The 72,089-nt window shown below is 37.8% G+C and overlaps 2 protein-coding genes across 3 annotated transcripts in view; one reads left to right on the forward strand and one right to left on the reverse strand.

The window, feature by feature from the left end:
* The window catches only part of LOC136237830 (protein NLRC3-like), a 16,237-nt gene extending 12,850 nt beyond the window's left edge, over window positions 1-3,387 (forward strand). The window contains exon 4 of the mRNA XM_066028046.1: window positions 1-3,387. This exon is cut by the window's left edge and continues 20 nt beyond it. Coding sequence (XP_065884118.1) covers window positions 1-3,207 — 3,207 coding nt within the window. The 3' untranslated portion in view covers window positions 3,208-3,387.
* A 22,778-nt stretch (window positions 3,388-26,165) lies between these two features.
* On the reverse strand, window positions 26,166-56,604 carry LOC136237828 (protein NLRC3-like). Of its 2 annotated transcripts, XM_066028044.1 has the most exons (4): window positions 56,491-56,604; window positions 56,109-56,399; window positions 54,536-54,571; window positions 26,166-29,585 (listed from the first exon to the last, which is right to left on the reverse strand). In XM_066028044.1, the coding sequence occupies exons 1-4, from the start codon at window positions 56,519-56,521 to the stop codon at window positions 26,356-26,358; spliced, it is 3,588 nt and encodes a 1,195-aa protein (XP_065884116.1). In that variant the 5' UTR covers window positions 56,522-56,604; the 3' UTR covers window positions 26,166-26,355. The 2 variants fall into 2 exon arrangements, with proteins under 2 accessions (XP_065884116.1, XP_065884117.1); XM_066028045.1 differs by lacking the exon at window positions 56,109-56,399 and having other exon boundaries at window positions 56,491-56,603.
* Window positions 56,605-72,089: the final 15,485 nt, after the last annotated feature.

Consider the following 72,089-nt stretch of genomic DNA (forward strand, 5'->3'; position numbering starts at 1 on the left):
GATCGATATCGTACCCAATATCAGAATGCAAGATTCAAAAACATCAGTGATCAACCATATGCAACAAATTTTTATGTACCTCTAACTTTTGCCCAGCGTGAGTCAAGGCAGAAACAGAAGCAGCTATTAACAATTGCAAAACAACATCACAAAACTCTAAGTAAATTGCCAAATGTAGTGGAAATAACTGAGATGGACTATGTTTCAGATAGACACCTCCCCTTATCTCTAAAACTTAATAAGATCTATGCTGCTGCTCCTGACAATAGAACGACTAATAAAATTGAAGAGCTGTTCATTTTGCCCAATAACAAAGCAAACATTAGATCCAAGAGTATATTGATTGAAGGCACACCTGGAATAGGAAAAACTGAATTGGTAAAAGAAATAGCATATTGTTGGGCAAAAGGTGAAGCTTTGATGAATATAAAGCTACTTATTGTGCTGTATTTACATGATCCAAAAGTGCAGAGGATCAACTCTATCAAAATGTTAATTCAACTTATCGTTGATGATGATTTGATTGATGAGGATGTAGCTGAATGTGCTGTTGAACAGCTACGTGATTCGCAAGGCTCTGATGTGTTATTTTTAATGGACAGTTTTGATGAATGTCACAAGAAGCTACACAAGAACAGTTTTGTTATGCGTCTTATTGAACGTAGAGTTTTATCATGTTCCATACTGTTTATTACATCACGTCCAAGTGGATCATACTGCTTGCGTACTCAAGTTGATCAAGTCTTTGAAATTCATGGTTTTGACAAAGAAAGTCAGAGTTCATTTATTTCACATTCTCTAGAAACTTTACCTGCACAACAACTAAAGTTAGAGAATTTCCTCAGTTCTAATCCCATTATAAGCAGCTACTGTTTTACCCCATTGTATTTACGTATGCTAGTATTCTTGTTCAGTCAACCTGGAAGCTATTTACCTGAAACTGCAGTGGAAGTAATTGAAAAGTTTATTTTGCACACAATATACTTTAATTTAAATAAATCTTATAAATCAAAGTTTAACATTCCTTCAAAGCTGAAAAAAATGAATGAATTACCCAAAGAAGCATTTGAACTTGTATGTCAATTTTCTAAAATTGCCTTTGAAGGTGTTAATACAAATCAATTGGTTTTTACACTTGAAGAAATGAAAAAGACATGTCCCAAAATTGAAAACTTTATAGATGGTTTTGGCTTATTGCAAGCTGTAGAGCATTATCCTGAAACTGGAGCAGCAGGCAGTGAAATATCGTTAAATTTTGTTCATTACACCATGCAGGAATTTCTTGCAGCTTATCATATATCAAGATTATCAGAAGAGGAACAATATGAATTGTTGGTATCTACGCATCAAGAACCCTCTATTTTCAGTAATCATGACATTGTAAGTGATGTTCCAGATCATTTAATGACATATAAAGCATGGATACAAAGTCAGTACAACAATATTTGGCTGATATTTGCTAGTATAACTGGTGGTGAATCTGTAGCTCTTAAGAAATTTGTTCTTAAAGATTTTCTTCAGGGTGAAGATAAGAAAATGGTTTTGTTATTCTTTCAGTATTACACAGAAATTAAGAATGAAAAAATGTGTCAAGTTCTGCAAGGTATATTTGATGATGATAACTTAATTACACTTGCAGGTGGTAACTTTAGCCATTGTCACACTTCACTGTTTCCCCATCACATGATGTTTTTAGTGCTACTGTTGTCACAGAGCCAAGGTGTTCACAAAAGCTTAAAACTCACAGACATTTTTATATCAGAGGATGCTCTAATTATTTTAGGAAATTATTTTCAGACAAACCATGTCAATGTTGATTGTTTATGTCTTGAAAATAATAACTTGAAACCATCAAATGCTAAAATAATTGGTGCCATTATTAAGATGAATCACCTAAAGACAATAGCAATATGTGAGAACTACTTTTTAGAAGCTGAAGCCAAAGCAGTTTATGATGCTTTATCTGTGCAGAATTCAATTCATTCCTTGACACTGAGCAATGTAGGACTATCAAATAATGATATTTGCTTGTTGATGGATGCTTTGGAAGGTAAAGTAATTCAGAACTTGGACATTTCTGATAATCGTTATGGTAGTGAAGGATTGAAAGCTATTGCCACTTTTGTTTCTGCATGTAAAACACTTTCATCTCTTAACTTGGCCAGTAATATGATTGCACTCACTGAAGAAGGAATCCAATATGTTTTAAATCTTTCTCAAGAAGATGATGTGAATGTGTTGTCTAACCATTTGTATGATTTCAATGGAATCAGCGCACTGGTTGATGCATTTGACAATACCTTGTCTCTCACTTCACTGGATTTCGCAGCTGACTTATGTCCTGATAAGTGGTGTTACAAAATAGCACAAGCCGTGCAAAAACTAAAAAATCTTCAGTCACTGAACTTTTGCTATCTTAATTTGATGATGCTCACTGTTAAAACAATAGCAAACATAACCCGTTCTAACAAATCATTAGCATCATTGAATATTGCAAATAACAACATTGATAATCCTGGTATAAATGAAATTCTTGATACACTTTTGTACAATAAAACATTGAGATTACTTGACATTTCTCTTAATGAATTAAGCTTTAAATGTGCCATAAAATTAGTACAAGTCTTGCAAAATAATAGTGTACTGACTTGTTTAGCATTAGGATCTAATAAAATTAGTGATGAGGGATGTTGTTATTTAGCCAAAGCATTGTCAGTGAACAAGACACTCACCTCACTTTACATACGAGACAACATGATAAGTGATGATGGAGCCAAAGAATTAGCCAGTGCCCTCCAAAGGAATACATCTTTATTACATCTCGACCTATCATTTAATGACATTACAGATAATGGTGCAATGGCTTTAATGCATGCTTTACATATTAATAATTGTCTAAAGGTTTTGTTTATTATATTTAATGATATTAATGATGAAGATTGTTTAGTATCTAACCAACATTTCAAAATTGATGATACAATCTTTGCATTAACCAATAATCTACAGTGTACTGTTTCCTTATTTTCTGCTCAGTTTGTGAGATGTAGATTTCAAAGACATATACTTTTTACCAAACTAAGATACTACAATGAATGGAAACAGGAAACACTAATTGGAATCAATACAATGAGTATGTATCATTTTATTCCAGAGGATCAGCTGAACTTTTTAAAGTATTATATTAATCAGTGGTTTGGAAAACAGTGATGATGGACCAGATAACAGTAACATAGTAAAGAGTTAATGTACGTAGTAATGAGTTGATACCCACTGTACAGTGTTGTAGCAATTATATGATATGTATATATGTAGTTAACTGATTTTGTGAGCAGTTGATGTGTAGAAACAATAATATGTAAACATGGATGAAACATAATTATATGAAAATAGTACAATTTAGCTAGAGGATTTGCCTTTGGGTCACTTTAATGAATATCTTAATCAAGCAGCCTGCCCTTAACAGTAACAGATAAGGAATTCTATATAGTTACTAAATTCTGCAGGTGATCTACAAGATAGGAACGTTATTTAGTGCACAAGTGTCTAATTTAAGAGTCTGTCATGCAAAGGTTTGTATATATACATTATTTGTTGTAAGCTTTATAAACAAAACAGTGTGCATATTATATGCAAGGGGGAAAAAATGGAAGGGAGATGAAAAATGTGTACCAAAGTCAAGCTCAGTTTTTTTTATCCTTACTTTATGTATACATTGTACAATAATACAACAGTAAACAGTAGTAGTAGTCAAATAATGCTGTAAAGTTACTTCACAGTACACCCATGCATTATTCCAAGGCTACCTGTGTGTGGGTGGGTGGGTGAGGTGAAGGTGTTGAAATTCTTCTTAATAATATGGCTACTGAGGCATAGAGACAAGCTGGTGAAGTATGAAAGGCGGTTAATTCAAGAATTATATTAGCAAAGCTACGCTGGACTAGTCATTGAGGTAAACATCATAGTAGTAAGAGCAAACCTGTTAACATTGCTATAGTGTGTGTGTGTGTGTGTGTGTGTGTGTGTGTGTGTGTGTGTGTGTGTGTGTGTGTGTGTGTGTGTGTGTGTGTGTGTGTGTGTGTGTGTGTGTGTGTGTGTGTGTGTGTGTGTGTGCACTGACTGATGCTGCTCCTCCAGGAGTACAATTAAAGTTTAGGTGTGAGTTCCAAGATGTTATTGATGCCATCCCCCATGATGAATTGCTGGTGTTACTTGGAGACTTTAATGCTAGGGTTAGAGTGCTGGGTCCTGATGAGGAATCTTGGAGGGGTGTGTTGGGGAGACATTGGTTGAACGACAGGAATAAGGCAGGGGGGTTGTTGCAGTTTTGTGCGATAACTCAACTTACAGTTATAAACACTTGGCTTAAAAGAAAGAGTATACGTTATGGTACCTGGAGACACCCTGCTGTGAAGGTGTCCCATATAATTGGAACTTGATTTAGTGATGATGCAGATGGGTCAACAGAAGTACTGTGGAGATGTTTGTGTTATGACAGGGGCTATGTGTTGGACAGATCATCACTTAGTCTGAGCTAGATTAAGGCTTAGGTTTTCGCATGTGGGTGCTGGTGGTGTTCAAAGAAGATCTTTCTCCATTTACAAGATAGCATTGGGATGTTTATGTGAAGTATTTAGAAGAGGCCTTACATGTCCACCCATACAGGTCTGACTTATGTAATGAATATAACTGGCAGGAATTGTGTTGTTGTATTGTCCAGGTAGCAAAAGATGTTATTGGTCATGGGAAACAGAGGCAACCCGAATGGTTTGAAGACAACATACAGACATTAACACCATTAATTAATGCAAAGAATGCAGCACACAATAGAATGCTCAATTCCAACTCAGCTGGAGCACGAAGAGCTTTTAGGCAGTCACAGTGGTTGGTTAAGAAGGCAGTTGATGAGGTAAAGGAGAATTGCATTTTGAGTGTGGCCAAGGAAGCAGAGGAGGCTGTAAAAGATGGAAAGACCCATTAGATGGTGGCAGTGGGCCCATGTAGGTCGAGGATCACGTATACCTAGAGCGGTAAAGAAGAAAGATGGGGAATTGACAAATGGACCATCAGAGATGTTACAACGGTGGCACCAGCACTTTAGTAAATTACTGAACTGGCAAAGTAATTTTGACGAGAAAGTGATTCAGCAGTTGTCTGTTGTTCCTTGAGTTTGATGATCCTCCATCCATGGAAGAGTTAGAATTGGCATTGTCATGGTTGAAGAGGCGTAAGGCTGGCGAGAGGACTGGTATTCTTTCAGAGTTGTTGTGTGGCAGTTCCGTGTTATGGAGTATACATAGGCTACTACAATAGATGCAAGACATTGGAGAGATGGTGAAGTAGTAGCAGACTGGAAGAATGCTGAAGTAGTGTCAGTGCAAAGAAAAGTGATTTACAGAATTGTGGCAATTGGTGTGGCATTAGTTTTTTTGGATGTAGCCGGTAAAGTGTTTGCTCAAATTATCCAGGAAAGGCTTCAGCATATTGCAGAAAACATGTTGCTTGAATCACAATGTGGTTTTCAAAAGGGAAGGGGTTGCTGTGATATGATTTTTGTGGCTTGACAACTATTGGAAAAGGCATGCGAACACCAAGAATTGCTGTTTACCCTTTTTGTTGACTTACGAAAAGCGTATGATTCGGTGCCTAGAGATGCTTTGTGGAAGGTCTTGGAGAGGTCTGGTGTTCCTCCTTGTATGTTGAAAATTGTTAGGTCCTTTCATAAAGATATGCATGCTGTAGTTAGGGTAGGTGGCACTCTGTATGAATGTTTTGAAGTTAGAAATGGTCTACGGAAAGGATGTACCCTGGCACCCACACTATTCAATCTGTACTTTAGTGCTGTAGTGACTACCTGGAGGTGTGATTGTGATGAAGTTGGTGTTGATGTACTGTCTTGTCCTAGGAGGAAGTTGGTCAGTGATCGAATGGCTAAACCTTGACTTAACACTATAAAAAGTAACATAATCTCAGTTTGCTGATTACCTAGCACTGTATGCTTCCAGCCATGATAAGTTAGTGAGTGGAGATGGGGTCTGACTGTTAGTGTTCCTAAGACCAAAGGGATGGTTTCTGGTGATGGTTTGAGTGATGCTGATACTGCTCCATTACAAACCAATGATGGGGAGATTGAAATGGTGAACAATTTTATCTACCTTGGTTTAGTGGTGTCTGATGATTGTGACATTTCTGAGGTATTAAGTGTAGACTGGCTAAGGCTTTCTGTGTTTTTGGTTGCTTAAGACTTTCAATTTTTGCCAACTCAAGCTTATCATTGGAAACTAAGAGAGCAGTGTATCAGGCAACAGTGTTAGCTGTGCTATTGTTTGGGGCTGGAACATGGACTCTTAAGGCTCCCCATGTGAGGCATTTGACTGTTTTTCATAATCATTGTATCAGAGCCATTTTAGGGGTCTCCAGATATAAACAACCTTACTTCAGTTGCTTTGTGAGACAAGTTTGGAATATCTAAGATAATCATGGAGAGATGTTTACTCTGGCTGGGCCATGTTGGGTGTATGGATCAGAATAGACTACCTCAGATTGTTTTGTATGGAGAGATGAGGAAAAAGAGACCTGCTCATGGACCCAAAAAACGTTGGAAGGATCTTGTTTCTACTGACTTACAAAATCTTAATTTAAGTGACAGTTGGCAGGAACTCTGTTTGGACAGCAACACATGGTATAAGCATTGTCAGGAAGGGATATCTCAGCTGTGCCCTATTGGAGAGAACTTGTGTGCTGCCAACAACCAGCCTTTGGGTGGAATATTTACCTGTCTTCGTGGAAGAACCTTTAGAAGAGCTGGAGATTGCAAAAGACATCAAAAGTTCTACAAAATTGCAAATTCCAAAAGCCTACTATAGGCTTCATTATCGCAACATCAATTGTGGACGACTTGAAGCTTGGGGTGGGTTGGTGTGTGCATGCGTGCATGCATGTGTGTGTGCGTGTAAGTGGCAAAATCTAGTTATACCTCCTCATGGTGCCTGATGGGAAATAGTTTTGCTGGCTAACATGACTGGTACGTACACAGTGCTTCTTTGTGTGGTGTTTCATTCTGATGTGTTAGTACCCACACACTGATTCAACCCATAGACATCTACTGATCAAGTGCCCCAGTTGGGATTGTACCATACTATAATTTAAGTACTTGGGATTGAAACACTACTAAATAGAATGAAACCAGCATAGAAGTCTTTGAATTTCTATATATGGCATCTTGTCATGGCATACTACATTCTTCAACACTAGATTGATTGTTGCTGTTGTTTTTTCTTATTTTAGAGAGGTGTGGGGATTTGGTCAGTTTTGCCCAGCAATTGAAACAGTGTGCTAATAACTGATCTGTCACTGGTCTATTTAGAACAGTGATTGACCTTACAAGGTAGATCTAGAAGATTAGAAGCACTTTAAACTTTGCCTCAATTAGGGAAAGCATGCATATTCCAGCAACCTACATTATACCAGGAATGGCATTGGTTGTTAAAACAACCAGCAGCACCTAAAAGGCCACCTATCATTGATTAAAGAAACACACTATGCATGGGCTTGCAAAACCACAATAGTGTAAAACACAGTACCTTTACTATTAAAGTCCTTGGTATTGTCATTATCTGGCTATATGTATACTCTTTAAGGAGATTTTCAACACTTACTAATCAAATAAGGTGTACAGTTCCTAGTACAGCTACACTTAAATCTGGGGAAAAATCTTCATTCCTAGTACGGCATACAAGACATGGTTGCAACTCTACTTAATGAGGAGAAAGAGAAGGAGAAGCGTCGCTTGAATATTATTGTACGTAATGTACCGGAGTCCTCATCTGAGGAAAATTTGACTAGGAAGAATGAAGATACAGAATTTGTGAGTAAACTATGTGAGTCTCAATTTAATGCAAAGGTGTCAATAGTTAAAGCATACCGTCTTGGTAAAAAGGGAGCTAAACCTAGATTACTTAAGATTTCATTATCATCAGTTTCTGAGAAAGCCACAGTTCTCAAGAACTGCACCCAACTTAGAAATCGGAGCACACCACCTCCGTATCAGAACATCTTTATTTCCCCAGATTTAACCCCTAAGGAACAAAAGAGAAGTAAAGAACTAAGATCTGAACTAAAAGAACGAAACAAAAATGGCCGTCTTTATCAGATAAAAAACGGGTCAATAGTGCGGAGGAGGCAGTAAGCCACCTTTGCACTGATAATCAAACCTCCATCCAAGCTCAGGACTATTTTGACATTGCCATAATTAATTTTCAAAGTATTATATCTAAGCAAGCTAATTTTTCCCTGTTTCTAAATGATAATCACCCAGATATAATTTTTGGTACAGAAACATGGCTATCCTCAGAAATCAAATCCAGTGAAATTATCCCAAACATTTATAACATTGTACGTCATGATAGAAGTGATGACTATGGAGGAATACTCATAGGAATACGTAGTGACCTCAGTGTTATTGAATGTTCTACAGAAACTGATTCTGACTTAGTTATTTGCAAGATAATTCTCCCAAACAAAGAACCAATTCTTTTGTGCGCAGTTTACAGACCACCTAATTCTAACTTAGTTTATCTTGAAAACATGGTAACTACACTCACCAATATAGTACGTAATAACCCTCAGTCTCCGATTTGGATAGCAGGTGACTTTAATCTTCCCATCATTAATTGGAGTGATGGCTCAATATCTGGAAACAACTACCCTCACACCTTTGCAGAGCTCCTTCTAGACTTTTCTAACACTTATGGTTTCACACAAATGGTTGATGCTCCTACCAGAAAACACAATATTTTAGACTTATTCCTTACAAATCGACCATCTTTAGTCAAATCATGCAAGGTCATCCCAGGATTTAGTGACCATGAAATTGTGCATATTTCCACTTATGTGTCAGCACCTTGTAAATTAAACTCAAGAAAAGTTTTTCTTTGGCATAAGGCTAACTTTGATTTAATTGAAGAAGTCATCCTAAACTTCAATAATAGTTTTTAAATGATTATACCCTTGATACTCCTATTAATACTCTCTGGAATAAATTTAAATATCTTTGTGAATCCTGTTTAGCCCTTGTACCACAGAAGCAGACATCAACCAAGTTTCGAACTCCATGGATAACTGCCCAAATCAAAAGATTATCAAGGAAAAAGCAGCGTAGATACAACACTGCTCGCTCATCCAACCTTGCAAAAGACTGGGAAAGCTATCATAATTTGAAGAAAGAATTGCAACGTTTATGTTGAAGATCTCATAACAACTATCTTTCATCACTGCTGGACTCACATAACAAACTCACTAAAAGATTTTGGTCTTTTGTTAAGGGCAAACGTAAAGATCAGGTTAGCATCAATACACTATGCTCTCACGGACAAGTGTATACTGATAGTAAAGACAAAGCAGATATTTTAAACAAACATTTTTCATCAGTATTTACTGAAGAGGATTTGGATTCACTCCCCACTATCCATGGATCCCACACACCAGATATTTCAACTCCTGACATTAATCCTATTGGCGTCCAAAAACTTTTAGAAGACTTGGACATACATAAAACATCAGGACCAGACAATATACCATCAAGATTACTAAAAGAAACTGCTAGTCTCATGGCTCCTCTTTTGACTCTTATTTTCCAAGCCTCTATTCAACAAGGTACTGTCCCGGATGAATGGAAGAAAGCTGATGTAGTGCCAATTCACAAGAAAGGATCTAGAAGTGATCCGGGTAACTATCGACCTATCTCATTAACCAGCATTTGCTGTAAAACCCTTGAACATATTATTTACTCCTGTATCTTTACGCATCTCAATAAATACAACATTCTATGTGACAATCAGCATGGTTTCCGTTCCAAGCGATCATGTGAAACTCAACTACTGGATGCAGTGAATGATTTTGCTAAAGCATTGAATTCTGGAGAATAAATTGATGCTTTGTTTCTTGACTTCTCCAAAGCATTTGATAAGGTACCTCACGAAAGACTTTGTCACAAATTATCACACTATGGAATAAATGGCCACTTGCTAGATTGGATCAAAAGTTTTCTGACAGAAAGAACACAATCAGTTGTTATTGGTGGAGAAAATAGCTGTCCTTCTACAGTACTTTCCGGTGTGCCACAAGGCACAGTTTTGGCACCCTTATTGTTTTTAATATTTATAAATGATATTACACAAGATCTCCAGTGTACTGTTAGACTTTATGCAGATGATATCTTAATTTACAACATCATTCATTTTCCCAATGACTCTGAGCATCTTCAACAAGATTTATATACTTTACAAGCATGGGCCAGGAGATGGCAAATGGAATTTAACCCAGCTAAATGTGTACATCTTACAATTTCAAATAAACATCATATTATTGAACATAACTATTACTTATTTGATTACCTAATTCAAAAGGTCTCCAAGGCAAAAATCTAGGAATAACATTTGATGAACATCTTACTTGGAAAAATCATATTCATAACATCTGTCATAAGGCCAATTCAGCCTTAGCTTTTCTGAGGAGGAACGTCAATCATTGTCCAATTTCTGTAAGATCTCATTGCTATAAGTCCCTTGTCAGACCCATACTAGAATATGCTTCACCTATATGGGCTCCTCACCTTCAATCTGATATTTTTGCCATAGAAAAGATTCAACGTAGTGCTGCAAGGTATACAATGAACAATTACTCCTGGAGAAGTAGTGTTACTAACATGCTCACATCACTTAATTGGCCCTCTCTAGAATCACGACGTACATACTACATTTTGCAAACTAGTCATGTTTTATAAGATAATCAATTGTCAAATGGAAGTTCCATCTATCTCACTAACATCAATGTCATCAGTTACCAGAGGTCATTCACAACGTTTCAGAATCCCACAAGCAAGAATCAACTCGTACTTATTTTCCTTTTTACCATCCACTATTAAATTATGGAACACTTTGCCAGAAGATGTGGTCAATCAGCCATCTATAAACTGTTTTAAGGACATTTTGTTAAATCATCTGAATTTACTTTGATTTTGTTTTTGTATCTGTGTGTTATACTCCTTGATGGAGTCCTACACAGTAATAAATAAATAAATAAATAAAAAAAACTTAAAGGACCAAACCTCAGGTACTATTAAGAATACTATTAGTGTTTAACTTACATTTCTAGATACAAACTATGGTAGTTGATGCAACGCTCTATTGCATACTTAATGCAATCAAGAATGTGTAATTATAAGATTGTGGCTCAACATCAGAAAACAGTTTAATGTACCCAGACTTTATTATACATAAAGGCCAGGCTAGAGCTACAAACAGGACATTGAGGCAGTACACTTGCAGGTTAGGCACTTGCATACATATGAATGTAGATACTTGGGGGTGAAAAACTACCCCTTTTTCATGGCCTCCTTTCTGTGGCCTAAAGGAAGGAATATAATTTATTAATAAAGCATAGAACACCTCTGCACTCCAAATCCTTTCCTTGCCTAAGTATCTGTTTATCTTGAAAAATAAGGGCCTTGTAGACATTTGATGTCAAATTCTGACTAGATAAGTTTAATTCAAAGTGACAGCTGGGACCAGTCCAGGTATACCACCATCACTATAAATAACATCAGTTTATGGGAGGTGAGAACTACTGCAGCATACAAGGAGGCAAAGGTATACATGTTGAAGGTTATAGTCAAGTGGTCAACATTAAGGCCAACCAAGATCTCTATTAATGATAATGTTGACTTGCTACATGTTACAGTCTCTAATGGACTGAGACAAGGATTTGTTCTAGCCCTACATTGTTCATCTTGTTTTTTTTAACATAATTATAATTTTATATATTGACCAGTGCACTGTCAACATATTGGTATTAAACTACTGTATTGGTGCAGAGGGAACTTGATGGTGAGAGAACTATAGAGTATCCTTTTGGATGACAGAATTATGTTTTGCAGATGATGCTGCTATTGTGGCAGCTACGAATGACAGCATTAATGAGGCCACTATTAAATATAGGGTGGTGCAAGCTTGTGGATTAACCTATTCAGGATCCCTAAGACCAAATTACTGGTTGCCGATTCTGGACCTTATTTATATTGGTGACAGTGCTATTGAACCTTTATCATCCTTTCAATATGTAGCTAGGGTCTGTGATCGATTGCCATGGTGATCTGAATTCAGATGTATACCTGCTAGAGTGTCCTGTGCTGCAACAATTTTTGGAGATTTACAAACATCTGTCTTCTCTGGTGGGTTGTTGTCCTGAGAATAGTGCATCAGGCTGTAGTATTGGGTGTCCTCCTGTATATGCTGTAGAAACTTAAACAGAGAAATATACATTCTTATACTAGAGGGGTTCAAGATATGGTTAGACACAGATGTGATAGTATTAGATCCAGAAGCACAGCAGGGAGCAGCAATAGTGTTTTCATGTGTTCCAATTGCCATCCAAAAATATTTAAACATCACCAGGATGTGTCGAGGCACAAGTGTGCACAAGCTCAGTGTGGTATTGGATGATTGATTCCACCCATTTCACAGCAGAAAGATGTCACCATGAGGTGGCAGTTTTTCACTTAAGTCAAGTCTCAAATCAGGTGTGTGTGTGTTTGTGTGTGCATGTGTGTGCGTGCGTGCGTGTGTGACTGTGTGTGTGTGTGCATGTGCGTGCATGCGTGTGTGTGTGTGTGTGCATGCATGTGTGTGTGTGTGCGTGTGCGTGCGTGCGTGCGTGTGTGTGTGTGTGGCTAGTGCTGTTAGATCTGTATAGAAAGATTAAGTAGTTCCAGGAAAAGGCACAGCCAAGTGTGATGTTGTGTTATTCATGAAATATAGGGCTGGTGGTCTTCACAAGGCTGCCAAGAGAAATCAGGGGACCTGCGGCAGAAAATACAAGCTAGGTTCTCCTACAATCATTTTGTATAGCCTCAAGTTTAGGGAATAGTTCTCCCAGGAAAATTTTACTAAATTAATGTGGATGTGCAGTTCAGAGGCATTTTGGGTTGATTTTATAAATAGTTGTCCATTGTAATACTCAGAGTAGACACCAAGTCAAACAGATACAATGCTTATTATATATACATTTTATACAAACAGATTACAGCTATACCATCTACATAAATGATCAGCAGTAAAGTTGAAAATAAGTACATAGTAAGCAACAGTTCAGGCTGTTCAGCTAGACATAGTCAGTTAGTTCGAATTCACCAGCAACAGTTCCAATAATATAGAATTTTAGGGGTGTCTGGGGGTGCAAACCCCAGAAGCTGTAGGATTAATGTCTTCAAATGGCTTCAAATTGTTCTATAAGTGAGCTGAAGGTAAATGAAGTTTCCAGCTTAGTTGGGAGCCTGGGGCTAAGTGTCCCAGTTGTCTTCCATCCTCTTGGCAGCCCTGCATGGGTCTTCAACTGCTCCAGTGTTGTGCTATTAAGAAGGATGGAGAACTGTGTTGGAGCTGAAAAATCTCTATGTAATAGGAGAGAGCACATGCACTTTGCAGGGGATTTAGTTACTTTGAGCAGACAACTCTAGATGATGTGAAGCAATTGCTATTGAGGAGTGAGCTAGTTTAGCCTTCTAATATGGATGAGACACTGGGGCTCTTGGACGACTAGATGTGGTGGTATCACAAGGCCGGAGGAGACGGTCCGGTTGGTCAGGCCTGAGTCGGACCAATAATCTGGAGTTGAACCAATTAGCTGACCACCTCAAACTAAATTACTTCATGCAATCTCTGGACGATCATATCGCGTACATTTCACAGGTGTTATTGAAAATGCATGGCACGAGCAGTTACCTTTAGTTTCTCAGCCTAAATAAAGCACAAAACTACACGTACAGTATAGCTACCGTAAGTCCTCTAAAAATTCGGCATATTTTTAAATAATCAATAATTTTCGTCTCGCCGAATTTCGGCCTATAATTAGATAGTAATCACCACTAATTTTAGTTGATCGACCACTCGTCACAGTATAATTGGTATCGTCGATATTAAGGCTAGACAACTCTGACGTTCTTGTCACTATCAGCATCCATCGCAAAAATAGCAAACGTGCCAAATTTTTTTATTAGGGAAGTTATTTCACTGTTAGAATGCGGGTGCCGAATAAATAGAGGGGGCGAATTTTTAGAGAATTTACAGTACTTCCAATTACCTTACAGTACAGCATAGCATTTGCATCGTTTTGTACAAAAATGATTGTAGGTTCTACGTATCACGTGTGCCGACATCACGTGTACGCCAGGTGCCTTTGATTCTAAACCAGTACAGCGGTTCTAAGAGACCTTGCACAACAATATGACGTCACGTTAGGTAATTATTGTTTGAACTTCAAAAATGAATTGATTTGATTGGACGAAATCTTGTGCACGTGATTTTCACTTGTTTTGTTGTCGCGCAAGGTCTCTTAGAACCGCAGTGCCTTATATCACAATTAATTGAGTTAATTGTACACTTATATCACAATTCAATCTTCATAAAATAATCATTAGCATTTCTTGGCTTGGCTTCTTTTACTGGACGAAGGGCTGGCAGCAACAAACTAGGCACCTCATCCCGTGGCAGGAAGCTGTACACCCATACATTACATGGCAGCCATCTGGATGAGATTTTGACTCCTCTTCAACTACCCACTCGTCCTGTCGAGATACTGAGCAAACTCTCAGTCTCACCCCACACCGCGCCTAGTGTTGGGCGATATATCGTATCGTTTGATTTTTTGCTGATATCGAATAGTATCAATTTATTTTTCAAAACTCGATATTTCGATACGATATACCACGTGAACTGAATTAATTTTGTGGCTCGGAATCCCTCTATTTCCACTTTCCCCATTATGTGTGTGTCTTACTTCCATTGACCAATTTGGTGACCATCTTCTAGAATGTGAGAATTCGTTGCCATGATGGTCTAGTTGACATTGTTTGTCATGCTTTGTCCCAGAGTCACTCAGGAGTTTTGAAGGAACAACGTGTTTCTTATGAAGATAATTCTCGCCCAGGTGATGTGTACCACCCTGATTTTCAGTATGGTCGTCCAGCTTATTTTGATGCGTCTGTTCGTAGCACTACCCAGCCTTCTCACATTTCTTTTTCTTCTTCTTGTGCTGGGGTAGCTGCTACAGCTGGTGAGTTAGCCAAGGACCAGAGACATCAAGATGCTGTAGAGGAGGCGGGGTGCGACTTTGTCCCACTTGTTGTAGAAACTTTTGGTTTTTGGTCACCATTTGCGCTTCAAACCCTTCGTACCATCGCTGAACGCACCACAGCCAGAAGTGGTGCATCAACCAAACAGGCTCATAAACATTTGTTACAACAACTTTCAGTTTCTTTATGGACGAACAATGCCCGTATGATTTTACGGTACTGGGCTTTGCAGTGTGAGGACTCTGATTTTCCTTTCCCCAAACCCCTGTTGTATTTAATTGTGTTTGTAGTTTAGTTGTAGAGTAATTTGTATTGTAACTATTTTTTTTCCAATTAATTTTAAAATGTCTATTTTAGCCTATGTAATAGTTAATTGTAGCTTTCCATTACCTTCAGCAATTTTCTAATTACTGTTACTCTTGTGTATGTGGACGGGAGATCCCCATTGTGTATAGCCATAGCTACCTACTATCAAATTATGTGAGAAAACTAGCAATTTACACGTGCAAATTAATGTTACAATATCGTATCGAAAAGTATCAATATCGGTCAATTTTAGTCAATATCGTATCGATATCGTATCGTTCTGAAAATCCTGGTATCGCCCATCACTAATTTTCGAATAGTAATTGATCTCGTGATTGTCCACCAGTATATTTACGTGATGATCCGTTCACTTCATTGCTATAGTAGACGGTCTAGTAGCTATGCCGCATGTTTGTAGCTGTCCTTTTTATTGTAGCTGTGAATTCACTGTATACAGTTAGGCCATACCTATTTGAAAAGTTGTTGCTCGTACCCGACCGACCCTCTTTTCATAAAAGACCAAAAAAAAAACTCACATGATTGTTATGTTGGCGGACTTGTAGCCGAAATGGCGGCTAATGCGTGGTTATCTGTTATAGCGAAGAAAGGAGCTGTTGTTGTGTACCCTCGTACAATTCGTTGTCAACAATGGAATGACACGTTTGGAATGGTTTTTTTTCTTTTTTTTCCCAACCTACCGACCCTAACTTTTCCTTAAAAAATCCGAGCAACAATTTTTCAAATAGGTATGGCCTTAGCTGCCTATAGTCGTAAATACAAATATAAATTAATTATAGGCTGTTCTATAAGGTGGCCATATATGCTGCGTGTATGGGTTCGATATGAACTTTGGGGGAAATTTGCAAGTTGTTTCTTTAAAATTTAATATATAGCATCAATTTCAATGCATTTTCAAGCCTGTAAATTGCAAAAATTCTGCAGCTCCTGGGAGTTGCACCCCCAGACCTCCTTGAATTTCTAATTGCTACTGACTGTACACTAGCTGAGCCATATAGACGGGTTGCCTTTTTAAGGCGTGGTCGTTTTACCGTAAATTTTCCACATACTTTCCGAGTTTGCTAAGCCAAAAATGTATTACGGCTATTGGAGAAAATGAACGTTTCGGTTAACTTTAGCAAGCAAGAGTTAGCCAGCCTTCAGAACAGAAAGTATGTTATAGAGAAAGGTTCGAGCTATAACATATCCAGCGTATAAGGTGAAGGCTGAACGAGAAGATGATTTTCTCTCAATCTCGGGTTTTTGGAAAGCGATAAAACTCGCTGAAACATTCTTTGTAAGACTTTGCTACTACTTAGAATGATAGACTGGATGATTTTAACTCATCTTGTACCTTTGAAGAACCAATAACGTTTGTCAAATTATTTTAAAAAATGGGTTTTTTGTTGACTTCTTGACCAACATTGTAATCATGCGTAAAACGGAAAGTCGCGTTTTCTCGCGTTACACAAGGGACACGCCCTAAATAGGCAACCCGTCTATAGCAAGTTTAATGCTGTGTCCCCTGTATGTCAGGTCTATAATTACCTATACTGTAAATTCTCTAAAAATTCGGCCCCTCTATTAATTCGGCACCCGTATTCTAACAGTGAAATAACTTCTCTGATAAAAAAATTCGGCACGTTTGCTATTTTTGCGATGGGTGCTGATAGTGACGAGAACGTCAGAGTTGTCTAGCCTTAATATCGACGATACCAATTATACTGTGATGAGTGGTCAATCAACTAAAATTAGTGGTGATTATTATTATTATTATTGTTACTGAGCAGACAGCACAGTTGATATGCTCAGGAAAAAAAAGCAATCATAAAATGAATTTAGCTACGTAGTTACAAAGATTACAGTTATTGAGTTCCATACAATGTTTGTAGTTCCGCTGAAAAAGAGTCAATATTGATGCTCTCAATGATGGAAGATGGTAAGTTGTTCCAATCCTTAATTGATCTGGAGAAAAAGCTCTGTTGCATGAATAGGTGGATGAGTTTGGTAGAATAAAACGATGTGGGTGATATAGTCTGGTGGGTCTTGTCATTGAAATAAAATGAGGAGGAATTGACAGTGAATAATCTTGATGTATAATTTTAAAAAGTGCTTGTAATCTGGATATTTTACGCTTCAGCTGAAGGCTTGACCAAGAAAGATGCTGTAACATAGCTGTGACTGAGCTGAATCGATTGAAATCATTTAGGACCCATCTAGTTGCCCTACGCTGTACTTTCTCTAGCTGTTGAATATTGTTATGGTGGTATGGGTCCCAGATGACTGCAGCATATTCCATTGACGGTCGTACTATCGTAAGGTAGGCTGTTGCTTTGATGTTAGATGAGCAGCAACTCAGATTGCGTTTCAAGAAGTTTAATGTTCTATTGGCCTTAGCAGCTATATTACTAATATGTGGAGACCATGATAGTTTGTTGTCCAATATAACACCAAGGTAGGAGTGTTGGTTTGATGTACCCAAGTTGTGATTGTTTAGCTTGTAGTTGAAAATGATTGGTGATAATGATCTGGTAAACCGCATAATAGTACATCAGTTTGGTTACATTGAATCTTAATTGCCACTTAGTTGCCCATTCGTGTAGTTGATCAAGATCATGCTGAAGTTGAATGGCATCCTCATTGGTGGTGATAATTCTGTAAAGTAAATAGTCATCAGCAAATAATCGTAGTGGCGAATTTACATGTTCTGTTATCTACGTATAGTTTTCGATTGTGGGTTTCAAATCTTCCGTATCGTCTTGACCCTTGACCCACTGTAAGAGCTATTTTGTGGCCTTGATCGTTGACTTTGAGTTTGACCGCGGTCGCAGATCGACCTACAGCAAGAGCCTGAGTGACACCCCCTTGCTCTGGCCTACATGCACAAGCATAGTATATAATCCCAGGAAGCTACTATGGCATGGGAGATTTCTGTCTAAAAATACGACGGTAGTTATATAGCCGTTTACAATGACTTAACTATACACGAACTTACCCGGGAAATTTGCTGGGAGAATAGTGTGATGCATTCAGTGTCGTCAGGTTTCATGTCCATTCCGAGGCATACATTCAGCAACAACTCGCAGCTGATTCGGCTCCACTTGCCACGCACAGATTTCGACTACACTATTTATATCACCAACCCACTGCTTCAGCAAGAACAGTTAAGACCGTAGCCTCGACTTTGCCGGTTCTTATCTTACGTGAAACATCACGCGAGATATCACGTAAGTCCTTGTGGGAATTTGAATATTATTTTCAGTTTGAATGAATTTTCTCTGAGCAAGTCACTTTTAGTAGTGCTTCTAAACACTGAACTTGGAAGCTTTTGCTACTAATTTAGCTAGCTAATCTGTTGCTGAAGCTGTTATTATGCATGCATGCATGCAGTGTCTCCTATAGCACTAAGCGACCGCAAGGAGTCATACCAACAGTGTGACTTTCACACTTCGGGATTTACAGTGTATGTAATATAATCCAACAACTGAATGTGTTACTGTATAATACTCTCAATAGCAGCTTGACATATTATTTTGAAATACGTCAAGCAATTAGCCAATAGAATTAGTATTACACTTGTTTGTCAAGGTCCCTTAACAAAAACCTGTAATACTAATTTGATTGGCTAAAATAGTGTGGTGTGTTTCTATTAGAAGTAGATGTCCGACTTGACAACTAGTGTTACCATAGTGATAGATACCCATGGCATAGCAACAATATGGTTGCTTAGTAATGGTTGCTAAATAACCATTGCTGGATAAACGTCACTTTGAGACCATAGCAATGGTTGCTAAGTGTGACTGGTCTTTTGCAGTGGTTATTTTTAGATTTTCTGTTGCCTAGTAACAGTTGCTATGTTTGTCGGATTAATTTGCAATAGGACGGATGGCTGTGGTATTCGGGATTAATAGTTCTCGCATTGTAAACAGGAAGGAAATAGTGCTCGGCTTTGCCTCGCACTATTTTACTCCTTCCTGTTTACAATGCTCGCACTATTAATCCCGAATACCACAGCCATCCATCCTATTACATATACTAATACCTAGCTGTATGTTCTCTAGTCAACAAAAAGTAGTGATATCCTGTGCCAAAAACAGCCCAGCTGTAAAAAAAGGCGAGGCCAAGAATGCACAAGTACATGTTCATGGAGTAACCAAAAGACATGATATCAAAATCTGACCAAGAAAGCATTTACAGCATAGGCACTTTTGTGCATTCATTTTCTATATGCTTCACATTATCACATCCAGCTAGCTGTACATGTGTGCTTGCAATATAAACAATACTACTGAGACGATAAAAGATATTACACTGCATTGTTACCAAAATTAATTTAACTAAAAATTTACAATTGGTTTCTACTTGGCCATCTTTTTGCACTGTATATTAAAATAAAAAGATGGCCAAGTAGAAACCAATTGTAAACTTTTAGTTAAATTAATTTTGGCAACAACGCAGTGTAATATCTTTTATCATCTCAGTAGTATTGTTTATATTGTAAGCACACATGTACAGCTAGTGGATGTGATAATGTGAAGCATATAGAAAATGAATGCACAAAAGTGCCTATACTGTAAATGCTTTCTTGGCCAGATTTTGATATCATGTCTTTTGGTTACTCCATGAACATGTACTTGTGCATTCTTGGCCTCACCTTTTTTTACAGCTGGGCTGTTTTTGGCACAGGATTTATATTACTCAAGAAGGGGCTCGCTTGGACATTGATTGCCATGAATGGTTTTTGGGGTAGCTGTTCTGAGATTTTTTTTTCCCGGAGTATCCAGCACCCCTAGCACTAGATTTTGAAGTGCTAGCCAAAAGAAAGACTAAAAAATTTATTGGATTAAGAGATATTTTATTGATGTTCGTGTTTCTAATCCGCTTGCCCCATCTAACAGTTCTTCATCGCTTTCTTCTACCTTTAAGAAACATGAGAATATCAAGCGTCAAGCTTATGGTCAGAGAATTCGTGAGGTTGAGCATGCTTCTTTTACACCTATCGTCATGTCAGCAACAGGGGGGTTGGCTCATGAAGCCACAGTTTTCTACAAGCGTCTGGCTTCCCTCCTATCGGCTAAGTAGGGTGATGAACGCTCTATAGTCCTGGGTTAGCTTCGGTGTTGTCTTGGTTTTTCTCTGCTCCGTTCAGCTATTCAGTACATTCAAGGTGCGCGTTCATCCATTGGTGCTTACACTAGGGCTCCACCATCAATCGATTTAATGTAACTGGAGTCCCGCTTGTCAGAGTAACATGCTGGCTGCGTTACTCTGTTTTTCTATTGTCTTTTACAGTTGTCCAGCACGTGCCTTTCTTTGTGCTGGGGGTGGTAGAGTGACCAGACCACTATTTTCTTTGGGGTGGCGCTTATCGATTAGAGATTATAAGCACTTTTTCGAGGGAGCGCTTATAATCTCTAATCGATAAGCGCCACCCCGAAGAAAATAGTGGTCTGGCCACGCGAGACTTACTAAGTTAGCACCCTAAATAAATATAAGAAATTTTGTTTAAATATCATTAAGATGCACTAGTTACAAACTTTCAAGGGTTACCACTAAGGAATGGGACAGACCAGATCAAATGAGCTACATAGAACACTTTGAAAGTTCTACATTTCTTTATTAGCTACATGTTGCTAGTGCAGCAACATCGGTGAGGCCAAGGGATAAAATTGGAAAAGTAAATGTGTTCAGTTATCGGTATTGCCATACTTCCCGACATCTGAATCAAAGCGGACCAATTTAATTACACATGGTGTCCTGAGTAGTGTCGAGTGTTTGGTGAATCAATACAAATTGTTCCATTCTGTGTTTGATGGCTCCAATTAGCAAAAAGTAGCCATAGGATATGACAAGATACACATTCAAATCTATTTGATGTATCAGTACAGTGGTCACTGCAGCATTTATATAAAATTAACCTATAGTTTACGAACTTACTTAGTCACCTGACATGTTAACTTAATCAGCTATGCATGTTCACTTAGTCACCTGTGTGCCCTCAAGAAATTTTGCTCGATAATCTTTAAATTAGGAACTGGCTGATATTCACTGTCATGAATTGTTGAGTAGCATTTTGGGAGCAGAGTTGGACTTTATAATATATTATCATCTTTAATGCTTATTGCCAATACTGTAGTACTCTTCTTCTCTGCTTAATTTTGGATAAATGCTATAGACTAAGCACATCTTAGCTGTATCCATTTACTCTGGTTACAGGTACCTGCCCCTCAAATAATTATTTTTGTGGGTGCTATAGGTACTCCAGGACGAGTGTTCAATTGTTTTATTTTTTTTGCTTTTTTGCCCATGCACACTTAGATATGTATTAGCAAATGGGACCAGTACGTCTGCGTTTAATGTTTTCAGTCTTGAATTTTACATACCATTTTGTTTATGTTTAAGGTGTGTAAGTTAGAAACTGTTTAGTATGTGTACAAATCAACTTAGATATTTATATGCTGTTAGCTGCTCTGTGATCCCAGAACTTTCAAATAAAGGTTTAGCTACATGCATAATAGCAATACATGATGGTAGATTTGTGGTCCACTATCGTAGTACAGGACATGGGTATAATATAATGTCTTTCAACTGTTGTAATTCACAATAAGTTGTAATTACAATTTGTAGGTGTTTTGGAGTTGCTGCTTTGTGATTAACATAGCATTTTCTGTTCGGCATAGACATTATTTCATGATGTCAGATTCAGAACACTTTTATGGTATCTCATAGGATGTTCATGTAAATTTCATTGATAAGTTCATGTAAATTTCATTAATAAATTCATGAAACATTCTTGTAAATTTCATAGTGCACTTCATAGAGTGTTCATGACATATTCATCCGTTGTATGGTAGTAGTTTAATGGTCAATTCATATGGGTTTCATGGGATAATAATTCATATTAAAGTCATAGTGCTTTCATGGGATGATTCATGCATAATTCATAGGGTGCATAAAATTCATAGCCTATGAAACAAAGTATTCATAGGGTCATAAATATGAATAACCCATGAATTTGAGTTCATAGGAAAACCATGGGTTTATGACTTAGTAGTGTAATATTAGCATTGCGGAAAACTTCCGTGAAAAATTAGTTTTATTATATTGGCATGAAAAATGGATGAAAATAGTTTTACTATATATAGCTAGCTACTTTCATGATGTTTTCAATGGTTAATTTATACCAACTAAAAAGTAATTTCAGAATTATTTCATTACATTTTATAAACTGCTTACGTGAAATTTTTATTAGCTATCATTCAGGTATTGAAAATTTAAACTTCAGTATACTCTGGCCTGTTCATGCATTACATTCTCAAAACAATGTATTTTAGCAGTATATTGCATGTTCCATAAGAATGATGCTAGTACACAGTGATAAATTCATTGATGCTATATATAAATAATGACTTAGAAAGTTTTGAGGAATGCGATTCAAAATGGCTTCCTTGGAAGCCATATGTATTTGCATTTGTGAGGATTTTATTACATACGAAAGCTGTATATAATCACTGCCTATGTGCCAAGTCTGCATGTATGTAAGGTTTTACACCATGTTGGAGAAACAGATGAAAGTATTACAAATATCTCTATTAGAACAGTCATGCCGTTTCGGGTAATCACTATGTTAAAACAAATATATACATATATATTCTTGACTATGTTCTTTCATTTATCTAGCATGGCTTATACAATGTACTTTCATCACCTTTCCAATTGCCGCATGTTCTCTTCATGAATATGATAATGGAGTAGAACATGAGAAATTAGGGGAAGACAAAGGGACAAGATCATTTGTGGAGATGACTACACATTGATAAAGAGCACCAATAGTTTGTCTTCTCCAATAAAGGTAGGAATTATTACTGCTGCATGAATGGGCCTGTTGCTACTGCACAATAGGAAATTATAATGGAAGGATGAGTCCTCACTTCATCAGCTTTGATGAATTAAATTTTGACAAAAATCATAAATCTATAGCCATCTACTTTTAGAGGCCCTTATCACAAACGCATCTTTGAAAGGCTTAGCCACAGAAGTAAAAAGGGAGTAGTTGTGGCCAAAAAGCTAGTTGTTATTACAGTTTTACAGTGACTGAAGGTCTACAGTAATTTTTTGTGCTACAGCTTTTGAATTACCTATTAACCTAATAAACAGATATTGGAGATTTAAGACAACTCCAAACCAGCTAATATATGATGAAACAGAAAATGGGCCAAAGAAATTAAGGAAAAACAATCCTTCCAAACCCTAGGATTCGAATTGCAGGCCACCCCTCTAGTGCCACACTCAATCTCCTTCAGGAGGGACTTTGATATATTGGACTCAGTAGTTGAAAAATGATGACTGGGCCACAGCAAGCTACACTGCAGAATATAGAAGCATCCAATCTTGACAATATGGTATAGAAATTTCTTAATTACAGTTCGCTATTTGATTAAAATTATCTTGCAGTCCAACCTAGTCACCATTTCAAATTCAAATCATTAAACTAAGATTGCTCCAAGATTCAATAATGCCATAGATGCTACCGTAATTTGCTTTATTTTCATGATAAAAATTTTCGTAGTAAAAATATTTTCGTATGATTTACATGAATGACTGTTCCATTAGAATAATTCGATCTTTTATAAAAAAATTTGTGCAAGAAATTTTCATACAAGTTTTTGCATATGAAAATTATTTTACAACAAAAAAAAAGCAAATTACGGTATTCAAAACTTCAACTAAAATTGCAACCTTGTAACTATATCACTAGATATTTCCTTTCTATCAGCTTAAAAGTTGCTTCCAGATCTCAATATTTAGGTAGCTATTTTCACAACTGTATACTCAGTTATTTGATACAGAATTTGTGGTGATACTGCAGGATGCAATGATCAGGTTGTAGAGATAGAAATAGCAGTTAGCTCAATATATAAATTTAGGCTACATGTATGTAGCTGGCAAGATGAGATTATAATGCAGCTTGTCCTAGTTTATTATGTGCCCACTTTAGTAGTTTGCAGGTTGAGAATAGCCACATCTTTTGAGGCCATGGCCATCTTTAGTGGCCATTAACTTTTAACAGGTGATAGCATTATTCTTCCAGCACTTAAAAGGCTTCTCTATCTGAATGGTTTATCAGTATATCATTATGTTGTTGTACTCACATGTCAGCAATTCTGATTGGCTACACATTTGTTGTACTTAAAAGGCTTCTATTGCTGACTATTCATTCACTTCTTGTTGGACTTTAAAGGCTTCTGCAGTTCTGTTATTTGATTGGCTACTTTACAGTGCGATTACAGAAACAAACCATGCGATTTGAGATTAATTGCACTCTTACTATTGAGACTAATGTATGGAAAAATTAAATACACCACTATGTCATTAAATAGGTAATTATGCCATCAGTATGATTAATTTTATTGTTTGCAATTGATTATAATTAGTAGAGCCCAACTGGGACATAAAAGCTAATTATTTTACAAGAGAAATTATATGATGCATTAAACTTTTGATGTATCAGTGTGATGGAATTGATTCTACTTGCATGGGGATGCACGGTTATTGGGGAAAAAAGTACTTGGCAATCTATGGACATGGCCAGCAATTTGTAACTGTTTTCAAAGACAGGGGAGAACAATGTTCCTTTTAGATCAGAATCACTGTAATTATAGTAGAAAATTTTTATACTGTGGTTATATTCTAGAGTATTTCCATTGGAATTTAAAGGATAATTATAAGATGTATATACTAAAGTTGTATATGTCTTTGTAGTCCTATTATGTAGTTGTTCTCAAATGTAATTAATATGCATAATATATCATACATTAAACTTTATTATTAGTTAAACAAGAGGAAGTTTTACCAACAAGTTATGAGTGCACGACCGACTTATTAAAGTTAACCTTTTTAGAGATGTGGCCTTCTATACAGGTGGTCACTAAGACAGGTTCCAGTGTAGCAGCATTTTCAGATATTCAACTGTTCATTCAGTGTCATTCGCTTTGCACTAAAATTGATTTTTATGACCCAGTACATAAAACTTTCAAGTAGCTAAATGGTATGACAGGATGATTGACAGAATGGTGAGAAGCAGACATGATGAGACATAGCAGTGCATTAACTGGTCAAGAAGTTCAATTTCAAATCAGTTGAAATAGTGTTTCGATAATTGCATTTAGGGATCAAACGTGAAGTCATGAACAACTTATACCAAACACATAAATTATGTGACCAAATTTTGGAAAATCTCTCTTATGGGTGCATTTGACACATTAAATAGTTAGTTCTGAAACACAGCATTATAAATTAAATTCCTACCAATTCAAGAATAGAATAAACCATAGATACCTTGAATTACAAGATAAATTTTGGAAGTATTTGAAAATTGTTTTCTGCTATTAACAGCACCATGCTAGTTTAAAAATTCCAATTGTTTCAGGCACAACCATAAGGGAGATTTTCCAAAATTTGGTCACATATGCACATGGTATTTATTTTAAAACAGATCATGTAACTTTTTATTTTTAAATCCCATTTAACACCAGTCATAGTCCCATTCCAGTACTACAGGTAATTTTGACTGAAGAGAAAAGTTATAAATTGGGTACAAGCCCCATAAATCTAACCCCAATTTTGTGAATAACATTAAGGACTTATGGGAACTTTAAAGTGCATTAGGATAGTTATCAAGATTTTCCCACATTGAGACAGCCACTGGCATAGCTACTTTAAAAAATTATTTTATAACATATACATGTAGCTATAGATATTACATTAACAACAATGCAAGCATACATACATGTAGTAATGCCATAGTTACTATGTGTATGTGTAGTTTCAATATTGCATGTGGAAACATTACATTTCATTAAAATGTTATTTGAAAAGGAAATCATTATAAAATGTTATTTCAAAAGGAAAGTATGTGCTATCATGCACTAGATGTCCTCTTCATCTGAAGGATCTTCATCTGAAGGATCTTCATCTGAAGGATCTTCATCTGAAGGATCTTCATCTGAAGGATCTTTCCCAAATTGCTTTTGAATGTAGTACTTTAGACAGTCTTGTTGATCCTCCGGAATAAACGAATTATAAACATCTTGAAGAGAAATTTGACCAAGATGATTTTGTTTCCATTCATTGTAACATTCCTTCTGTATAAAAAGAAAATGTCGTTCATGTGATATGAACTGAGCAGATGCTACAGGGATTGAAAGAAAACCATTACAAAACACACAGTACTTATCATCAATAGTAACATCGGGGTATGACACTAAGCATTCCTCAGTTTTTATATCACACATTGGATTGAATGCAACAAACAACCACTTCAGAGTACTACTGGCATGGAAAGCATTAATCAAAGCCATTGCACCATCATCTTGAATGTCATTAAATGATAAATCCAACTGTAGCAAAGTTGTGTTATTTGTAAGTGCAGCCGCTAAGGCTTTAGCACCATCATCACATATCATGTTGTTTCGTATGTAAAGTGAGGTGAGTGTCTTGTTCACAAATAGTGCATCAGCTACATACTGACATCCCTCATCACTGATTTTGTTAGATCCTAATGCTAAACATATGAGAGTAGTGCTATGTCGTAATATGTTTGCAATCATTCTAGCAGAGTCAATGCTGAGGAAATTCTCAGAAATGTCAAGTAATTTAACGTTTGTAACATTGTGCAGTGCTCCACAGATTATTTTCATCCCAACATCATACATGGAATTTTTTGAAATATCCAATGACACAAGTGAGCTGTTGAAACTGATAAAATTTGCTATCATGTTAGCAATTTCAAAGCATAAGCAGCTACTACCGAAATGCAACGATTGAAGCTTCCTGTTTCCCAGAATAGCTATTATGAGGTCGATATAGCTTACACCAAAACAAGCCAACATAATTTCTGAAACGTCCAGTGAAGTAAGAGTTGGACTGTGTTGTAAAGCATAAAGAAGTGAAACATGAGAGGTGTGTTCTTGAGCAGTTTCATCCACATTCTCTCCAGGAAACCCAAACACAGGCTTACTATGAGATATATTAAGTGACAATAAAGTTCTGTTTGTATTTAAAAACTCTGCAATAGCTATAGCTCCTTTGCGTCCTAAGGTATTAGCTGAAATATCTAAAAGTTCAATAGTACTACTCATTGTTAGGCCCTTCAACAGAATGCAAACATCATCACTGGTCATATCTACATTGCTAAGCACTAAAGAACGGATTGAACTGCATGACAATGCATCAGAAATTTCCTTACTGATTTTGATTGGATTATCAACTATTGCAAGTGTTTTCAAACAGTTTGTCTTAATAATAGCTGCAATAATTATAGCACTTGGAGGTAATAACCAATTTTTTTTAAGATACAAGCAGTCAACATTTCTGTTTACTCTCTCAAAATAATTACCTAAAATATTAAAAGAATCCTGTGGAATAAGAGTATTTAAAAGTTTTAAGCTTTTGCAATGGTTTGTCGATGTCTGCGACAACAGCAGCGCCAAAGATAACATGTGGTGAGGATACAAAGCAATTTGGTGGTTAACCCAGTCTCTGCTCCCAAGAGTGATTGTGTTATTAATATCAAATACATCTAGTAGAGCTCGACACATCTTATCGTTATTTACCTCAGTGTAGTATCGAAACAACAACAGTAGTTTCATTTGATCCCCTTGTATTTGATTTCCATCATGCAGAGATTCAGTTTCCTGAACAAACTTGTTAAATGCTACAGATTCACCACCAGTTAAACCAACATACATCAACCACATATTGGTATTCTGGTTATGCCATAAGGATAATGCTCCACGCAAAGATGTCACACCAGAGTTAACACAAATGCAAATATCGTTATATGGTTCTTTCATCAGTGAATGTTGCTCCTCATCAGGTAATCTAGTGATGTGGTAGGCAGCAAGGAATTCCTGCATGCTGTAGTGAATGAAATTTACCGAAATATCATGTCCTACTGCCCCAGATTCAGGAAAATGTTCAACTGCTTGTAATAAACCCAATCCATTATTAAAAATTTTAATGGTCGGGCAAGTTTTTTCTATTTCATCAAGTGTGAAAACTAGTTGATTTGTATTAACACCATCTAAAGCTATTTTAGAAAGCTGACAAACAACTTCGTAGTATTCTGCAGGTAAATCTGCAATTTTTCCTAATTTCGAAGGAATAACTTTCATTTTACTCAAATTTTGATGAATAGTATACAAAACAATTTTCTCAATAGCTTCTGTTAAAGTTTTCGGTAAACAATTTTGTTTGAATAAAAATATCATAATTGTTAAATACAATGGAATAGAGCAATATCTATCTATAATCATATTCACACTTAAGAAATCTTGGAACTTTCCTTTTTTCTCAGGCAATCCTTCAAATGAGCGTGAAATAAACAAACTCTGATCCTCCTTATCAAAGCCATGGATTTCAAATATGCTATCAACTACTTTATGTAAACGGTATGATCCACTTGGTCGTGAGGTGATGAGTATTTTTGAATGTGGTAATATATCACAGTCAATAAGTCGCAAAATAAAACTATCTTCTTGTAGCTTGTTCTGGCATTCATCAAAACCATCCAACAAGAATAATACATCATCTTGTGAATCACATAGCTGCTCAACAGCTTGTGTACCTTGTGAAGCACTAATCAGTTCTTTATTGACAAAATAGAAAATCAAATTTTTAACTGAGTTGATCTTCTGCACTTTAGGATCACGTAAACGCAACACAAAAACAATTTTAAAATCAGTCAACAATTTATCTTCTGCCCAGCAATATGCTATTTCCTTAACCAATTCAGTTTTTCCAATACCTGGGGCACCTTCAACCAATACACATTTTGGTCTAGCACTGCTATTTGGCAAAACAAACAAATCTTCAATGTTTTTAGTTGCTCTATCACCAGCAGATGAGTACACATTAAGTTTATTGGCTAAAGGAAGGTGTTTTTCAAAGTCAGAAAACATTTTTATATTTATTGTACAGTGCTCTTTTTTTGTTGACAAAAGTTGCTCCTGTGTTTTCCTTGAGCTACACTGCACAAATGTTAAATGTATGTATTTTTTCGTCAGATTCGATGCATATGGCTGATCAGTCACACTAACAGCAAATCTTGTGCTTTTATAACGTTTAGAAAATTTTTCAGACAGAGCAGTTAACTCATCTATTAAAAAATAAATAAAAAAAAAACCAGGTACAATAACACAAATATGTACCTGGTACCAGGGTACCAGGTAAGTGTATAAAATAGTAGGAACATAAAATATCACAACATACATTATATTTGATCAGAGTTACCATTCAGAAAATTTATACTCCTATATCTTTAATGCAGCAAGAATCAAGGGTAGGCATTTTCACATTGAAAGACTCATATTACCTTCATAGTGCCTTGGCAGTGTATTAGCTGAGTACAATGCAGGTCGGCATGCCTTCAAAATGACCTGAAATACTTCCAAAGAGTTTCTGCCAATTTTTCTGATTTTTCTGAAGAATAGCCAGAAATTCAGTGATGTCAGGGCCTAGTTACACAACACTACAGTCATGTTTATTTAGAGGAAGCATGCGGCACACTAGCATGAAAAGCATGCTGAAGTCTGGGAGTAGACTTTGCTAGCAAAAGTCTAGCTCCCTCTTATACCTTTCTCTCAGCACACGTAGACTACTAATTTAATGATGGATGTGACCCAGGATACGAAAGACAACAGACAAAAGACATAATCGATATCATGCACACACAATTTGCATTCTGCTAGAAAGGACGAATGCCTTTTGAGTCACTTTGGAGGCATGTTTGGGCTTGATAGCAACCAACCAACTATGATTTATACACACACACACACACACACACACACAGATACATTGTTAGAGTTGAAACTGGGTTTGGTCATCCAAGTAATGTCTTGTACTGTTTCCCACTGCATGTGAAGTAACTTTAGAGCTTTGGTTTCTTCAGCTCTTCTATATTTTGGTCTTTTACACTTATGGTTAACTTTGTGTGATGATTTTAAAGCACCACATAACCCAACCAAGTGACTTCATCTATATAGAATGTCCCCATCATCCAAGTGACCAAATCTTCATGTTAACCATCAGCTTCACCTCGGTTTTTAAAATCTACAAAGTTTCTTAAACCCTGAGATACTTTCAACCTTACTTTGTGGTGTAAATATAGGTTAGGAACCCAATCCAAGGTTTTTCATAGTTTTAGGAACTGATGCAAAGCCAAGGTTTCTAATATAAAATTACAAGTTTAAGGAAAAATTAGGAAATTTTCCTTAAACTTGTTTGTTTACTTTTTTGTAACATTATTATGACTGGTGAACCCACGCATACTGCATCAAAAGAAAGGATGGCACCAGAATTAATGTTTTTGTCTGAATGGCACACGCCTCAGTTATCAAATACTGCTTTGAAGTGCAGTGGCCATTACGCTTCACTTTCAGCTATGTTCAGCCCGTTACACAGTGCTACAGATGAAAAACAGTAGAAGAAATGCCTCTGCAACAAACCAGTCAGCACGAAAATATGACGATTCGCGTGCACCCAATAGCCAAATGATTTTGAGTTGCTTGAGGAGGCCATTGCTGCTGTTGCAGAGCAGAAGATTTCACATTTGGTAACTTGGGCACCCCCAGATACTGTGAACTTTTCTTTAGTTGTTGCTGATGGGATTGCTTCTGAAACTCTGTGTGATGGGCAACCACATGATTTGAGGCACTCTAGTTATCAAGCTCACTACCCATTAGAATTTCCCCTTCATCATCCACCTACAGTTAGTAGTAGACCTTAGCACTTTCTGGACCATATCTATCTGTTTATGAACTGACTTCTGACTTTAATGCTACACACTATCCCAATGATTACCATCCATTCATCTCTTCATTCAATCCTCTAGTACCTACCAGTTCCCACTCTTCCCTCTTTACCCTCTTCCCCACTATGCCCAGCATCTCCCTTCCACCTTGACTGTATATTTAGTATAATTATTGTTTTAGCTCACATGTGTATGTTATAGTAGTGGTACTATTCCTAAATTATCATCGATCGCATCGTACTATCAATTACTGCTTCGAAAGTGTAGCCACCATTACGCTTTGCTTTCAGCTATTTTCAGCCCATTACACAGTGTTACATACAAAGAACAGTGTTAGAATTGTCTCTACGATCAATCCAGTCACCATGAAAAATACGGACGATTCCTGCTCACAAACATACTGTAGGGAAGCCATGTATCGCGCTACTGCGAATTGACACCTTGCAAAAAGAAATGAAGAAATTGGTTCCTAACCGATGACTCAGTGTTTAATTTGTATTTTTAAAACCCATATTCAAAAATAAGCTCTATGACTAGGTTTCAAGTACATTTTGCTAAATACTACACAATGAACATACTTGAAGTCTGATTAAACTACTCAGTAGGTACTCAAGGAGATTTCTAATATGTTAGGAGGTAGTGCTGGGCAATATTTCAATATACTATCAATATCGTGATATTGAACCACACAATATATCGTATCGAGGTAAATTATACAGCCACAATAATATCATTTAGACAATATAATCGCCAATATTGCATATATCGCCTGATTAAATCTGGCTAGTGGTTGTGTTTCCTGCACTTGCTATATACCTACAAGGAAAGACAATTCAATTATGGGTAAATTCCAGCTGTTGTCTGGCACCATTTCACATTCTATGATATAATATGATGCAATAATGTGTTATGTAATGTTACTATAGCTTGACGAATTTAATTATACTCAATATTTAATCATATCATGAATATAAGCTTGTAAATATATCAAATAGCACTATTTTCAGTATTGCCCAGGACTACCAGGAGGCTTCTTAGTGACATCAAGAGTTCATACTATAGAGAGGAAGAGTATCCAACCCTGTGTTACCTGGTCAAAACACAGAGCGTTCAAAGACTGCACAATGACTATCAGCACCAAAATGTATTATACTAGTATTTAAAAAAAAACTGTTAATTTAAAATGAAGTAGGGATCTATGCAATAATAAGTAGTGAAACAAGAGATGAACGATGCATGCTATTACGGCATAGCTCGATAGGAAAGTCACTACTTTGGCACTGAATAAAATCATTGTTGTAGCTAATGTGCCAAAGTAGGGAAGCTATGCTGTAATAGCATGCATCATTCATCTCCTGTTTCACTACTTTTTATTGCATAGATCCTTACCTCATTTTTTTAAATTAACAATTTAAAAAATATTAGTTTGTTTAGTTTTTTTGTTGTAGCACAGCTACCTACAATGTAACTTGTGGCTGTTCTAGTAGAATATCTTACATGACTGTTGTATTAGAGTGACTGTTGTATTAGAGTATATCTCGAGTCAGCCAAAAAGGTGCGCAGCTAGCTAGACCGATAAGAACTAGAATCCTTTTTACTGATAGGTAAGTAGCTAGAATGTTAATAGGTGCATGTGGTCTCTGTACTCTATCGCTACTACTCCACTTATATAGCAATTTATTTGATGGGCGTGGTTGCAAACTTATCCCAATCGTGAAGTTGCAGATATATCTCTTCTATAGTAGCGTTGGGACTGAAGCGTTTCTGAAATGCAACTCTGAAATAATTCTGTGACATCTCAATATGCTGCTGAAAGAAAGTGTTGATATGGAAAATTAACGCCTTGATATGGATTCGTTGGATGAAGAAGAACAAGCAGCCTGATTGAAGATAAAAGACAAGGTGCAGAGGGCTTACACTCACATCCCACAAGTGAGTTTTTTATTGTGGCGTAAAATGGTGGCTGTGCGCTGCTTCGTTTGGCGCGACTGTGGTCAAGCAGTCAGGCTAAACTTTGAGTTTTATTATTTTAAATTCTATATCCGGCCACCTGTAAGTGCTTTGTTATATTTAATGCTGTATTGCATATTATATGGACTAGTACTATTCCGTAAAGGTGATTTTCATCACGTAAAATGTCTCTAGGGTGATTTTTAAAGGCAGGATTTTTGGCAGCACGCAAAATTTTCGAGGCGGTCTCTGCTTAAATAGTACTACCGCTGTTTGACTAGTATATCAAAAATTTTTGATTTACAATGAAGTAGGGATCCAAGCGATAAAAAGTAGTGAAACAAGAGATGAATGATGGTATTACAGCATAGCTTGGAGGGAAAATCCCTACATTGGCAGGGGCGGATCCAGGGGGGCTTTGGGGGCTCAAGCTCCCCCCTTCACTTTTAGGCTTTACTTGATCAATATGCTGAGTATTATAATGAAATTTTGTCTTAGCATAATTATATGATCACTAATAATACAAATACTCATAAAACCACCTTATAAACATCTTTCCAAGGTATTATCAGTGGATTTATGCTAAAGTTTATGCAACAAGGCCCCGGATCAGCATTGGAGGTGTGCAAGATCAAAATATTCTAATAGAGCAGTCAGCTAACTACTCTAATAGAACATTTACTGGAAGCATATAGTTGGTTCTGTTATGGAATTTTTCCAAATCTGCCTGCACCTATACATACAATGAAGTGAAGGGCTTCATTCACCTACTTGTGTAGTTAATATGTATGGCAATACTTAATTCAGGTACACAATTTCCATTGAAAATGCTCTCAGATTCAATCTTGTATTGTTCAAATTTCAAAATTTTCCACTTTCAACATTATTATTCTAACATGCACCTATTCAGTGTTGTGCAATTGTGAGAGGGTGCATCATGTGCTTGGTTGTCTGTACCTACCCAAACTTTTCCATTAACAAAATGCTTCAGAGAGCCATACCTATAATCTAAAGGCAGTATATAAAATATCTACAGGCAGAAAATATTATGAATTTTTTGTGGAAATGTCTCCAAATTGCAGTATTTTAGCATCTATTATTCAAAAATTTCCTGGGGGGGGGCATGCCCCCAGACCCCCTTAGTTCTAGCATGCTTCGTGCTGGGAAGTGTGCTTTGCACACCTCTACCCAAGAGATTAATACCTTGAGTTAGCCCCCCCTTTTATAAATCCTAGATCCGCCCCTGATTGGTATGTTATAATAATAATTTTTTTTGCTCGATGCAAAAGTAGGGATTTTCCCATCAAGCTATGCTGTAATACCATCTTGGCTTGTTTCACTACTTTTTATCGCTTGGATCCCTACTTCATTTTTAAAAATTTAACATACTAGTTTGTTTCATTTTTTTTGTTATAGCATACAGCTATACATTTGTGACTGTTCTATTAGAGTGACTGCTGTATCAGAGTATCTCGAGTCAGCCTTCATCTACCAGGGGATGTCACTATTTCATATTTTCATTGTGTTAGCATTATGAATACAGCTAGGCCAACAATAACAGGGTGTATCATCGCGATTGAGTAATAGATTGTTAAGAGACATGGTCTCAGTGCTTGATTGTTATGATTAATTAATCAAGATCACATTAATAGCCGTGGTATTGAACCTATCCTGAATATCTATGGAGGGTAAGCACTTAAATAAGTTTTCAGGGTCTAAATATGCCGCTCAAGGAATGTTGATAGGGAAAATTAATGCTTCGACATGGTTTCATATTGCATGAAGAACAGCCTGATTGAAGATAAAAGGAAAGACAAGGTGCAGAGGGAACATTTGCCAAAACCCCAAAAGGCACATCTCACTGATGAGTTTGTTATTGTGGCCATAAAATGGTGGCTGTGTGCTGCTTCAATTGGCCTCCAGCCTTGTGACAAAAAATTGAGTTTCGGTGATTTTTATAAATTCTATATCTGGCTGTCTGCAAGTGTTTTCTTGATTGTTTGTTTGTTTTTTTGTTTTTTTAAATGCTGTATTAAACGTTAGATGGACTATTATTAGTCTGTAAAGGTGATTTTTGTTGCACAAAATGTTACTAGAATAATTTTTAAAGGCAGCATTTTAGGTGGTGCTTGTGAAGGAGTCCTATACGTACTTAAAATATCGCTACTGAAAGGGTACCAATGGACCCTATCCGCATTGATGTCACACCTTAAAAGTGGCGGGCATAGTGTGGGTACTTTGTATCGGGTGTATTGAGAGAAATAGTGTTTTGCTATGATAATGTTTATGTACAGCAGCAAGGAGCAAGGTGAGGCATACATACTTACTCACAAGACAGATGCACGCAGTTTTGTATTCATATCAAAACTTAGGTCTGGTTTTCCCTGGTGGGATTATCTCACATCACGCCAACTAGCCTCTTACCTTCACTACGCAATAGTACTATGTTGTGAAAGCCGCAAACAAAGTTCATTTCGGTTACTCTGAATAAAACGTGATGAAGTGCCCACACTAACATGGCAATTTTGTCAATATGACATCAAAGTGGATAAGGTCCATATTGAAACAAATCACTACAATGTTTCCCTTTGATAAATTGGCACAATTTCAACACCTATGTATCATTGTGCTTCAGTCAGTGAAGCCAAGTGACAAATTTGTACAGAATTATACTGAAGTATTCAGGATATGATGCAACACAGTGTGTTTCGACCAGGTAATACAGCATTGGATATTCCCCCTCCCTTTCTATATTATGGTGATATTAGAGACCTCATTAAAATCTATGCATGCCATGTTCTAATTGCCCTTTCATTTGGAAAACTTACTTATTACAGGTATGGGAGTAATATACCCATCTCTTAACTAGTGTAATTATACCAAGGTATTTAGCGATACTGAGGCATTTTTCTCAATACTGTTCTGTCCTTCAAAAATGTATTACCACCCATCCTTAAGTCATAAACCAACACACATCACTTATAATTTGCTTCACAGTACAGAAACAACACAAAGATATCCTCAGTTGAAGTCTTGTTTCACTGTTTACAGAAGCCATTAAATGTACATGAATTATTTTTGTAGCACAAAATTTTCACCTATGTTTCAATGTGATTTACTTACAAAACAGAATTATGTGAACAAGTTGGGCTCAGCGGGTCACAAATAGTGCTGATTATTTGGAAAAAAAAAATCTTAGAACAATAGTGTTTCAATAACAGAATCACTAGCTAATGTACATAACATCACATCAAGACACACAATAGTGTGTTGTGTGGACCAAGAAGCCGGCATGCCACACTGTGGGTATATTGACAGGAAGAAAGAAAACATCATTTTTACACCTTTGTATCTCGGTGATCCCTTATCCGATTGGAGCCAAATTTGTAGCAGAGTTTCCCGCCAGCTAGGGAAGTTCACATTGCAATTTTGAAGGAAATCACCCTGACCATTTCCGAGATACAAGTGGCCAAAGTTTCAATTTTTTTCTTCGTTTTCTTCTTTATCTTTTCGCACACTTCGCAAAAATTGCTATAAAACACAAACACGTACTCCGATCGCCTTGAAATTTGGCACACATAAAGGGAGTCCAAAGGCAAATCCTAGTATCAAATGTGGTGCAAATCCAATGAATGGTTCAGGATTTATGACCAATTATTTGCATAAAATGTTTAAGCAACATTCAAGATTATTATGCAAATCAAATTACTTATGTATAGAGTGATTAATGATTGGAACAGTTTACCTAACTCTGCCATCAATTAACACTTTTAAATTGCTGTTAGATAAGATTTTAGATTTATTTTTGTATAATGTTAATGCACTGATTGGGTATACAGGCTTTTCCTTCACCCGGGGATGGGCTAAACCGGGACAGGAATGGGGACCAAGAGGGGTAAAACCAGGACAGGGACAGAAACAGTGAAAGTGGATACTAGGGAACTACATGCAGAGTGACAGTGGATGGATAAGACCTTCTCAAGGCTGAGTGATTCAGTTCCAGAAACTGGTAAAACAAGATCAAGATACCCTAATAGAACAGTCACTCTAATACACCAGTCACCTTAATAGAGCAATAATCCTAACCCCAATGCAAAATAATAATAGTTAATGCTTCCCAAGGATCATTCCCCAGGACCCTGTAGATTTGAATTTACTGAATGCACCATCTCATGCACACTAAGGCATGCCTTCCATTCTACATAATCATGGCTGTGTATTTAGGCCCTGGCTTATTACATAAGCCTGGATTGAAAACCAGTTATCAAAAGATTTACTTATAAATGTAAATTATGTATAAACAAGGCTGAAAGATCCAAACACTACTGGAAAAGTATATCTAAACCAAAACAGCAAAGCTGTAATAAAATAGTGCGGCCCTCAAAAAGGCCAGGATGAAAAAAAGATGTGAAATCCAAGGTGGCAGCCAAGAAATGGCTGTGACGGTAGGTTAATGGCAAAAATTTTAATTATGACAATTCAGGTGAATTTGCATTGCCTCCTCCACTAGGATTCGGCACCAAATTCACCTGAATTGTCATAATTAAAATTTCTGCCATTAACCTATCATCACAGCCATTTCTTGGCCGCCACCTTGGATTTCACATCTTTTTCATCCTGGCCTTTTTGAGGGCCGCACTCTTTTTTTACAGCTTGGCTGTTTTGGTTTAGATATCACTTCTTTTTGTATTGCAAGCCACAAAGCCAGCCATAAACTGGCTTTGGTGCTTCTTTTTAACTTGTTTTTTTTCTTTTCTGCAGGAATTGTGGAACAAAGGAAGAAATTTTGTGTACAGCTTTTTGTCTGATTAAAAATATTTCTATATTTAACAATGCATGATAATCACATACTGTAGGTAATAAGGTGACTTCTTATACATAACTGAACTGTAGTTGAAACTCCCATTGTTTGTAGCTGAACTCTTTTTAGAGTGACTTGTTTCTAACTGAATTCTCTACATGGTGATTTGTTTCCAACACATATTTATACAGGATGATTTGTTTGTAGCTGATCCCTATAGGGTAACTTGTATCTAGGTGATATCTCTACAAGTTTGTAGCTGAATTCTCTACAGGGTGATTTGTTTACAGCTGAACTCTCTACATGGTGGCTTCTTTGTAGCTGAACTCTCTACAAGGTGACTTCTTCTAGTTGAACTCTCTACAGGATGATCTTTTCATAGCTGAACTCTCTACAGGGTGACTTGCTTGTAGCTGAATTATCTATAAGATTAACTGTTTGTAGCTGAACTCCCTGCAGAATAACTTGCAATGTGATTAAGTTATAAACGTAGCTGAATGCTCTATTAGGGTGACTGTTCTATTAGAGTATCTCGATCTCGCATTTGCTACATGTAGTTGGCTTTTGAATCATAACTCAGTAATTTGTAATCCGACTCTTCTGTACTACTGCAACCACTTTCCATGATGCTTATTCCAGCTACACACCGATTTTCAGTTCATTACTCTAAGCGGTTTGCCTGGTAGGCGTGAAAACTAAAGGTTTATTTATTCATAAAAATCGATCGCGTAATTGTGACACAAGTTGGGTTTTGTGTCATATCTCGACGGCCTTTATCTCGATTCTTTTTAAACCACAAAAAGGTACTCCTACAATGACTACTCCATCTACATAGCAATTTCCAGCTCATTCCTTCAAGTGGTTTACCTTGTAGGCGTGACAGACCTTCGACCTTTTTTTACGCGAATAATCGGTCGTAACTCCGCGAACGTTCATCGGAATCCTACCAAAGTTGGTACTGAGATCTGCCTTAATGAGCCCTTTAAGCGTGCCACATTTCAGCCCGATTGGAGCACGCATTTGTGTTTTATGGCAGATTTTGCAAAGTGTGCGAAAAGAAGTAGAAGAAAAAACCAAGAAAAAATCAAACTTTGGCTGCTCATATCTCAGAAATGGCTGGAGCGATTTTCTTCAAAATAATTTAATTTGGAATCTAGACTCCCCTACCGTGCAGGCACTTGCGCAGCAAATTTGGTTTCAATTGGATAAGGGATCATGGAGCTACAAAGGTGCGAAAATCACGTTTACTTTCTTCCTGTTAATATACTCACGGTGTGGCTTGCCGGCTTCTTGGGCCGCACAACACACTACCGTGTGTCTTGATCCATGAAATCCCAATGAAAAAAAAGCACCCACTCAACTGTAAAAAGTCAGGCCCAATGGTTGGGGAATGATCCTTGGGATGTATTAAAATTAGATTCTTTATTATCATTTTGCATTAGGGTTAAGGTGACTGCTCCGCTTAAAGTGACTGCTCCGCTTAAAGTGACTGCTCCGCTTAAGGTGACTGCTCTATTAGAGTGACTGTCCTATTAGAGTATCTTGATCTTGTTTTACCAGTTCTGGAAACCACTCAGAAACCATTCTTAAGCAGGTCTTATCCACCCACTGTCACTCTGAATATAGTTAGTAGGTAGTCCTGACTGTAACCCTTCATTTCCTTGTCCCTAGTAAGCACTTTCACTGTTTCCATCCCCTGTCCCCATCCCGGTTTTACTCCTCTTGGTCCCCATCCCTGTCCCCGTCCCAGTTTTACCCAAACCCTTCACCCGTATTTAATCATACAGTGTAAATCATAATAAAACAAGATCAATTTGTTGTCACGCCTACAGGGTAAACCGCTTCATGGAATGAGTTGAAAATCGGTTTGTGGGCAGATAAACCATTGTAGGAGTGCTTTTTGGTGGTTTGAAAGCAATGGAAATAAAGATCATGGAGATATGACAAGAAACCGAAGGTGTGTAACAAATGCGTGATTGAGATTCGTGAACAAAAAATACCAATAATTTTCATGCCTACCAGGCCGCTTAGAGCAATGAGCTGAAAATCGGTATGTAGCAGGAGTAATCATCATAGAAAGTCCTTGCAGTAGTACAGAAGAATTGGATTACAAACCACCTTCGAAAACCAACTCTGTATACCAAATGCGAGATCAAGATACTCTAATAGAACAGTCACCCTAATAGAGCACTCAGTTATGGTTATGACTTACTCCATTATAGAATTCTATTACATTACCAGTTATTCTGTAGAGAGTTCAGCTCCACACAGTTAATCTTATAGACAGTTCAGCTACAAGTAAGTCACCCTGTAGAGAGTTCAGCTACAAATATATTGCTGTAGAATTTCGAGTCAGAACATTACAAGTCACACTGAGGAGTTCAGCTATAAACAAGTCATGCGCCCTGTAGAGAGTTCAGTTACAAAGAAGTCACTCTGTAGAGAATTCTGAGAACAAGTCACTGTGTAGAGAGTTCAGCAACCAATGGCTGTGATGGTAGATTAATGGGAAAAGACCACAGTGAAAAAAGATGTGAAACCCAAGGTGGCAGCCAAGAAATGGCTGTGATGGTAGATTAATGATAAAAATTTTAATAACAACAATCCAGGTGAATTTGGTGCCAAGACCAAGCGGCAGGGTGATTTCTCTACAGGGTGATTTGCTTGTAACTTAATTCTCTACAGGATGATTTATTTGTACCTGAACTCTCTACAGAGTGATTTGTTTGTAGTTGAAACTTCTGCAGGGTGATTTGTTTGTAGCTGAACTACAGGGTGGTTTCTTTGTAGCTGAACTCTCTACAGGGTAATTTGTTTGTAGCTGAACTCTCTACAAGGTGATTATTTCTAGCTGATCTCTCTACAGGGTGACTTGTTTGTAGCTGATCTCTCTACAGGGTAACATGTTTGTAGCTGAACTCTCTATAGGGTGATTTGTTTGCAGGTGATCTCTCTATAGGGTGACTTGTATCTAGCTGAACTCTCTACAGGGTGATCTGTTGATAGATGAAATCTCTACAGAGTGATTTGTTTGTAGCTGAGTCTCTACTGGGTGACTTGTTTCTAGCTGATCTCTCTGTAGGGTAACTTGTTTGTATATATAACTGAACTATCTACAGGATGGTTTCTTCATAGCTGAACTCTCTACAAGGTGACTTGTTTCTAGTTGATTTCTCTACAGGATGATTTGTTTGTAGCTGAACTCTCTACAGGGTGATTTGTTTGAAGCTGAACTCTCTACAAGGTGACTTCTTCTAGTTGATCTCCCTACAGGGTGACTTGTTTCTAGCTGATCTCTCTACAGCATGACTTGTTTCTATATAGTTGAACTCTCTACAGGGTGATCTGTTCATAGCTGAACTCTCTACAGGTGATCCATTTGTAGCTGAGTTCTCTACAGGGTGGCTTGTTTCTAGCTGATCTCTTTGTAGGGTGACTGACTTGTTTCTAGCTGAATGAGGGTTAGACGCAGTTTAACCCAGATTAACTGGCCGATCGTAGCCTGGTTCTCTAAAAGTGTCACAGAGATAGAGGACGGAAATGGTGGCAGACTATTCGGCATCACGTGCATGGAACAATAAACATACACGAGGCAGAAGTGCGAACTAGTTTCCTTTCAGTGAGACAGTACAGTAGAAGAGCGATAGCAACAAGAGGAAGACACTTGTGTGGGATAGTCGGTCGGCTACAGTGGATAACGAGGAACTGAGTAGAGAGAATGGCAGAAAAATTGTCAGCAAAGATGCTGCTCAAAGAAAACAGGAGTCAGGCCAAGAGTAGCTTAGTGAAGGCCTCACAAAAGCAGAGCCGGACAAGCGAGACTGACTCGCTTGGCCACCAACCGTCACGAGGTAAGTAGAAGCAAAGGGTTTCTCCCTGTAGCCATATGGCAGAGGGATGACAATACAGTTGTGTTCACGGGGCGAAAGAGCGAGGGATAAAGGCGGGGGCTGTGAAAGGGTCGAACAACGCAGGATGGTATCGAAACCACAATTAGACTAGAAATAATAGGGGTGCTGGGCCTGTAAACGTTAATTGAAAATTGTCAGTATATGTACTGAGCCAACGTTCCAGCAGTCAAGGAAGGCCAGCTCAACCGCAAAGATGGTCGATTATGTGCTGAGCTAACGTGCCAGCAGTCAAGGAAGGCCAGTTTAACCGCAAAGATGGTCAATTACATCATAGATATTATATACTATGTAACTGGGATTGCGTACCAACTTCGTTAACACTTATCAACACTGCCAATCCGCATTGTACTTTAATATACGGTCTTCTGTTAGTAAACGTAAACGTTTCCCATAAAACTGGCCACTTCTTGGCGATTTTACTAATACGAAAGATTTTAACCTCTTCAACATTATGTAAACAGTGAAAGGATACACTAGAACACTTCTCAATAGACTGAATTACCAGGAAAACGCTTGAAATACACCATAAGCATTGTGCAAGTGATTTTACAAGCCTCAAACTCGCCACCATATTTCATCGAATAATGACTCAAAAAACCAAGCTACAATCGTCATGCCTATCTTAAACAATTCGTCTGTGTCCACTCAACCAGCAGCATCATAGTAAGTGACATATTTAGCCATTTAATAAAAGCTGAGATCCCCAAACACCTTCCAACAACACGAAGCGGATACCACTATTTTACCACTCGCACTCATCTGGACAGAAATTGGTCAATGTATGTTGCACTTATAGGACAACTTACCTACCATGTATGTCAGTTAATTGGGGCGAGCCCCACACTAGTGAGAGAGCCATAAGTCATCGTCAATTACACGGCAATTTACGATCAAATACGAAAACTTCCAGTCATCATTCATTACACGGCAACTTCACGATTAAATACGGGAAAAAAACCATATAAGTTCTTTAGTGTCATACCAGGACACAATAATATACAAAGTAGTGTCAGTCATCGTCAATGTCACAGATGTAATTAACAGTGTAGATTACTGGACTTCCTTATTTGTACTTGTCATAATGGATGCCACGGCAAAGTTAAACAGCATAAATTACTGAGCTTCCTTATTTGTACTGTCGGTCATCGTTCATTACACAAAGTTAAACGGCATGGATTACTGAACTTCCTTATTTGCTGTCAGTCATTGACTCATCATCAATGCCACAGCGATTTTTCAAAGACTTATAGTACAATGGATAGAGATTACAAATGAATACCAGCTAAGAGGCTGCCTGCACGTTATTGGATCTTCGATAGCAGTGGAAGTGCAAGCACGTAACTACAAGATAATGCGCACCTTCCCGGTGATACTCCAGACTATTTACAACTGAAAGATGACATTGTTAGCACCTAGTGACAATAGTGATGAAAAGCCACCAAATTATTCACCACTTGAACTGAATGCGCAGTCTTCGACACTTCGACCATAAAATGCACAGTGGTGTATAAATATTTTAAATAGTTACATTGTAATATTGAGGTAGTTATTCATTACTGAAGGAACATGTTCCAATACATGTAGTGACTGCCACTCACTACCTACATAACAGAAACAATGCCATACAGTCACCAGATCATATACAGCACAATTACAACTACACAGGCTTGCCCCATGATGCTGATAGGATCTGTCTAGTCAAGCAGGTAGTGTAAATGGAGGTAGGCTCAATGCGTAATGTCACATCATCACTAAAATTTCAGCACAGTTATTACATCGATAAACACCCCTCCCCTTTGAGCCATCATGTGCTAGGTCAAGCCCACTATTTACTGGCACATGCAATCCCAGCTCTTGACAGGGCAATCGAAGGTTAGTTTGAGGTCATTGACATGAGCTGAAAGTAATTCGGGACAGTATAAATGGAGTGCTAGAGAGAGGTAGCAATCTAGGTGAGAGATGCGAAACAAGTTAAAGCCATACGTGTATAGAAAATGCAATACTGTTCTTTGAAAGAGGGAAGTCATTAAGTACACGATTGGGTTATTAGTGTTCTTTCCGTTTTTAGTATAATGATGGTGGATAACTAGGCTAGATAAAGTGATGTATTAAGCCATCTAACACGTACAAGTTAATGAAACGTACCACAAAAGAATGTGTAAGGAACAAAAGTATTGGGAAGTACCAATACAGGTTACACTGAATTACGAGACACAACAAAATGTATATACATACAATAGTCAAGTTAGACCCCAGTATGCCATGGGCAGAAGCATCCAGGACTGTTTACTGAGAATCTACAGTGACAAACCTAATGAGTTCGAGGAAGATGAGATTACCTTGGTGCCAGTGGAAATACTGTCAAATTCCTCCGCTTTGACATTCAGAGCACTGGGCAGTTACGGTAACATGATCACTGTCCACCACCATGCACTCTACAAGGACTCTGACATTGGTACAGGTGTACAGTGACAATATAATTAGTGCAGTACAGTAGAAAAGGTAATGAACCAGTTGTACTGAGGAGTGTGTGTGTATAAGCAAAAAGTGACAGGGATGGATTACAGTATGTTAAATGATGGCATTTCACTTATATAATAGTTTACCAGTACTGTACATGTGTCGCAAAAAGTAGAAAAGTCCTTTTACTCAGAAGGCTATTTCCAAATATCAATGGGTACGTTAGGATTAATTGGTAGATGGTATGTGGATGTTGTTAATTACATGGTATGACAAAAGGGGGGTGTATATAGACAACAAAGTTGATTGTTCAGTTTCGGCAGCTCTGCGTTGTTGAAAAGTTGCTAATAGCATGCTAAGCACAATGGGACAAAATGGTGGTGCATGCATATGGTTAACTGAGGGAAATATGCTGAGGCCCCGAATCCAGATCGCATATGATTGGGGATCAAAGCAAAGAGTAAACAAACTAAAACAAATTAAAGAAACTCCCATTGCTTGGGTGAGGCCTGGATTACATAGTAACCCAGCCTCTGGGTACAGTGGGCACTGATGCCCACGTGTCTCACCCAAGCCTATTGAGGTCACGTGAGCCATTGGGGAGGCCATGGGCATGCGGTAACGAGCAGTCCTTTACCCAGCACGGGGGCAAACCTATGTAGGTATTAGGGTGTCGCTGTAATGCGTAATCATAGCCAGTTAAATGAAGGTTAGATGCAGTTTAACCCAGGTTAACTGGTCGATCTTAGCCCGGTTATTTAAAGTGTCACGGAGATAGAGGACGGAAATGGTGGCAGGCTGTCTGGCATCACGTGCACGGAACAATAAACATACACGAGGCAAAAGTGCGAACTAGTTTTCTCCCACCTCTCCTCTCCCAGGGGTATGTCTGAATTCTGGTGTAATGAGCTTAGGCAATACACTAAGACTGGTGTTGGGTACAGTGGGCATTGACACCCATGTGTCTCACCCAAGCCTATTGAGGTCACGTGAGCCGTTGGGGAGGCGGTAACGAGCAGTCCCTTACCCAGCACGGGGAGGGCAAACCTAGGTAGGTATTAGGGTGTCGTCGTAATGCATAATCGTAGCCAGTTAATCTCTTTGTAGGGTGACTTGTTTGTACCTGAACTCTGTACAGAATGGTTTCTTTGTAGCTGAACTTTCTACAAGGTAGTTGATTTGTAGCTGAGCTCTCTACAAGGTGACTTCTTCTAGCTGATCTCTGTAACTTGTTTCTAGCTGATCTCTCTACAGGATGATTTGTTTGTAGCTGAACTCTCTACAAGGCAATCTGTTTGTAGTTGAAATCTCTACATGGTAATTTGTTTGTAGCTGAACTCTCTACAGGATGACTTGTTTCTACCTGTAGCTGATCTCTCTACAGGGTGACTTGTTTCTAGCTGAACTCTCTACAGGGTGATCTGTTCATAGCTGAGGGTGATTTGTTTGCAGCAGAATTTTCAACTGAAACCAGATGAAGAAGACCGTGAAAACACAAGGAGAAACAGTACGAACTCTTTTATTATTGATATCTGTAAGTATATAACACTTTCTGTTATGAAAACAGTTGTTGGTTAAACATCATGCATTTTCTGTGTTTTTATATTGGCACTATAGTGGCTTATGTGCCTTTAAGGGTTAAACCATTACTGCTAAATTAGAATTGCTGCAGGTGTAGGCAACCTCATTACTACCTTGTTTGATTTCCAATAGGATCAGATTATGCAATAATTGCATGCTATTTTGTAACTATATGAAAAGGGTGAAATCGAGCATATCAATGGTGTTTGGCCTAATTTCAAATATCTACAGCTTGTTGGTAGTTCAGTTCTATGTAATGTGCATGGCTTATGCATGCACATAAACTGCCCTATAAATACCCAACTACATTCGACCTATTGAAAGCAAACTGATGGGACAATTGATCACCTTCTTCATACAATTCCAAAATAGCATGCAATTATTGCATGATCTGGACCATTTGGAAATGATATTTTGGAAGGCTCAGTCTCACATATCGATGGTGTTGTCTGTAGTTTCTAAGCTACTCTTGAGCCCCAGTCCACACGACCTCTATGTTTCAGTGGAGCCAGAGGCTTGTACCAATCTCCCAAATGTTGGGTTATTTATTGGATGGTAGTAAACCTTCTGAAGACTTTGAGCTCCAGTCTGCTACCTTGCATGAGGCATTTGTGGTCATAACAGCATCTGCAGCAGCTGAAATCATGGTGCCTCGTACTGAGTGGCCTGAGAAAACACTCACACTGATTCCAACAATTCTAAGCACTTCCGGCAACCACCGGGCTACGGTTGGTGAGGATACAGGTTTGTGTGGCTTTGACCATGGCAACAAACAAGTTGCTCACATTGCGGGGTCTAAGTTTAAAGGTTGCAGCCTCGTACTATTTGAGGGTCTCTACTGGACATAGCTACAGGTTATGTGGGAAGGCAAAAATCAAGTGGCTTTCCTTGTCTTGATTGCTTTGCTAGTACTGCTAGGAAAACACCACGCCTTCGGGGCTAAACTGTTGATGGTCTGTCTGCAGAGAAGTCTAATCTACAGAGCAAGATGGCCTGGTTAATGCCAATAGCATTGTCATCTTGGAGGTGAGAGGCTTGAGTGACTGAGATGGGGAGGGTCCCAAGCTCTCCAAGTAATGTGAGACAGTCTACATGTTCCAGGTGGCTGTATAACATGGCAGGGGTAATCTGGCACTGAAAGCTCCCTTGAGCACTCAGCATATCATGGGGTGCTTCCCTATCATAACACCGTCTACCTGCATGGTCATGAACAGAAGAGATGGCAGACCTGAAGGCATTCAGAGAGCTTGACTGGTAGCCCCTTTGCTTGTGTAGTTCTGCTAGAAAATTTGCTACATCAGAGGTGGGTCCTGAAGCAGGTTGGCAACCGTTTTCAGCACACCACATGGTTCACTTTCAATTAGACTCTATTTAGGCTGTTTTGGGTGGGTAATAAATCAAGACACACGGTAGTGTGTCGTGCGGCCCAAGAAGCCGGCGCGTAACACCTGTGAGTATATTGACAGGAAGAAAGAAAACGCAATTTTCGCACCTCCGTAGCTCTGTACTTCCTTGATGAAACAAGGCGATTTTTGCTGTGGACATTCCCTCCAACTGCAGCACTCCACATTCCAAATTTGAGCGAAATCGCTTAGCGCGTTCCCGAGATATGCGACTTCAAAAATTGGCTCAGTTTCTTCGGGTTTTTTTTCTTCTTCTTCTTCTTCTTATTTTTCTTTTTCTTGTCGCACACTTACAAAAACTGCTATAAAACTCGAACGCCATATCCGATTGCCTTGAAATTTGGCACACAGAAGGGGGATATAAAGGCGCATCTCGGTACCAACTTTGGCTGGAATACGATAAACAGGCAAAGAGTTATGAGCGATTATTCACGAAAAATAACACCAATATGTTGTCACGCCTACAGGGTAAACCGCGTATGGGAAGACGCTGAAACTCGGTGGGTGAATAGGTTAACTATTGAACCTCAAACCTTTTGTGGTTTGAAAGAAATCGAGCTAAAAACCAGGAAGATACAACGAAAAAACCAACAGTGTGTAACAATTACGCAATCGAGATCAGCTAATAAAAAAACGACTGCTTGCCACGCCTACCAGATAAACCGCTTAGGGTAATGCTTTGAAAATCGTTGTACAGATGGAGTAATCATCTTAGAAAGGCTCATCAATGGTGTAGAAGAATCAGACTTAAAACCACGGAGTTATAACACGAAATCCAACTTGGTGCGGCAAGTGCGAGATCGAGATACTCTAATAGAGCAGTCATCCTAATAGAGCAGTCACCCTAAAGAGAATTCAAGAGATCAGCTAGAAATAAGAAACCTGTATAGAGATCAGCTACACACAAGTCACCCTGTAGAGAGATCAGCTAGAAGAAGTTACCTTGTAGGGAGTTCATGCAACTATGGAAAGAGATAATTCAGCTAGAAAAAATCACCTTGTAGAGTTCAGCTACAAAGAAACCACCATGTAGAGAGCTCAGCTACAAACTAGTGACCTTGTAGAGACATCAGCTAGAAGAAGGTACCTTGTAGAGAGTTCAGCTACAAAGAAACCATTCTTTAAAGAGCTCAGCTGCAAACAAATCACCTGTAAAGAATTCAGCTACAAATAAATCACCCTGTAGAAAGATGAGCTAGAAAAAGTTACCTTGTAGAGAGTTCAGTTACAAAGAAACCACCATGTAGAAAATTCAGCTACAAACTAGTGACCCTGTAAAGACATCAGCTAGAAGAAGTTACCTTGAGAGAGTTCAGCTACAAAGAAACCATTATTTAAAGAGCTGAGCTGCAAACAAATCACCTATACAGAATTCAGCTACAAACAAATCACCATGTAGAGAGATCAGCTAGAAGAAGTTAACTTGTAGAGAGTTCAGCTACAAAGAAACCATCATTTAGAGAGTTCAGCTTCAAACGAATCACCTATAGAGAGTTCAGCTACAAACAAATCTCCCTGTAGAGAGATCAGCTAGAAGAAGTTACCTTGTAGATCGTTCAGCTACAAACAAATCACCCTATTGAAAGATCAACTAGAAGAAGTCAACTTGTAGAAAGTTCAGTTACAAAGAAACCACCATGTAGAGAGTTCAGCTACAAACTAGCCACCTTGTAGAGACATCAGCTAGAAAAGTTACCTTGTAGAGAGTTCAGCTACAAAGAAGCCATTTTGTAAAGAGCTCAGCTGCAAACAAATCACCTGTACAGAATTCAGCTACAAACAAATCACCCTGTAGAGAGATCAGCTAGAAGAAATTACCTTGTAGAGAGTTCAGCTACAAAGAAACCATTCTGTAAAGAGCTCAGCTGCAAACAAATCACCTGTAAGAATTCAGCTACGAACAAATCAACCTGTAGAGAGATCAGCTAGAAGAAGTTACCTTGCAGAGAGTTCAGCTACAAAGAAACCATTCTGTAAAGAGCTCAGCTGCAAACAAATCACCTGTACAGAATTCAGCTACAAACAAATCACCCTGTAGAGAGATCAGCTAGAAGATATTACCTTGTAGATAGTTCAGCTACAAACAAATCACCCTGTAGAAAGATCAGTTAGAAGAAGTTACCTTTTAGAGAGTTCAGCTACAAAGAAACCATTTTGTAAAGAGCTCAGCTGCAAACAAATCACCTGTACAGAATTCAGCTACAAACAAATCACCCTGTAGAGAGGTCAGCTAGAAGAAATTACCTTGTAGATAGTTCAGCTACAAACAAATCACCCTGTAGAAAGATCAGTTAGAAGAAGTTACCTTGTAGATAGTTCAGCTACAAACAAATCTCCCTGTAGAGAGATCAGCTAGAAGAAATTGCCTTGTAGAGAGTTCAGCTACAAAGAAACCATCATGTGGAGAGTTCAGCTGCAAAGAAATCACCACTGCCCAAATTTCAAGGCAATAGCTCTTTCCAATCTGAAGTTATCAATTGTCAAAGTTGGCAAATTGGATGTGTGTGGAAGGCCCCTTTTTGCAAATCCGGTCACATATGTATTATATATATAATTTGTACATTTACTGATAAAATATTTAAAGTATATCTACTTCATCTTTACTTCTTCCTGTAGTAAAGAAAAAAAACATAGGTTAAAAAAGTCCCAAAGCTGGCCATAGGCTGGCTTTGGGGTATACAAATACAAAAAGAAATGAAATCTAATCCAAAACAGCCAAGCTGTAAAAAAAGTGTGCGGCCCTCAGAAAGGCTATGGTGAAAAAAGATGTGAAATCCAAGGTGGCAGCCAAGAAATGGCTGTGATGGTAGGTTAATGGTAAAAATTTTAATAACGACAATTCAGGTGAATTTTTGTGCCGCTTCACAAAATTTACCTGAATTGTCATTATTAAAATTTTTACCATTAACCTACCATCACAGCCATTTCTTGGCCGCCACCTTGGATTTCACATCTTTTTTCACCATAGCCTTTCTGAAGGCCGCACACTTTTTTTTACAGCTTGGCTGTTTTGGATTAGATCTCATATACTCCACCTTGTTTTCTAATAATTATACTCCACGCCTTCAGGCACAATATTACATATGCTTAAAATCTAGGTTTATCCAATCGCTATGCATTGTTCATGTGCAGTGATTTAACGAGCGCGATTATTGTCACGTTAGGATGCATAGTTGCCATGGCGCTAGTATTATTGCAAGAAAACCAGCCTCTTTTGCCAAGCCTACAGCAGAAACAGCCGTGGATGAGGTAAGTAATCTGAATGTAATGTTAAATAGAGTCTAAAGCAGTTACACGGGCACAATGTGGAGTCTATGAAATTTATAAACCCTCAGGCCCTTAGTAGCGCACGAGCGAGAGGGTTTATAAATTTCATGGACTCCACATTGTGCCCGTATAACTATTATATATGTGAGTCATAGGAGTGGACTGACTTGGCCCTCCACAATTTTAGCACTATGATGGGTAGGTAAACCCCATCAGATGGCCCCAGTCCTGCTGGAATGCAACTACTGCCTCCTCCAGAGGGTTTGGTCTCCAGCTGAAGAAGCAAGGTATCTGGTACGTCAGTTAGGAGGCAAATACAGTAGGTCCACATAGTGGCCCAAAGGCTTCCTTAACAGCTTGAAATATGCATGGGTAGAGCATCCAGTTTGACCTGTCTGGGATCCTATGTCTGCTATGGTGTTGGACACACCTGGAATGTGTTGGGTTGATAGGGCAATGTCCCTGTCTAGAGCCCACATCCATAGCTCTTTCGCCAGTCCTGTCAACTGGCACAACACTGTGCCTCCCATGTTATTGATGTATGCCACTGCTATGGCATTGTCCAGTTGAAAGAGTATCAAGATTCCTGAGGTTCCCTTCAGGAAGATCTTTAATGCAAGTGTGGCTGCTAGGAGTTGATGTGCATAGCTTGTTCCTGTACAGACCAGGCACCCCCGTGCATGTCTCTGCACATGCTCCCCAGTCCAGCTGTGAGGCATCAAAGCTGATGGTCACATGCTCTGGATTCTGTTGGAGAGGTTTCCTGGATAGATGTTCGTTCCACTTCCAGAGAAGCTTGTCAGAGGGTCAAGGGGGTCACATAGATAACTTGGGTTGCTGGACTGAACTTCTCCTGAAAATGAGACAGGAGGCCAACAAAGTAGTCATGTTGGATATTCTGACTGCTTCTGCCTGAATCTACTTCACCTTGTCAGCTGGGAAAGAAACCAGCAGAGTGCTGGTGTTCACCACCATGTCCAGGAATTCTAGTTCAGGTCATAATTGATTTCTCAGTATTGATGATGAAGCCCAGGCATTGAAGGATGTGAGTTAACACCTCCGGTGCTGTGCTGCTTGTACTGCAGTCTCCGTATAATAATTATGATGTCATCAATATAAATGACCATTCTGGTCCCCCATGGGCACATGTTAGCCCAAAAGGAAGGCAGGTGGACTCCCTCTATGCTGAACCGTTGATGATCTGGATGCACTGGTACGTATATCATGAGGTAGGCATCCTTCAGGTCTACCTTTACCAACCAATTTCTGTGCCTCAGCAGGTCTCGGAGAGTGGTTAAGCCTTTCATTTTAAAGTGAGGGGTTGAGATTGATTACTGGGCTCATTTGTCCATTCTTATTGGGGACCAGGGACAGAACTCTGTCTGAGGGGAGTGACTGCCTACTACAGTTAAGGCCCCTTTCTCCAACAGGGAGAAGACTTCCTCCTATATTTGAGCTAGTTGCTCTGATGAGAAGGAAGGCACTCTTGGCTTTCTTTCCTGTATTGGTTGCCCTACAAAGGGTATTTGAAAGCCTGTAGTACCCAACTATCCTTTTCAACACCTTCCAAATGTTGACAAAGTCGGCCAATTTGTCTGCCACCCTCAGAGAACTCTCTGTCTGAGGTGGAAAAATGAGCCTTTGACAATAACAATTAAATTTGGCAATATTACAACATTCTTTGCGGAACAGTTTTTAGTCATTTCTTAGGGGGAACTCTCTTCCCCAAAGGGTAAATCTTTTTGAAGTTGGCAGGTTAAGAGTACGGTGGCTGCTTCCATGACTTTGGTTCTTTCCCTGCCTCAGTGGGGAGGGGTCCAAACAGTCGAGGGGCTGCACTGGTCCAATCTCTCTCCTGAGTCATGGCGAAAGGTACCAGCTCCTTGTACTTCTCCAGGATCCTGGATCTCCTAATTTGCGAGGTCTTGTTAGCTGCATTGGCTATATTCAGTACCTCTAGAAGCTGATTGAGTGGACCAATAGCCTCCTAGATCAACCCTTGTAGGGTAAACAGGGACCAGTCAGTAGATTTCGCTTTACTCCAGAACTCTGAAGCCATCATAGTATTGAGAAAGGGGGCTCTCGTCAGTTTGTTCTGAGGTAGAGTGTTTTTAGTGGCTATACAGCTCACGTCTCTCAGCACTGGTCATCTTACGGGTGAAAGTGTTGGTCAGAAACTTATTAGTCAGCTTAGTCACAGGGACAATGTTAATTGGCCTAGTTCCTGCCTCTGGATCATTGCCATCTAGCCGAGTGGGTCCTGGTTGTCCATTTCCTTGGCTCACTAGGAGCTCTGGCTACCGGCAGAGCCGGTGTTCTGGATCACCAGGCTATTGTTGTTGTTAGTGAGTAGCTGGTTAAATAGTGGGACAGAATCGTCTGCCATTTCGTCCACGGCCCCTGTGTTGACTGCCTCCTCAGAGGTGTTGGACTGAAAAGAGCTCACACAAAAGTTCCATCATATACTTACTGCACAGGTTCAGTAAAAGCCTTCTTGTAAGCCCGTGTCAGTGTATTTTCAAATTGGCACAAAGTTATATTTGTGCTATTTCTGCAACTTAAATGAACAAGGTACATACTTAAGTAAGCTTTCATGCTGCTTACTATGGGTTGTGCCAGGAAAATAATGGCTTTAAAAGCTGGCAATCTCATATTGAAATGGACCACCCTCCCACATGCAAATGTGCCTGGGTACACAGAATATTTATTTGGATATTATGGGACAAACACAGAGACATACATGCATACACACAAAATTTGATTGAGTTAAAAATGTAAGGCAGTGTACACCAATGCTGTGAAGCATAAAAATTAGTGGATAAAAATGTATGCACACAATAGGTGCACAGAAAACAAGAAAATAGTGCAGTGTGTGAAAAAGATGTTGTCACCTAGGACCAAACCCAAGTTTGGTTAACAACAGTTTAATCCACAAACTGTTTGTGTGTGGAGTGTAGCTTTAATTTTTAGTGAGTTTTCCTAAGCCATACAGTGTTTCAACATACTGTAATGAACATTGTACATATTTGAGTTACCAGATGATGAGTCTATGATTTTTCTATATGCCATTACCTGCTTTGGATGCCAAGTAACTATGAGCAGAAAGTTCATCTTTATAAGTTGTGCATAAAAGGTATGGTACAGCTCAGCTTCAAGGTAATGTTCACCCGCATCTGAAATACAGGAAAGATGCAAGCAAAGTCTGTGCATATTGAGGGCAAGTCATGTCCTCTCGCAATTTGTACTGTGACTAAACTTGTGTTGCGACAAGTACGCACAGCTATAGAACTCTATACGTGGCTACAGTGTAATTTTATATGGACATGTGAGACGCGTACAGAACATGGGCAAAACGTGAGTGAAATGCAAGCAAAATGAGGGGAAAACATGTCTAGGACATGGGCAAACATTACCTTGGAGCCATATGGTTAAAAATGTATATAGTAGAGCAGCATGTTCAAACAATGTGTCATTTGTGATGTAATTATGAAACTTTCCACATAAATTTTACTTCTTATGCCATTTTCTTTTTAATATAGTGCCATTGCAGATTTGACCTTTGGCCAGTGACCTTTACAGCCTAAACACCAATTTGATTCCGATCTCTCTGATTAACATGTAGCTATAACCCCATGTCTTCAAGCATACTGGCTGTTTCTCTTCTCCATTTTGGCAGAATAGACTAAAATTCTGTCTTAATCACATTAACAGTCAGTAATTTTCTATGTACTTATCAGGAGTAGAGTGGGTTCTTTGCAGATACCGACAAATTTCTGAAGGGGTGGAGGATTGGAATGTACAGTTTACACAATAGGTGCACCGTAAGGCAGGTAGCAGTGATATTGATACATACGTAGCAAAAATACAGTAAACTAAAAATGGTCAGTGATGCTATATACAACTGACACATTTACATTTCCTCACCTTTACATACACTTTCAGAGGGTGATGACACATGACCTATTAGTGATTACAAAACAAAATGTGACTCTGGGTTTCATTACATGCAGTAGTATATCTAAATATAAAAGCTAATTACAAAATTAGTTTAGTAAAATTATGGTCGTGTATCATAAGTTGTATACCAGGCTACTTAGTAGCTTGCTGTGAAATATGCATGCAATGGCTATAATCATTTGTGCATTATCACAAAACAGTCACAATATTTGGTAAAATTTGGTATTTGGTAATAAATAGAACTAAGCAAATACTTTAGTGAAGAGTTAATAATAGTTCACTCAGTGGCGGTGGAGCAGGCCAGGCCAGCTGTAAGCTGAAGACTTTAAAAAAGGTTACTATACCGGCTGACAATAGCTGCCCTCCACCAACTATATTCCTTATTTAAACTACGCTAAGTAGCTTGCTACACTGCTTCTCTGAATACTGTAACTGCTCTATTAGAATATCTAGATCTTGACTGTTCTATTAGAGTATCTCGATCTTTTCTTGTCCCATAAAAGTGGGGGTGGCCATGGCCCCTCCTTCTCTTGCTTTAATGCATAACATATACGTACATGTTTTGGCAACTACAGTGGAGCCTGTCTAAGCCAGTCACCTTCAAATTTTTTGACCTTAATAGGCAAGTGGCTGCTTTAGACAGGTAGATTGGCTATAATATTCCCTTATAGCAAATTTAATTAATTTTGGTAAGTTACCTTGGCAACAACTATTGCCAAGCAAGGTGCTGAAAGAAAGGTTCCGTGAAAGATCATTGCCGTTTATCCAGTGAAAAGGCTACAGGGTAGCTAAACAGTGTGTAAGTTTTCTTGTAAAGCATATAGGTGCCACTGTCCTAGGGAAGTTTGGGTGAGTACATGCCAAGTTGCTGGTGCCAACTTACAGAGTTGACAGGCAATGACAGCTCATGCACTTGGTGTTCAGCATTCAGCCTTACTGCATTCAGCATTCTTAATTAATTCCTTTAACAGTTTATTAAAACTTCAAAAGATAGCCAAATCACACCGTACCACACAATGCTGTTAAAAATTGGCTGGTAGCTTTGGGGCTAGCTCTAAAAATCAATGATATACAAAATCTTGCACAATGTTTTGAGTCTCTGCACAGTGGCTAGCTATCTCAACAAAGTTTAATTTTTAGAAGTGGTTACTGAACCGAAAGGTTTTTATTTTCGCATCTAGTAGTTGCCCCAAGCATTTGACTTTAGGGGACGAGAAAAGTAGTACTAGCGTTAGGGTTAGGTCCAGCTTTGGTTCTTCTTCACCTTTAGGTTATGTTCTTCTTTATACTGAGACTACTTGAGTAGCATTTATAAGATGCAAAAGTAGGAAAGATGCCTAGCTAGCAATGGTAGCACACTGGTTAGCATCAGCTTGCCTAAAGCTCCAGTAACCCAGGGTTCAAACTCCGGCTGTTTTTTGTTTTTTTTTCCTCGTTCGTTTATTGACCCTTTTTTGGTGTAAGTTGTGCTGTCGGTTCAATAGCTAGTACGGCTTATTGAACCGACTTTCGGTTCAGTATCCACTGCCTTAATTTTTACCTTGCAACAAAAGTGATTCGACCTTACTAGCCGTGTTATCCATTCTAATAACCTTCAAAGCATTTATCAACTGGTCCCAAGTGGCCTTAGTACCAGAAGTCTCCAACCACTTGATCAACATTTTTCTACAACAGCACTCAACACTGGATCTGTTGTCTTTTTCAATGATCTCTAATGAATTCTCATGCTTCGTATCCAGTAACTCAAGGCCAAGTTCGTACCATTTTGTGGCAACCTCCTGCACTACGTGTCGATTTAAATCTTTCATTGCAGGCCGGCTGAGAGCTCGACCTGTATATTTAAAGACAAACAAGAACGTCACAGTAAAAGGCACGAACGTAAACACACACGAATACTGCACGGCAGCGGCTTGCAACCTTACTTGTAGGCTTGTCTGAAAGCAAATCTGTCATCTTCCTTTGTTACGCATGTTACGTTTTAATATCAGTGACCAGAAATCTACAAGCACTTAATAATAATAACAATAAAATCACCCCTCCCACCATAATAGCGCCAATTTCGAGCGCCAAGTTAGGAGTGGTGCTTATTAATAGACAAATTTCATAACAAAAAAAATCAACCGTTGCCCCTAGCAACCTAAATTTTATGTTATTTGTAGGTGTCAATGTCTTAAGTCATCTCTCCAAGTTTTAAAAGGATAGCACATATAAGTCATGAGATATGACATTTTGAAGTTTCAATTTTCCCATGCATTGTCAACAGAGGCGTAGCTAAGGGGGGGCATTTGCCCCCCCATCACTAAATGATTTTTTTTAAACCTTCGTCACAAGTTTACCAGTATTAAACTGACACGCAAATGACTGTAAATTATGTACACTACTACGCGGTATCACCAGGGGTTGCTAGTGAATGCGCACACACAACATTCAACTCGCTCGTGGATCCATCAAACGAAAATATTAGAGATATACTTCTATATTTAGCCTAGATTACTCGCGTGATAGAACGTTTTTGAATCTAAAAAGAGTGACCCGCTTCTCCGCGGCAGGAGTCACAACTCACAAGTGACAAAGGAGACCAATTGACGCTACGAACCTACTGCCTACGAGATGATAAAGTGTTAGCTAAGTAAATGTACCAAGTTTATTTTATCGAGTCGATCACACTGGATCTTTGTACGTACGGCAGTGCAGTCTGTTTTTACTTTGTCAGTCAGTCAGTCAGGCGGATCAGTCAAGCTTACAAGTTCTGCTACCAAGACAGGTGGGATTTCGTGCAATACATGGCATTTGAATTTCGCCTAGTGAAGTGAGTGAATACGTCATCCTGTCAGCAGTGTGCTAGGACTGCAGCACAGGCTGTGGCTAACGTAAAGTAACCTGTATTTGCACTAAAGTATTAGCTCTACTGGACTGTGGATGAATTTGTTGGAGTACAGTTGTGGCACGTGCGATGATGCTCGACGAATATAGCTACCTCGATTGGAAGCAGTCAGTACTGAAATAGTTACGTAGCTAGTTATTTAAGCTATAATAATACAACACCATATGTTGGCTAGCCCACCATTGAGTCATTAGCCTTTTTTGCAATCATGAATGATTTTGAGTGTTTCGTGGGGGCATGCCTGCCCCTCCATCACCTTCTGGGTAGCTACGCCCCTGATTGTCAATGAGAGGGGCAACAGTTGCCCCTTCTCGGTAATCACACAAATCATGGGATTTAAAGGATGTCATATCTTATGACCTATATATGCTATCCATTTAAAACTTAGAGAGGTTATTGTTGACATTCACACCTACAAATTAAGTAAAATTGAGATATGTGTACTTTTGAATTTTAGGTTTTTGCATACGTTGAAATACCTGATTTTTGTGATTGCCCAGAAGGGGCAACTGTAGCCCCCTTACATAGATATGTATGGGAAAATCGCATATTTCAAAATGTCATATCTTATGACAGATATATGCTATCCTTTCAAAATTTGGAGAAGTTACTTCAGATATCATCACCTAAAAATAAAGGGAAATTCAGGTTGCTAGGGGCAACAGTTATTATTATACGCTATAAATCCTTATTATGGAATTTGTCCATTAGGATTTTTGTGCGCCGATACTGGAACAGCTTACATCATTGCTGAGATCGTTGCAGTAGAAGAGGAGATATGTTAGAAAAAAATTCCCAGGACTCACGACGGTTTCTTACTAAACTAATGGTGGGTGTGATTTGTTGAGTGTTGCATAATGCGGGACCCATAGCTACTATTACAAGTTTAACAGCAGGTTAAACAGGGTTAACTGGCAGGTCAACAGCACTAGACATCCATCCCTGCTAAGGCGCTTCCAACACAGCACATTCCCTTATGAGGTGTCCATCTGGTCGCTATGGCAGCATTCAACATTGCACATTCCTCAAAGCGTTTGTCCCAGAGAGGACAGCTTGGTTGGGATGGTAAACAAGTTATAGGTGGGGTTTGGACCCCAGAGGAGGTGTCGGGTTGCTGAGGTAAACACATTCCTAGACAGGATATAAAGGGACTCGCCAGCATCTCTCACTCCATTGTGTTACTTTGCAAGTGCAAAAGTTTCAGGAGTTCGTGTCTCTCCCATATCCCACCTCCCTCTAAAGACTCCCTTAGCTCTAGGGACATGTAGGCCAGCTAAGGTGACATGGGAAGTCATTGCCTCTTAATTTGTTGGGTTTTTTTTCCATTACTGCATTTGCACTGGTATCCCTGTTTATGGTTTCTGTGGTATCACGTGACCTGTCAAGAGGTATAGGGGACATCAGTGCAGTCTATATTGAAAGCCAATCAGCAAAGTCATGTGATTAAACAGGTCTCCAATCCTATGGAAATAATACCAAACTTCCCATATATCCATCATACTTACAACTGTTATGGAGACTGATAACCAGTTAAATAAATTTTTGTTATACTGTAAATTTTGGCCAATGAAATTGCATGTAATGGAAATGTTCTAATAGAATAGTCAGTAAGTAGCTACCGGCTAAGTAATATAGCTATAGCTAATGGTATGATTTTAAATAGTTAGTATAGCTACTTAATATGATTTGGATGTACAGGCTATGTCTCTATCCAAAATTTACAATTACAATTACAAATTTACAATTAGTAACTCTTGACATATAGCTAACAGTTACATTTCTCAGTAGCTATCGGCTTCACAACTGAATCAACTCATCAGTATTAGGTATTATTCATTTCATTCATGATCAGAATTTTATAAACAAAAATATGAAGGTGATAAGGCAAAACAGGGGCTAAAGGGGGCTAGTTGTGGCCAAAAATCTAGTTCAAGGTGTTGGCTATAGTTTGTAAATGGTGGTTGGGTTAGTTGTAAAACTTAGACAATTGCACCACAGAAAAGTATAAACTCAATGTTGCATATAGTTGCATGTTATACATCTTACCTCTTTTACAATTTACTACAGGGATTTGACTAAAAGTATACCTCAAGATCCTATCTTGAGATTAAAAAATTGCCTTAAAATCCAGCTAGGTTTAATTTTCTTTCTTACAGTCCATTACAATTGTTCATAAAAAATTGCCATAAAAAGCAATAAAGGCTTGCATGTACATAGTTATGTAATTTTACATGTATAGCTAGTTCATATTTTTAAATTCTGTCCCTTCAAGATTGCTAATTTCTTAATTACTTCCAGATCTCAATTATTTCTCTAATATTGCTTCTATCTTCAATCTTGGCACACTTAAACTTCAAAATTTTCTGTGTGGGAATATATGCCCCAGACCCTACTAGTTAGTAAGAAATCCCTATAGTTTTCCTCTTTTGTCACTCAAGCCCCTCCTTACTTTAACTATTTGGACAATCATGGCACTACAACTAGCACAAAAAGTACTTACTGGCGTACTTACCATGTGTGTACCCTCTGGTCTCAAGTTAGGGTTAGCTGTAAAAAATGGGTTTTTTTCCAAGGTAAAAATAATATATATATAGACATTTTCTACACTTCGTTCAATGGCAAAAATGTAAAATGCCAGCTGGTACAGGCATTTCCATTAAACTATTAAAAATGAAATTAATTATTGTGTACCAGCACCCACCCTATGTCCATTTAGCAACTTTCTGGTTGTGATATATGTAGAGCAACTCTCTGCAAGCACAATGATGTCAGACGAATCCTAATTCATGGAAATTTTGGCCTGTCAAAATGGTCTAACTGATGCGGTGCTGCAAATTCCCCCGTGCACACATTTTGTATTGGGAGTTTTAGGTTCATGCAATAAATGGTGTAATAACCTGTGACATGTGATAGATACCTCAGATTAGTGGATAAAAATATTTTTACAATTACTCTAACCTGAGACCGGGGGTGGTGAGTTGTTTCACATGTTCCAAACTATGCAAAATTTGTATGAAGTGTGTATTTTGAGCTCTGTATAATGATTTTCCAAATAGTTCAAGTGAGAAGAGAGCTTGTGTTGCATAGTGCAAGAATGAAATGATTTCTAACTAGCTAATGGGGTCTGGGGGCATACTCTCCCAGGAAAATTTTGAAACAAAGCTGTGACAAGATTGAATCTGGAAGCAATATGAGAGAAATCACTGCAACCTGGAAGTAAAGGAAATAGCAAGCTGAAGGGACGGAATTAAAAACAAGAACTATACTGAACTATGTATGTATGCAGTAGTTATGTTCAATCCAATTTTTTAGAGTAAACTGTTATTTATATATTATTTAAGGCAACTTGATTTTAATATAGTGGACAGTTAAAAGGAAAATTGAAGCCATAACTATAAGTTGGATTGTAAGACTCAAAAATTGGATCACGTGCAAAATGGAAAATGACTATCTCAATATTGAATCTTCAGGTACTTTTGGTCAAATCCCTATAATAAAAGAAAAGTAAGATGTGTATAGCATGTAACTTTGACTTTATACTTTTCTGTGCTATTTTAGCTTGCCGCAGCTAGCCCAATCACCATTAAATTTTATAGCCAAAAAGTCATTTATCAACTAGCTTTTTGGCCACAACTAGCCCCCTTTTCTAGCCCCTGCCTCAGATTTCAAGACTAGATAAAGAGCAGTGAATGGCAATTTAAATGAGCTATAGCAGAAGAAAATTTAAGCACGTCATTTTGAAGTTGATAATCACTTTCCTGTTCTATGGTGAATTCAATGGTGGATATTCGGAAAGGAACATTCTAATGGCATTCCAACCTCTTGACACCAATAATATTACCCTCACTACATTAGTGCTACAATGAAACAAAAGCATTGTGAACTAGCTCTGCAGGTTAGTTTGTGAAATATAAAGTTTTTCCATAATTAAGCACAATAATGTCCATTTTTGTAGCAAACTTCTTTATGTGACATAATGTGAGCATTATTATGGCATTGAATTTTTGAGCACAGCAGGATGGAATAACTATAGGCTATATAGCTAGTGCCTATTTTTCATCGTGTGTAACATTTTTGAACTTTCTTCATGCACATGTACACTATAATTCAGGGGCGGATCCAGGAGCTAGCAAGGGGAGGGGCACAGACAGGTTAAGTTGTAAGTGGTTGGGGAGAGCCAGATTCTCTAGTTCAGTGCTGCATTTTTGAGTAGCAAATAATCACCTCTTAGTGGTCTCTCACTGTTTGATTTTAGCCATTTTGGTATTTTCAGATGGTTGTGAAGTATTAAAAGCTGTTTAAAAGGCTCTGAATGCCTTAAACAACAGCAACACGATAATTATTTTAAGAGGCGCTTAGTACGCACGTAGGGTCTGGGTGAGAATTTCAGTTAGTTTGACTTTGGTTCGCTTTGGTTCCAAGTGAATTTGTAATAAATACTAGTAAAATGTACCTATTTTCATGAGTTTCTTGGCTTGACGAAGTTTAGTACCTATTTTAATCAGAAGTACATATGGCTGGCTCCTCCACAAGTGAGGGGGGGGGGGGGGGGGGGGATTTGCCCCAAGTGAGGGGGGGGGATTTGCCCCAAATGCCCCATCCTGGATCCGCCATTGCTATATGTATCTTTTTGGGTGTGTCCCTCCTATTGTTTGATTCCTAGCTTTGTATGTAATTTGCAATTGTAACAAGATGTATAGAGGTGATATCCCACTATACAGTTCAAAATTGTGTTGATGTGCACATTATTTTTTGCGCCAAAATTTCTTGGCATTTAAAAGGTGGTCGCATGAGCTATAGTATGCGCATGATTATTTTTTGCTTAAGATATTTAAAGATGCCTTTTTTAGAGAGGTGTCTTTCTATGCAGGTAATCACTAACAGGTTCCACTGCATGCAGCAACATTTACAGATATTCAGCTATCCAGTGTCAACTCACTTTGCACTATAAATTGATTTTTTGATCTAGTACATTAAAATATAAAGCTAAATGGTATGACAGGATGATTGACACAATGGTGAGACAGCAGTGCACTGGTCAAGAAAAATTATTTCAATTTCAAACCAGCGCTCTTAGAGTATACATTCAAGCATTTGGGAATCAAACATGGAATCCTGAACAACTTAACTATATCAAACATTTGGCACTTTATATCTTGCTAGAACTCATTTGTTTCATTAAATTAAAATATTATGCGCATGTGTGTTTGATATAGTAAAGTTGTTCAGGACTTCGTGTTTGGTCCCCAAATACATGTAGAAGCCCATAAAAGTAAAATGTATACCTCATAAGTGCTGAAGGCACAAACGGCACTTATAAGCTCCTAGTTCTAGCTGATGTAACTTTTTTATTCAAAAATGCAGTTTGTTAGCAAAACACTAGTCATTTATTCCAGTACAGGTACAACTGACTAAAAAAAAGTTGATATAATATTGAGTACAAAGCCCCATAAATTTAACCCTGATTTTGTGAATAACATTTGGACTTATGAGAACTTTAAAGTAAGTGCATTAGGATAATGTGCTAGCTATATAATATTATAGTTATCGAGATTTTCCCATGTTAACACAGCCACCAGCATAGTTTTAGAAAATTATTTTATAACACACACACATGTAGCTATGGATGTTATATAATTATGTATACAAGTAGTAATTTTTAGGTACTGTAACTTTTAATACTGGCTTATACTGCATGTATGTTTCAAGAGGCAAGTATGCATGTGCTATCACCATGTGTCATCTTTATCTGAGGGATCTTTCCCAAATCACTTTTGAACGTAGTACTTTACTAATTGATCCTCTGGAATAAATGAATTATAAATATCTTGAAGAGAAATTTGATTTTGTTTCCATCCATGCACTGCAACATCTCTTCCCTAAGGAAATGCCGTTTATGTGTTATGAACTGAGCAGACAATACATGCAGGGATTGACAGAAAATCACAGCCCAAAGTACTTACATCAATAGTACTAGTAACGACCTCAGTACACATCAAACACAACTAACAATGATTTCAGAATACTACTGGCATGAAAAGCATGCATTAATCATTAATCAAAACCATTGTACCATTATCTTAAATGTCATAAGATATATTATAGCAAAGTTGTGTTATTTGTAAGTGTAACCACTATAAGGCCTTAGCTATATCATCACCCATCATGCATGAGTGCCTTGTTCACTGACAGTGTGTTGATGTTCTATATCACCAATTTTATGCTAGATCCAAATTCTAAACATGCAAGTGAGTGTATAGTGTTGCAATTGTGCATGCTTACAATCATTCCAGCAGCCAGTACAACCACTACAGTGATTTGACTTTTTGCATTTATGCAATGCTGTGACAGGTGTTACAACTATTAGTGGATCGTTATAATTTTCTTCATAACTCTCAGTATAACAATTAGGTTTGTGGATATTACGCTCCAATTTTCTGTTATCATTCTATTCCAATCGCAAATTTCTGATCATGATAAAAGTTCAGTTGTCGATTTCAACATTTTGGTGATCACATGAAAAACAGCTAATAGTAAGATGTGCCATGCAGCTCTCAACGTTTACATAAACATGCATACATAGATGTATATATACACACAGTGCATATGTAGAGATTAGTTCATGACTATATTATGTGTGAGTGGACAGTAAAAGTATATGCTAATGTATGTGTAAACAATACATTAAAATTTTGCATTGCAAATACTTATCTAGATGTCTAAATCAATATTTTCAAGTTCTTTCGCGGTGTAATATTTTAAACAATCCAGTTGGTCATTTGGAATTAACTGACTATACACACGATGCAAGTCTATATCACTTCCTGTTTGCCATTTCTTATAGCAATATTCATTTGATATTAGTACATGTTTTTCACAAGACATATACTGAACTGAAAACACAGAAATAGAGCATTCGCCTGAGTAGGATTTAGCATATGCAAAGAACTCATCGTCAATTATGATGTCAGAATTCATAGCAAAGCATTCCTTGATTAGTGCATCACTGATTGGATTAAATAGGACAAGTAAAACTATCAAAGCATCATTGCTATGTAATGCAGAAAATAAAGCCATTGCTCCTTCATCTGTAATGCAATTAAATGATAAATCAAGCTGCAACAAGGTTGTGTTTTTTGTTAGAGCAGCAGCTAATGCTTTAGCTCCACTATCACCAATCATGTTATGTCGTATGTAAAGTGAAGTAAGTGTCTTGTTCACTGATAGTGCTTCAGCTAAATACAGACAACCCTTATCCTTTATTTTATTAGATCCTAATACTAAACAGGTCAGGGTGCAATTGCACTGCAAAACGTGTGAAATTATTTTAGCAGAAGCAGCTTGGAGCCTATTGTCCGAAATATCCAATAATTTTAGAGTTGTGTTGTTGCACAACAGTGCATTAAACCATTTGCAGACTACATGATCACCAAAACCATTGTCTGAGATGTTTAATGAAACTAATAATTCATTAGAGTTCGCCAGTGTTATAATTGTATCTAAAGCCACATTAAGACTTGCCAAATACAATGGTAGTAGTTCCCTGCTTTGCTGAAAGGCAGACACTAGCTGGTAACACCAATTATCAAGAAACAGGATATTTGATAAATGCAGTGAAGTGATATTTGAATTACTTTTTACAGCATCAAAAAATGCAGCAATTCCTTCACAATCATCAAAAATGTCTTCAGGAATAATTCTGCTGTTTTGAAATACAGTTGCATTGTGACAGCATTGAATTCCTTGGTCAGACAATGCCATTGGATTTTTGATACATCAAGGGATCGGAGCATTTTATTTGTACGAACAAACATCGCAAGACTTTTTGCCCCTTCACTACCACAATAATTATCAGAAATATCCAAAAACTGTATATCTTTACCAGTTAAAGCATTCATTAACATGCAAATATCATCACTCTTCAGGCTTGCATGGCTGAGGGTCAAATAGTGAATAGAATAATTCATGGATAATGCTACAGAAAGTTCTCCAATGCTACCATGCCTTAAGTGGTTATCAGTTACTTTTAATGTTTCTAAACAGTTTTTCTTGATTATGTCACTGATAGTTCTAGCACTTGAAGGCTGCAAATAATTATTTTTCAAATATAAACAGTTGATGTTGCTTTTCGTACTCTCAAAATAGTTTCCTAAAATGCTAAAAGAATCTACAGGGATTGCAGTGTTTAAAAGCTTCAAGGTTTTAGAAACACTTTGACTCTGTGATAACAACAGCACTAAAGACATCATGTGATGAGGAAGCAAAGCAAAACGTTGCATACTATCATTGATATCATTCCCTATTGTAATGGCGTTATCAACATCAAGCAGTTCCAAAAGACACTGGTACATCGTATCATTATTAGTCTCTGAATAATACTGAAACAGCAACAAAAGTTGACGATCATCTCCAGGTATTGTAAATGTACCATGTAAAGAGTCGGTTTCATGGACAAAATTTTTAAATGCAACAGATTCACCACCATTTAAGCCAACATACATTAACCACATATTGGTAAACTGACTATGCCATAACGAACATGATCCAGACATACCCATTGTTGCTGGGACACCTTCAACAAAATCACGGCAGAAATAATTTTCTGGGTATCCAGCTTTCATTAAGGTATATTGCTCTTTATCTGATAATTTAGAAATATGATAAGCTGCAAGAAATTCCTACATGTTGTAGTGAATGAAATTCACTGAAATTTCACTCTCTGCAGCTCCAGTTTCAGGGTAGTGTTCAACTGCTTGAAATAAACCAAATCCATTTACAAAATTTCTAATTCCAGGACAACTCTTCTCTATTTCTTCATGTGTGAAAACCAGTTCATTCTTCATAACACCATCAAAAGCTATCTTAGACAACTGACAAATAATTTCAAGGACTTCTTTAGGTAAATCTTGAATCTTCTGTAATTTGGATGGAACAGCACTCTTCTTCAGTTTTAAGTGCAGATATATTGTATACAAAATAAACTTCTCAATAACTCCAGTTAAGGTTCGTGGTAAACACATTTTAGCTTGTTTGAACAAGAACACAAGCATTGTTAAGTAAAGTGGGATATAACAATAACTGTTTACAATGGGATTAGTATGTAAGTAGTTGTTAAATTTTTCTTGGTGTTCAGGTATGACTAACTAATGTGAAATAGAAAGATGTTTACTGTCCTCATCAAAACCATGGATTTCAAAGGTGCTGTCAACCTGATTGCATAAGTGGTATGAGCCACTTGGTTGTGAAGTGATTAACAATAAGGACTTTGGTAAAACGCTGCGGTCCAGAAGACCCGTAATAAAACAATCTTCTTCTAGCTTGTCATAACACTCATCAAAACCATCCATTAAAAACAACACATTATCACCTTGTGATTCACGAAGCTGTTTAACAACACTTTCAGCTGTATCATCATCAATTAGATCTTTGTTCATAAAATCTACCAAGGTTTTAAGAGAATTTACTTCATGAGCTTTCGGATCACGCAAATATAAAACAAAAACCATTTTATATCACATAATATTTTATGTTCTGCCCAACAGTATGCAATTTCCTTTACCAGTTCAGTTTTTCCAATACCTGGGGCACCTTCAACTAATACACTCTTTGGTCTTATTTCGCTTTCTGCAAATACAAACAAATCTTCGATGTTCTTTGTCCTGTTAGTTCCATGGTGTGCATGATTTAATTTTAGAGACAAAGGAAGATGTCGATTTGAAACAGAGCAAAAACTGCTTAAGTCTAGCATGTTGAGGAATTTGTGATGATCACTTGCTATTGTTGACAGTTGTTCTTGTCTCTGTCTTGATTCACATTGTACAAAAGTTAGTGGTGTGTATAATTTTGTTAGGTTTAATGCATATGGTTGATTGCTTAATTTATTCTTAAATCTTGTGGCTATATATACAGCTGAATATCATTCAGCCAAAACAGCTAGTCCACCTGAAGTTTCTAAAGAAATAAAAAAGCACATCACTATATTATGAAAATGCACATGCACATAGCTATACAGTACATAAGTAACCACTTATATACAATACACATTTTAAAAAGTTGGTACAAGTGGTTTACGTTTAGAGTACAACCTTACCTTCAGAACTACAATATAAGTGGAGTGTGTAAATCTGTATATGTAATACTGTACTGTACTTTAGAGTTGTATATACATTTTCTTTATCTCTCCTTGCTTTGAAGGGTACAGGCTATGATCTCAGGCTCCACTTTACCCAGTTCATGCAATCTATTGAAATGATGTAGCCATACAAGGGAACGGGTACACATCATAGCCGGGACAAATTTTGGAGATTTAAAAAACAAAAATGCTCTATTATATACTACAAGGAATTTCATGTTAAAATTAAAAATGTCAACCTCCATAAGTACATATTTTGATATTTACTTGTGGTGAAAAATGGATATGGATGGCAGAAATCTTCTTTTTGATGTGATTGGCCAGTTAAAGAAAACAGCCTTCTTGTATTGTGATCACAAAAGTTAGGTGGAATTTAAGTTAGCAGCTTATAAAGGAAATCTGCCACCATCTTTTGTATATTGTATGGCACTGTTCATGCAGTAAATTTATCTCCCAAATTGCTTGACATGCTGATTTGCCAAACTATACACACAAAAATTTGCATGTTACATCTAAGCTGTTTAAACATGAGTGGGTACACAGGTACACAAACAAGTATATATACTAAGAAATTTGCAGCATTTCATTTAAAATTATTACCTGCATATTTTACACGTTTAGAAGGCCTTTCTGGAGATGTGGGTGATGATGAAAGGACATCTGTATAAAAGAAGAAATTAGATCATAAAAATCTCATTTCTTAAATAAAGCATGTAACATCTGCAGCTTGCTTTGGAAAAGGTGCACTTAAAAAAGTGAAGTGTGTCCCGCACACCAAAATGTCACAATATAGCTACATACCAATATGCCAATTCATGTGCTTATAAATGGATAAGTGCTACTCAAAGGACAATCTCTGCATCTGACTACTGCACAGATAATGTTAGGTATGAAAATAACTGTTGTATAAATGTAAAAGTGTATTTTGAAAATGTCCGTGCCCGTGTCCATGTCTGACTATATTTGCCTTTTCCAACTACCCATTGTCACCTAGCAACCAAGTGGTAGTTATTATTAGTAGAATAAACAAGCCACCTAACAGGTAAACAGCAATCTTTAGGCTCCCTCCTTGTGCTTTCATCTAACCCAAACTTCATTATTGTCAGTAGACTACAGGCCATGTGACTAATTAGGACTGTCCAGACAATGCAGGTGCCCGGATAATAGAGGTCTGAGATTCCACTGTAAGACTTTACAGCACAAGTGATGAAGGTCTATAGGACTCAGTGGTCCTGAAGCTTGTTTAATAGTGCATACATGTTTAATTGGTCACAATAGTACTGCATGTAGTAAGCCATGCATTACTGAGGTAGGGAATTTAACTCAGGTGGCAGGTGTAGGTGACTTTCCTTCATTTTATTTTATAATTCCTACTCAAAATTAAAATTTCTAATACCTCCTACACTTGCTGGTTTACTTCTGTAACAGCAACATAATTTACGACTGGTGAACTATAATGCATGCTGCATCTAAAGCAATAATGTTGCCAGACATACTGTACCATTACTTGAGCAACTGAATTGACTACAATACAATTGCTGAAAAGTGACACAATCATAATTTGCTCTATACTGTACGTATTTAATGCCTGTTACAAGGCATTATAAACCAAGAACAGTACAAGAAGTGCCTCTGCAATCAATCTAATCAACATCACAGACAATGCTTGTATTACGTAATTATATAGCACACTGACGTGTTATTGACAAATCAACACCTACAGGGTAGTGCATGGGACACAAAGGTACGTAAGTCCATGATGCATGCATTGCAGCTGCTGTGATAGGCAAAAAGGGACATCTTGAGCCTATTAAGCTACACACTTAGATTAAGGAATCAGTTAGTTGGTTAGAAGAAAATCAGGTTTGAAATTAAAATTTATGGCAACAATAAAGCATTTCAGGACATTCAGTTTATACTATAATGCACAATTGTGCTTGACTATACACTACCCTAGATGTTGTGAAGAAAAGGTGCCATTAAGCCATCAAGAATATCACACACAACAAAATTATGAAAGAGTCTTATTTAAGAAAACCAGATACCATACAACAAGAAATTTTGACAAAATAAAAAGTTGACGAATTTGACCTGCTAGTGGACATCTAATTCTTACTTCAGTCTTATACAGCCTGTCCATACTATAATATAGCCATGAGTGAAGTAAGGATTAAATGTCCATTATAGTATAGCTGTAAGTGTAGATGACCTCTCTTGTTTCATTAATCATAAAAAAACTTATTGCATGACTGAAAGCACACCCTGACTATCAATTAGAAGTGACTATATATTTTCAGCTATGTTCCACATACAGTATTAAAAGTGAAGATCAGTATGAGAAGTACCTCTGCAATCAATCCGGTCATCACAGAAATTATTATGAGTAAATGTACGCCTCGACTATTGATTGAAGTGGCCATTTCACTTCAGTTTTATGTTCCACCTGTTATACAGTGTTTCAAATGAAGAGCAGTACAAGAAGCACCTCTGCAATTAATCGATCCTGTCACACTGCGGAAATTAAAAGCATTGACAAAAAGCCATGTTGCATTAACACAAATCAACACATACGTAGCAGTGGATCGGAGAAACAAAGGAGGATACAAGGTAAGCTCATGATGCATGCATTCTAGCTGGTGTAGTTGGCAAAGACATGTCTTTGGCTGAAGCAACAGTGAAGAGCTCAAGCCAATTGCCTTAACTGTACATAGTCATGCTTGGCTGAAGGCATCAGTTAGTCAGTTAGCTAGTTAAACTTCTGTTAAATAGAATCCTTTTGAAATTTCATAGAAACTTGTTGGAACGGTTTGGGGTCACTTTGCAGACATTAATGGGATTGGTTATGCCAAACCAATACTGTCAAGCTGTCATGAAGGAAAAGTGAACCTATTTTTTGGGTAAAAATTTTGAGCAAGAAACCCAATTATATAGTACTAGTGTACTGTATGATACACACAGTAAGAAAATTCACACCGAATCACACAATACAACTTTTACCATTGATTTCTTTTGCCAGCTGTATAATTACTCGGTTATCGCTTTCATTCATAACCAACAGTAAGTCTTGAAATAGTTTCCTGTTGCCATTGCTTTAACCTGGCTTGATTCCATAATCCAAGAAATGTGCTGTTTTTTCAGCTGCGGTTGGTTTTGCATGTACTTCTTCCATGAGATTGCCAGGAAATAAGTTACAAGAGAATAATTGTGCTATAAAAATAGCATCATTCATAGGAAGAGTCTGAACTAATTGGACATAGAATTTTTGAAATACATCCATCAGTCAGTGATTGAACCTACATGTAAAGGAATAAATAACTTCAAACAAGATACCACAATTTTTGAAGAAACACATTATCTATGCAATTGAATATAAAGAGTGTGTTTGTGTTACTTCAGGATCACTGATGTACTCCCCACCACACAGCTAGAGTGCATCTTGATGCAGTGGCGGCTCTAGAAATTATCAGAGAGGGTTTCAGGTTGAGGAAGTTTTCAATAACTTTCAGGGGCAGATCCAAACTTCAGCCTAGTTTTTGGTAACTACCTGCTGTTGAATGTATGAAGTTTGGCCAGTAGAAAAAGTCCTAATATAATGCACTATGTATAACCCTTGGTGATGTTATCACTAGTGCTGGACGATATAGATTTTTTTATGTCATATGTCATAGCAAAATTTATTCACGATATGAATATATGTCACGATATATACCAATATTTTTAATTGATGCTTATTTTCTTTTTTCAGATGGTTTTCTACTACACTGTACACAAAACACAGGAATAAGATCATTTATTAGCTAATACATCATATGCAGCTAGTTACATGATAATTAAAAGAAATGTTGATTTGCATATATACTGGCAAGTTACAACACTTAGTCTTCCGGTTCACCTACAACTTAATCTGCGATACCTTCATCATCTTGATCTATTATATGATGTTTAAATTAGAGATTAACTAGGAGGGCATGCTCCCCCAGGGAATTTTAAAAAACAATATGTACAGATGCTTTTGAAATGGCCTTTTTACATACTCAATCTCTTTCTTTTTTTAATATCAAGATAACTTAGAGCAAGTATTATAATTAGTATATTTTACTGACTGTTTTATTAGAGTATCGCACTGACTGCTCTATTAGAGTATTTCGATCTTTTACAAATTCCAAGCTGAAAATTGGCGCTGGTTATATTATATATTTATTATATTTTATAATTGTAAGACTCATATGCATGAGCATAGGTTAATCACGTACAGTGGCTTTTCTCACTGGTCTACTGCTTCCTACATGTCCCAAGCTCTGCACACACATCTAAGTAGATAGCGCCTTCAAAATACCCAACAGTCTGCCACACCGTTGACGTGGGCGAGACGTGGGTGCAGCAGGAGTAAGTGGCAAAACTGGAGATGCCATTTTATGAGCTCACGTTGTACTGCTTATTTTTTTTATTTATTTATACTGAGCAGTCAGCCCTGCTGGTATGCTCAGGAAAAAAAAACAACAAAA

This window comes from Dysidea avara, chromosome 11 (assembly GCF_963678975.1).
Source record: "Dysidea avara chromosome 11, odDysAvar1.4, whole genome shotgun sequence".
Taxonomy (NCBI): Eukaryota; Metazoa; Porifera; class Demospongiae; order Dictyoceratida; family Dysideidae; genus Dysidea; species Dysidea avara.

Excerpts from the sequence above, each read along its gene's own strand:
- LOC136237828 (XM_066028044.1), bottom strand. The coding sequence starts at position 56,521 with ATGACAGATTTGCTTTCAGACAAGCCTACAA. Across the intron at positions 56,400-56,490 it reads GCTTTCAGACAAGCCTACAA|GTCGAGCTCTCAGCCGGCCT; the intron begins GTAAGGTTGCAA and ends TTAAATATACAG. Across the intron at positions 29,586-54,535 it reads CTCTGAAAGTGTATGTAAAG|ATGAGTTAACTGCTCTGTCT; the intron begins GTGAGGAAATGT and ends ATTTTTTAATAG.